The sequence below is a fragment of the Bufo bufo genome, chromosome 6, assembly GCF_905171765.1.
Source record: "Bufo bufo chromosome 6, aBufBuf1.1, whole genome shotgun sequence".
NCBI classification, from domain to species: domain Eukaryota; kingdom Metazoa; phylum Chordata; class Amphibia; order Anura; family Bufonidae; genus Bufo; species Bufo bufo.
In genome coordinates this window covers 359,220,722-359,292,810 of record NC_053394.1, presented here as the reverse complement: position 1 = coordinate 359,292,810, position 72,089 = coordinate 359,220,722, and the positions used below count along the sequence as shown (strand labels likewise).

At 45.3% G+C, this 72,089-nt stretch overlaps 1 protein-coding gene and 1 long non-coding RNA gene across 3 annotated transcripts; one reads left to right on the top strand and one right to left on the bottom strand.

Moving 5' to 3' along the window:
* Positions 1-17,822: 17,822 nt before the first annotated feature.
* On the top strand, positions 17,823-18,716 carry LOC121003795. Its single transcript, XR_005779604.1, has 2 exons — positions 17,823-18,380; positions 18,466-18,716. It is a non-coding gene; the product is annotated as an uncharacterized LOC121003795 (long non-coding RNA).
* On the bottom strand, positions 18,166-54,737 carry SLC16A5 (solute carrier family 16 member 5). 2 transcript variants are annotated; one of them, XM_040435677.1, is made up of 6 exons: positions 54,536-54,737; positions 44,218-44,485; positions 39,930-40,153; positions 27,680-27,823; positions 19,504-20,304; positions 18,166-18,879 (listed from the first exon to the last, which is right to left on the bottom strand). In XM_040435677.1, the coding sequence occupies exons 3-6, from the start codon at positions 40,114-40,116 to the stop codon at positions 18,656-18,658; spliced, it is 1,356 nt and encodes a 451-aa protein (XP_040291611.1). In that variant the 5' UTR covers positions 40,117-40,153; positions 44,218-44,485; positions 54,536-54,737; the 3' UTR covers positions 18,166-18,655. The 2 variants fall into 2 exon arrangements, with proteins under 2 accessions (XP_040291611.1, XP_040291610.1); XM_040435676.1 differs by lacking the exon at positions 44,218-44,485 and having other exon boundaries at positions 54,536-54,736.
* Between the last annotated feature and the right edge of the window lie 17,352 nt (positions 54,738-72,089).

Here is a 72,089-nt window from a genome sequence, read left to right as displayed (position 1 = left end):
TCCTCTTTAATATACAGTACAGACCAAAAGTTTGGACACACCTTCTCATTCAAAGAGTTTTCTTTATTTTCATGACTATGAAGGCATCAAAACTATGAATTAACACATGTGGAATTATATACATAACAAACAAGTGTGAAACAACTGAAAATATGTCATATTCTAGGTTCTTCAAAGTAGCCACCTTTTGCTTTGATTACTGCTTTGCACACTCTTGGCATTCTCTTGATGAGCTTCAAGAGGTAGTCCCCTGAAATGGTCTTCCAACAGTCTTGAAGGAGTTCCCAGAGATGCTTAGCACTTGTTGGCCCTTTTGCCTTCACTCTGCGGTCCAGCTCACCCCAAACCATGTCGATTGGGTTCAGGTCCGGTGACTGTGGAGGCCAGGTCATTTGGCGCAGCACCCCATCACTCTCCTTCATGGTCAAATAGCCCTTACTTTCAAAGTTTTCCCAATTTTTCAGCTGACTGACTGACCTTCATTTCTTAAAGAAATGATGGCCACTCGTTTTTCTTTACTTAGCTGCTTTTTTCTTGCCATAATACAAATTCTAACAGTCTATTCAGTAGGACTATCAGCTGTGTTTTCACCTGACTTCTCCTCAACACAACTGATGGTCCCAATCCCATTTATAAGGCAAGAAATCACACTTATTAAACCTGACAGGGCACACCTGTGAAGTGAAAACCATTTCAGGGGACTACCTCTTGAAGCTCATCAAGAGAATGCCAAGAGTGTGCAAAGCAGTAATCAAAGCAAAAGGTGGCTACTTTGAAGAACCTAGAATATGACATATTTTCATTTGTTTCACACTTGTTTGTTATGTATATAATTCTGCATGTGTTAATTCATAGTTTTGATGCCTTCATAGTCATGAAAATAAAGAAAACTCTTTGAATTAGAAGGTGTGTCCAAACTTTTGGTCTGTACTGTAGATGTGTCAGGACATGCAAATAGTAAAAAGTTTCAGGATAGTGATTGGAGGATTTGAAGAGGTATGTTACTATGTGTGAGGCTGCTGATTGGTGGATTTCCGGGTGTGTAAAAGCAGCTAGAGGAGAATCACATCTTGATAAGGTCCACCAGAGTGACAGAACACCCATAGCGGTGAGGGATAATGCTAGTTTTAGGCTGGATGGAGCTTGCAGGCGACGGAGCTCAGAGTTCAGGTGTCCTGCCCCATCGACTTCCGGCCATGCCCCCCCGAGGCTTCAATTTTTTAAGGGGGCAATCTGATTTGTGTGGGGCAGGCATCCTCAATCTGCGGCCCTCCAGCTGTTGCAAAACTACAACTCCCAGCATGCCTGAACAGTCTACAGGTATCAGCCTACAGCAGGGCATTGTGGGAGTTGTAGTTTTACAACAGCTGGAGGGCCGCAGTTTGAGGATGTGGGGGCACAAATGGGGCATAACGAGAAGCTCAGGCAAATAAAAATAGGTGTACTCAAATGTGAGAAAATGAAGTGTGTACATTTTTGTGCCATCACTCCTCCTTGAGCTAACATTCACAGATCTTCCTTGAACGTGACTTCCAGTGGCATTCCTCATTGTTCTCACAGTCACACTCCTCCTAGAGAAGACAACCTGACCTTCAGTCAAAGAAGCCTGCACTTTATACACATATACTGTATACTTCTCACTGAGAAGATCCAGCTGGGGTTTCAAGGGCTACTTACAAGCAATTCTGCATGGGAGAAAAAAAGTATGCAAATAATCTCTCCTCCAGAAGGAAGAAAACTACCTCTAATATGAGTTTACTTCTCGTGTCAATGGGGCCTTAGCCTCAGCATTCCGCCGCGGATTTCACAGGCAAAGTACGGATCATATTTTTCCTGAACTGTTGCCCATTACTTTCAGACTACTAAAATCCTGACAAGTCTTGTGTTTCAGAGTAAAGTGGTTTGGAAGCAGGAATGTGGCCTTCAGGGTCGGACTGGCCCACCAGAGGACCTGAGGATCCTCCGGTTGGCCCCAGTTCTGACAAAAATGGAAGGTCCTATATACACAGATGGTGGACCCTCAGAATCATTTACACTGGTGGGCCCAAGGGACTTCAGTCTGACGCTGGTGGCATTTAGCCAAAGAAAAATGTCTCTCACCGTGTCATCAGGTTAGACCCGCAGGGGGTCAGTAGACAGGTCTTAAGAGACAGGGACAGGTGGAGTTTGAAGCAGGGGTGTAGCTATAGTGGAAGCAGCTGCTGTGGGGCCTGAACTCAGAAGGGACCCGCCCAGGAGGAGGACTGTAAGATTTTATTGTCAGGGCCCCCTTAACAGTATTATATACAGTGACATGACATATAGTATATACGTGTAGGAAACGGATGGAGCAGTTGGCGGACCTGGTCTGAGAGAGTGATCTTGAGTAGCCGCAGGAGTGATGGTTGCACGAGAAGAGGGGGGTTGCAGGGAAAAGGGGGTCCATTGAAAAATTTGCTGTGGGGCCTCAGTCAATTCTAGTTACGCCACTGGTTTGAAGTGTGGAAGGCTCTGAAGGACATGTGTCTTCTGCTGTTATCTGAAATATGGACCTCTGTACTAAGTGTTAACAAGGGTGGGATCTGAAGTAGGCGCTGTGGTAGTGGACAAAGATTGGAGGCCTCAAGAAAGGAACCTGTCCACAAGAGAATGAAATAAAAAAAATTCTATCCTTTTGGCCTCCATCAGGAGAGAATACTTCTGTATACTGCTAAAAAAAAAGAAGGTATATAACAGTGTAGTAGAGGACGTTATTCCAAATAACAGTGTCCAGTAAAAGAAAAAAAAAAAACATGCACATCTTTTTTTAACATGGAAGCCTATGGCTGACAGAAGCCACTGTATGTCACCTGTCACAACAGGCCTCCATCGGATGTATGCAACCAGAGCCTATGGTGATGTAGACAAGGCCATATATTACTAAACCATTGGTGGCGAACCTATGGCACGGGTGCCAGAGGTGGCATTTAGAGCCCTCTCTCTGGGCACCCGCACCCTGGAAAAAATCTATGGTGTACCAATATGCCTTCGATTTTTCCTGCCATTCATCAGTGCAGGGCACGCTATGAACGGCACAGGCAGCGCGCTGAATGTAGGTTCACCATCACCGTACTAAGCCTACGTGTGATTATTTCCACTTTAAAGGGAAATACCATTTAAATTTAAATTTTGGGGGCATTATAGGGGTTGGATAACCCCTTTAAGGCCCCTTTTTAGTGCCCCCAGTTTTTATAATGCCCCCTATAGTGCCCCCGGTAGTCAAAATTCCCCATACAGTGCTCCCTGTAGTTTAAATATCCCCTATAGTAATTATAGTGGTCCCAGTAGTGCCCCATAATCTACAATGTCCCTGTAGTGCCCCAGTAGTTATAATGACCCCCACAGTGCTCTAATAGTTATAATTTCTTTCTGTAGTTCTCCAGTAGTTATAATGCCCTCCTGTAGTCCCCCAGTAGTTATAATGCCCTCCTGTAGTGCCTCAGTAATTATGCCTTCTTGTAGTGCCCCAGTGGTTATAATGCCCTCCTGTAAGTCTCAGAAATAATGCCTCCCTGTAGTTCCCCAGTAGTTATAATGCCCTCCTGTAATGCCTCAGTGATTATGCCTTCCTGTATTCCCCCAGTAGTTATAATGCCCTCCTGTAGTGCCCCAGTAGTTATAATTTCCTCCTGTAATGCCTCAGTAATTATGCCTTCCTGTAGTACCCCAGTAGTTATAATGCCCTCCTGTAGTGCCTCAGTAATTATGCCGTCCTGTAGTGCCCCAATAGTTAAAATTCCCTCCTGTAGTACCCCAGTAATTATGCCTTCCTGTAGTGCCCCAGTAGTTATCATTCCTTCCTGTATTCCCCCAGTAGTTATAATGCCCTCCTGTAGTGCCCCAGTAGTTATAATTTCCTCCTGTAATGCCTCAGTAATTATGCCTTCCTGTAGTACCCCAGTAGTTATAATGCGCTTCTGTAGTGCCTCAGTAATTATGCTTTCCTGTAGTACCCCAGTAGTTATAATGCCCTCCTGTAGTGCCTCAGTAATTATGCCTTCCCGTAGTGCCACAGTAGTTATAATGCCCTCCTGTAGTGCTCCAGTAGTTATAATGCCCTTCTGTAGTGCCTCAGTAATTATGCCGTCCCGTAGTGCCACAGTAGTTAGAATTCCCTCCTGTAGTGCCTCAGTAGTTATAATGCCCTCCTGTAGTGCCTCAGTAATTATGGCTTCCTGTAGTGCCCCAGTAGTTATAATTCCCTCCTGTAGTGCCCCAGTAGGACGGCGATTCAGTTGTATAGTCAGCGGCCACAGCATTCAGTGCCCTGTACAAAACATTTAGGGCTCAGTACCTGGAGACGCCCCCGACTTCAGGTACCTATTTTGTTAGGAAAACTAAAATAAAATAATAATAATAAAGTATATTACAAATATTCTTTTTATCACATGTATAATAGGTTTTAATAAAGTTTATGTAAAAGTTTAGGCACACTTTAATTTAACAACATAGGCTGCTTTAAGACGTTGTCCTTGGTTGGTCATTGGGGACATAGAAGAATATCCCCTGGGTGTCACTGTTATTACATCATTACCTAAGCAAACTGGTTTCTGCCACTCAATACCAGTAAGCATAAGAGGCTGGTGTGTTTGGCAACGCACGTAATTAACTCTTGCCTGTGTTTCTCTATGACTGACTAAATGTAATTGATAATTCTAAATGAGAAGGAGAAGTGCAGACGCTCAGTTATTTCAATAGTGTCTTCAGGGTTGGACTGGCCATAGACCCTACAGGGAATTTTTCAGGTGGGTCAATGCCCACAGGGCCACCCAAGCCTTCCTCGCTGCTGCTGGCCGGTTCATACTACAGGGGGAGCTATAGGGGTCATTATTAGAGGAAGTCCAGGCAGCATGGTGAAGGTAGGGTTGGCTTGGTGTTATGGTCTCCTAAGCCCCTGTTCCCTAGATAGAGACAATTGGAGGAGGTGGACAGAACATAGTGGCTTCTGTCCACAGAGGGTCAGCTCCTGGGAAGGTATCTTGTGCTGCATTGTAGTATTTAGTTCTGTGGGATGGTACTCTGTGCTGCACTATGGTATTACTGACCCTGCCAACTTGTATTGGCCCCATTTACTTGTGTTTTCCCACCTTCTGTCAAGGTGGATCCACCTACGACATTGGGGCCGCTTTTAGGTTTTTTTCCAGGACCACTTTAAGTTCTCAGTCCGCTCCTGAGAGTCACTTTAGGTTACATGTACATTACTGCATTGGCGTGATGTTACAGTGTAGTAAAGGAGGTGTTAAAAGGGTTTTCCAAGACCTTTCTACTGCTGACCTATCCTCTGGATAATCTGTGACAGAATTAAAGTGCAATACATGCAGATTTTTGTAGTAGATTTGCTGCAAAATTTTACGGGTGTGGACTTCACCTTAAAGGAGTTTTCCAGTTTGCATCAACATCCTGTAAAATAATCATTTATGAAGGTAGATGTAATTTTGTAATGAATTTCTTTTACCTTTATTGCTTCTATCTCCAGTTCTAGGCTGTGGTCACATGACCATGTCCATGCAGCATGGATTTTATGTCAATGGGCGGGGCAGTGATAGGGGAGTGTCTATAGAAGTAGCTGTGTGGGAGGAGCTATAAACTAGCAGGGCGTTGTTAGGGGTGGGACTGGAGCTGTGGCAGAGAACGGAGAAGAGCATCATGGGATTGGTTGGATTCAGGAACAGGAAGTGCTACATAAAGGATGGAAACAAACTAGAGGGATTGGTTTACATAGGAGAAAATGGGTCAAGAGAGACCAGATTGAAAAAAAAAAGAGTAAGATGGACATGAGGTAAGCAACTACATGAGAGTATGTTATAAACCATGGTAATCCCAGAGAAGCCCTTTAAATACATTCTTTTGCCATATTTTTGGGGCATGCAATAGTGGTGCAGCACTTCTTATATGTGTTAACATATCCTTATAGGTCTGTAATGCATACACTGCAGTTGGTAAATTAGGGACATGTTCCCGCCGCAGGAACGTCCACAAACCCAGTGTGACCATCAGTTTATGGGTGGGGCTCATATAAACCACCCCCATTTAAAGCACAGGACAGCTAGATTTGCCAGGAGTGCCTCCGAAAATTATAGTCGGTCCGTGTTGGACTGTTGTCAACTATGGTAAAGGGATTAGCTCAAGAGATTTTGCCAAAATATGAATATAATAAAACCAACTATAGATCAAACAACTGCCCGAAGTCAGGCATCGCTGCCAAAAGCATGGAGGTAAGTATTAGTGTTTTTTTAATTTGTCACAATGCTGTCGCCTGCAATATGGGGGGGAGAGGGTTAGAGGAGCAATATAAGGACACTATATAGGGGAATTTTTTGCTGGAACATTATGGGGGGCACTATGGATAAGGGGAGGACAAAAACACTATGGGGGCATCTACTGGGGCACTAAGAAGAGGTATTTTATACTGGTACATTATGGGGGACAATATGAGGGCATCTACTGGGGGAACTATATAGGGGCATTTTATACTGGCAGACATTATGGGGGGTACTATGGGGAAGATGAGCACTATGGTGGCATCTATTGCGGCACTATATAGGAGCATTTTATACTGGCACACATTATGGGGCACTCTATATAGGGGCATTTTATACTGGCACATTATGGGGGCATCTACTGGGGGCACTATATAGGAGCATTTTATACTGGCACACATTATGGGGGCACTATATAGGGTATTTTATACTGGCACAATATCGGGGGCACTATGGGGAAGGGGGAGAGGACCACTATGGGGGCATTTACTGGGGGCACTATATAGGGGCATTTTATACTGCCACACATTATGGGTGCACTGTGGGGAAATTAGCTCAACTGGGGCACTAAGAGGGGTTTTTGTACTAGCTCACATTAATAGGGTGCATTTTTTACACTGGCACACATTATAAGGGGGCATTTTTGTACTGGCGCCTATTTTAAGGGGTCATTTTTTGTACTGGCACAAATTAGGGGGCATTTTTGTACTGTCACATTATCAGGAGAATCATTACTACTCGGGGGCATTATGGGGAGCGCTCTTATTGAATAAAAAGTGATCAAAAAGGTGTATGTATGGAAAAATGGTAAAAACTACAGCTCATCCCGTTTTGTTTTTTTAAATATATATATAATTATAATATCTGCAGTTTCATTGCTTCATGTTGTGTAAAATGTCACAAGGCTGTGGCCTCACCTGGCCTCATTGGTGGTGCACCCCTGTTGGCAGAGAGGTTGTTCGAGACATCTTGGAGAACCATGCGCAGATCTTCTGTGGATGTAGGCTCGCTTAGATCCTTCTGACTCTTCATTTAATCCCAGACAGTCTGGATAATGTTGAGATCTAGGCTCCGTAGGGGCAATATCATCCCTTCCAGTACCCTGTGTTCTTCTTGTGGCTTTATTCACAAATATGTGGTGAAATCCATGATAAGATGGTCATTGATTCATCTGTGAAGAATCTGTGTTTGGTCTGTGTGTCTGTTTTTTGCTTTCGGTGTGTCCTCTGGGTTCCACAGACAGCTGAAAATTAAATTTTAGAGCATCTACTATAAATGGTCAGTGAAACATGGACAGTGTAAAATTGGCTAAAACCAAGGAACTACGAACTGTGCTAAAACACGTATGTGTGAATACTCACATTAAAATGAATGGGTACGTGTGCTGTCTGTGGAGAATACGGACAGCACACATACGTGAATCACTGACGTGTGAATAACCAATATAGGGGGATGGACAGCACACCTAGTAAGACAGTGGTGGGTACACGTCTCCAGGCAAAGTGGTCAGCTTTCCCGTATTTGGTAGGGTAATCCACATATGAAGCAAAAGAAGGCGATGGAGACAGCACGTCCTTGTGTTGAAATTTATTCCAGATGCAACGTTTTGTCTTGCTTGACAAAGGCTCCTAAGCCGAAACGTTGCATCTGGAATAAATCCCAAAACAAGGACGTGCTGTCTCCATCTCCTTCTTTTGCTTCACATGTGACGTGTGAATAAGGCCTTACACTGAAACTTGTAAGGAACCTCCACCATGTTGCCTGCAGACATTCATTATTGTTCCACTCTCTAGCCCTTTGGAGAACAAACTGCCTTAAGTTACCGCCACATTTTTCAGATTTTGACTTATCAGTCCAGAGCCCCTGCTGCCATTTTTTTTGCACCCAAGTTCCTATGTTTCTATGCAAAGCCAAGCGACTCAACTATGCACAAAAACTTAGGCATGGTGAAATTTCCACATCTTTTCAGAAATTTTTGACATCTTCTCTGTAGGGAAAAAACTCAGGGGTCCACTGTCTTTTAGAAAAGAAAAAAAAAGGCATCTAAAAAACACTATAAAAACTGCATGTGGTATGGAAAAAAAAAATGCTAAAGGTTTCTGTGGTATTTTTTTGTGATAAATATAAAACACATTCACAAATGTAAAGATGGATCTTCATTCACCTGCTCTGTGTATTGGCTGCAAACATCATCTGTTTGTAGGAGAAATATCATGAACGTGTTCTGTAACATGGAGCAGATCCAGCTCTGCTATACGTCTCTGTTCCAGTCTAACGCTTACTTTTGTTTCATGTCTGTGTATTACCCTTAGGGCTCATTCAGACGACCGTAGTTTTTTTTGCCCTTCATGTGTCATCCATGTCCAACGTGAACTGTCAGGCTGGAAAAGGGGTTTTCAGAATATCTCCTACCGATGTTCAGTGAAAACCACTGACAGGACACAGATGCCATCAGTGGACCCACAGACTTCAGTGGGCATATTTGGTCAGCATCATGGACCACAGTACTGCTGGTCACCCCTGATCAGTTGAAAAAACAAGGTTCTGTGAACCAACAGATTAAAATCAATCAATGTATCGGTGCGCTGTGTGTAGAGAACACCGACAGTCCATGTCCAGGATTCACTGACGTGTGAACGAGGCCTCAGACATCTTAATATAGACATCGATAAATCTGAAGATTTTTCATCATTTCTCTTCCTAGGGCCATTCTGTGCTGTATTTCCTGGTTGGAATATCTTACTAATGCTATGTCATTAGCATAAATCCGGGAATTAGCCAGGTCTCACAGGGAGGAATTTCCACCGCAGCAAAATCTGAGACAAACCCCTTTAACATTGAAGTTCCTGCCTGGTGGTGATTAGGGTCCCCTTGATGTTAGGTGTATGGCAGGATGTAAAGCAGGAGGTCCAGAGTTGAGGGGGCCGGAGAATGGATGATGCAATGACCAGTTTTAGTTTAGTTGAAACAGATAATGGTCTATTTACTGGCAGAATGGAGATACCTCTTGCTTCCGAGAGAAATGCATCTAGATGTGCAGCTAAAACAAGGAATAATATGGCTGAAAGAGACTTTATGGAAGCCCCCAAAAAACACCAGTTCCTTCACAGTTATGATTGTGCAAAGGAGTACAGCCATTATGCAAACTTTTTTTCTGTATTGCCCCATCTGTTGTTTTTTTTTTCTTATTCCTTTATCCACCTCACTAAATTATTTCTGATTTTCATTTTTACATTAATCAGGAGATAACCCCTTTAAAAAGTGGACATGTTACGGCCATCTAAAACATGGTGCATTTTTTTTTAAATCAGAACAGACCAATGACCAATTAGTCTTTTCTGTCTACAGAGGTTACACAATGTATTCAGACCCAGAAAGGTGTTGGTGTTGGTTAGATAGATAGATATGTATAAACAATAGATGAGCAGCACACAAATCCCAGGCGGTGCAATTCCTTGAAACGGACCACGGACTTTGATCCAGCTGAGTATATGCAAAGAAAAATCCAAGGCAGCACACAGATATCCGTGAAAAAAGGGTATTTTATTCACCCATGTGTAGACAGCAACGTTTCAGCTCACTCTATGGAGCCTTTGTCAAGCCATGGCTTGACAAAGGCTCCATAGAGTGAGCTGAAACGTTGCTGTCTACACATGGGTGAATAAAATACCCTTTTTTCACGGATATCTGTGTGCTGCCTTGGATTTTTCTTTGTAGATAGATAGATAGATAGATAGATAAAGTGCACCTAGCCTTTCTGCTGCCTGAGGCGAAAACAGGAACCCCCCCCTCCCTAATGCCAATATCTTAACCTAACCCCTTCACTTCAGCCTATGGCTCTTAGGCTGCCCCCCCCCCCCCCTGCCCTTACCTGGTGCTGCCTCAGGCTATCGCCTCCCCTGGCCTCATTGGTGGTGCTCCCCTGGATAGATAGATAGATAGATAGATAGATAGATAGATAGATAGATATGAGGTAGATATTTTTATATGTAATGCTTTTTACACACCGAAACATGTTACAGTCATAGAAGGAAATATGAAGCGTTGATAACGTCTAATTAATCTCATATTTTAATGTTCGTTGTTCCAGTTCTTCCCATTAAGAAGGCGACAAATTAAAGTGCATTATAATCATATTCATTACATGAACAGGTATAAAATTCTTTGTCTGCATTGATATCTTTGGAAATGATTGTAAAGCTACAGCAACAATATATATATTATAGAAAATCAGGAAGAATGTGATGATAATTAAACACAACCTTCAAGTGCAATCTCTAACTAGGAATTGGCAAATAAATATATAGCTCTCACAGCTCTATCTGTGTGGTTTTATATCATAAATTATTACATGTTCCACTATCCAGCACCATCAAAAAGAATGCCGCTGCTCTAGATGAAGAGGTAGATGGGGGGGTTTATGGGGACAAAATGAAACACAGACCAAGAGAATCTGAGAACATCTACACCCTGCACCCCTGCTAATCGTCAGTAGTGTCGGTGTGAGAACAGCACAGCGCCATCCATTGTGTAGTGGTCGGAGCTGGTAACTGAAGTGCTGCTCCCACTGAATCGAATATACAGTACTTCTATGTCATTGAGCTTTTAAAGAGGATCTGTCCCCTCTCCTGACAGGTCTGGTTTAGTAACTACTTGCATCCCCATGTAATAACAATTCTGGAGCATCTATTCTTATGGCTCTATGTTGTACCATTCCTTTATTATTCCTGCTAGAATTAGTCCTGCTAGAAGTCATGAATGAATTCCTAGGAGTTTGCAATAAAGGTCCAGATGGGTGTTACCAGTTGGAGGTGTGTCCCTGCACCTTCTGATATTGGCAACACTGAGCCATAAGAACAGATGTTCCAGAATTGTTATTACAGGGGGAATGCAAGTATTTACTAAAACAGACATGTCTGGTCCCCTTTAAAAGCTCAGTTATATAGAAGTACTGTATATTCGATTCAGTGGGAGCAGCGCTTCAGTTATCAGATCCGACCACTACACAATGGAGGATGGCGCTGTGCTGTTATCACACCGACGTCACTCTGAAACGGCTGATTGGCAGGAGTGTGGGGTGTTGGACCCCTGGCAATCAGATACCGAGGATAGGTCATCAATAGTAAAATCCTAGAATACCTCTTTAAGTCACAGAAAACCCTTTAAACTGCATCTGTCAGCAGATATGAACCAATGACGCTGGCTGACCTGTTACATGTGCGCTTGGCAGCTGAAGGCATCTGTGTTGGTCCCATGTTCATATGTGCCCGTATTGCTGAGAAACATGATGTTTTAATATATGCGAATGAGCCTCTAGGAGCAACGGGGGCGTTACCATTACACCTAGAGGCTCTGCTCTCTCTGGACTTTAATTGATAGGGCCAGGCAGGCATGATCACATTTTCACTGCCTCGTCCTGTCGATCAATGTGGAAAGGGCAGGGAAATTGCAGAGAGAGCGGAGCCTCTAGGTGTAATGGTAACGCCCCCGTTGCTCCTAGAAGCACATTTGCATATATTAAAACTTCATTTTTCTCAGCAATGCGGGCACATATGAACATGGGACTAACACAGATGTCTTCAGCTGCCAAGTGCACATGTAACAGGTCAGGCAATGTCATAGGTACAAACCTGCTGACAGATGCCCTTTAATCTTTACCATAAATATACACTGCCAGAACAGCTCTGGGGTACTGCTGTGTGACGGCTAATATAGACCGGGAGAGAAGTCCGTTATCAGTGTTATGGAGTCCCCATTACTTCTTTCCTTACCCCAGCTTATATGAACAACATCTGCAGGAAATGTACCGATGTCCTATGTCCTTTGATCGCATTGTGTTCCATGTTGCCAATGTCTTTGTTATTGCATTATATTGCGTTATAATACAAACCGGATTCCAAAAAAGTTGGGACACTAAACAAATTGTGAATAAAAACTGAATGCAATGATGTGGAGATGGCAAATGTCAATATTTTATTTGTAATAGAACGTAGATGACAGATCAAACGTTTAATCCGAGTAAATGTATCATTTTAAAGGAAAAATACGTTGATTCCAATTTTCACGGTGTCAACAAATCCCCAAAAAATAACAAATGTAGGCTCCAGCACTCACTTTTGTTGAAGTATCTTTTTCTCCATTCTTTATTGACAAGTGTTCACAGACATATAGGACACAAATATCTCTCAGGTGTATCGGCTGTTGACGCGTTTCGAAAACTTCTTATTCGTAACCTATATGTCTGAGAACACTTGTCAATAAAGAATGGAGAAAAAGATACTTCAACAAAAGTGAGTGCTGGAGCCTACATTTGTTATTTACTTGCTGCACCCTTTAAAGGAGGTTAAAATACCGGGCACCGTGCACGCGGGCATATCCTATTCCAAGATTCGAGTGAGCTGGTATCTGCACTGTATTTTAAATCCCCAAAAAGTTGGGACAAGTAGCAATAAGAGGCTGGAAAAAGTTAATTTGAGCATAACGAAGAGCTGGAAGACCAATTAACACTAATTAGGTCAATTGGCAGTGTCTCTCAGAAGCCAAGATGGGTAGAGGATCACCAATTCCCACAATGTTGCACAGAAAGATAGTGGAGCAATATCAGAAAGGTGTTACATTCAGAGAATCTGGAACAATCTCTGTGCGTAAGGGTCAAGGCCGTAAAACCATACTGGATGCCCGTGATCTCCGGACCCTTAAACGACACTGCACCACAAACAGGAATGCTACAGTAAAGGAAATCACAGAATGGGCTCAGGAATACTTCCAGAAACCATTGTCAGTGAACACAATCCACCGTGCCATCTGCCGTTGCCAGCTGAAACTCTACAGTGCAAAGAAGAAGCCATTTCTAAGCAAGATCCACAAGCTCAGGCGTTTTCACTGGGCCAGGGATCATTTAAAATGGAGTGTGGCAAAATGGAAGACTGTTCTGTGGTCAGACGAGTCACGATTCAAAGTTCTTTTTGGAAATCTGGGACGCCATGTCATCCGGACCAAAGTGGACAACCCAAGTTGTTATCAACGCTCAGTTCAGAAGCCTGCATCTCTGATGGTATGGGGTTGCATGAGTGCATGTGGCATGGGCAGCTTGCATGTCTGGAAAGGCACCATCAATGCAGAAAAATATATTCAGGTTCTAGAACAACATATGCTCCCATCCAGACGTCATCTCTTTCAGGGAAGACCCTGCATTTTTCAACAAGATAATGCCAGACCACATTCTGCATCAATCACAACATCATGGCTGTGTAGGAGAAGGATCCGGGTACTGAAATGGCCAGTCTGCAGTCCAGATCTTTCACCTATAGAGAACATTTGGCGCATCATAATGAGGAAGGTGCAACAAAGAAGGCCCAAGACAATTGAACAGTTAGAGGCCTGTATTAGACAAGAATGGGAGAGCATTCCTATTTCTAAACTTGAGAAACTGGTCTCCTCGGTCCCCAGACGTCTGTTGAGTGTTGTAAGAAGAAGGGGAGATGCCACACAGTGGTGAAAATGGCCTTGTCCCAACTTTTTGGGGATTTGTTGACACCATGAAATTCTGATTCAACATATTTTTCCCTTAAAATGGTACATTTTCTCAGTTTAAACTTTTGTTCCGTGATTTATGTTCTATTCTGAATAAAATATTAGAAGTTGGCACCTCCACATCATTGCATTCAGTTTTTATTCACGATTTGTATAGTGTCCCAACTTTTTTGGAATCCGGTTCGTAATCTAATCACTTAAAAAACTCATGGCCATGCGAATGTTTCCATGCTCAGTGTTAGGCTACATGCACACGACGGCCGTTTTTTTGGACAGCCATTTTCAGGACCATTGCAGTCTATGGGGCTATTCACATAGCTGTTTTTTTAACGGCCAGTGAATAGCGGCCGTCAGAAAATAGGACATGTTTTCACGGCCAGACGGACCCCATTGAAATCAGTGGTCCCGTTTTTAATGGCTGTGTAGACTGGAGTGCACCCATCTAATGGCCGTTAAAAACGGGTTAAAATGCCTTTCAGGGGTTAAAATTTATATATACGGTATATACGTCCCTCATCCACTTGAACGCGCCGACACTCGCTCTGCACTGGATGGACCTGAGCGCGTTCAAATGGTTACGTTTTTTTTATTTTTTGGTGTGCACCCAACTAAAGAGTCACTAACTTATACTGGGGGCACTATTTGGGGCATTTTATATACAGAGGGGCACTGCTGGGGGGATTTCATATATAAGGTGGCATTATTTGGTGGGGATTTTCCATACAGGGTGGCATTGTGGGGGACCATATATATTGGGGCTACTATGTGAGGCATTATAGACCCTGGGAGCATTACAGGAGGACCATTATAGATACTTGGGGGCACTGTGGGGTGTACTGAGGGCACTGTGGGGGTTGGGATGCTAAAAATAATGAGCCAATGAAATTCATCCGTTTTTCATAGCCGTTAAGAATGTGTGCATCCATTTTCTTGCCGTTTGTTCATTTTTCATGGCAAAACAACCATTAAAAACGGACAAACAACCAGAAAATGAATGCATATACGGATGCAGAATGGCCATGAAAAACTGCTTTTAATGGCCATGTGCATGTAGCCTAAAGGCGCTTTTACACGCGCTGACCGAGGAGGCAATTATTGGAAAGGGACCAGCCCAGAAACAATGATTTCGGTGTGCGCATAAAAGATGATTTCACCCAATGAACAAGCATTTCCACGGGCTAATTATCAGGAACGAGCATTCGTACTAATCCTCCTTCCCAATCATTGGCCTTGTATAAATCCGCCATAGCTTACTGAACTGCTTACTACAGGGGCACATTGCTGTAGGCCCAGTTCACACATCAGTTATTTGATCAGTTATTTCCATCAGTTTTTGTGAGCCAAAACAAGGAGTGGAGGCTACACAGAGATCAGGTATAATGAAAAGATCTGCAACTGTTATGTGTTTTTGACCAGCACCTGATTTTGGCTTACAATAACTGCTGGAAATCACTGATCAAATAACTGAAGTGTGAACAAGGTCTAAGCCCTTTAAAGAGGTAACACCCATCTGGACCTTCATTGTAAACTTCTAGTAAGTCATTTATACCTTCTAGCAGGAATAATAAAGGAATAACACAACATGGAGTCATAAGAATAGACGCTCCAAAATTGTAATTACATGGTGTTGTAAGGCGCAAGGGTCCGTCATTGACGGAAGGTATGTGTCACCGAGATTCCTGGCCTTGGTGAGGTAAGAGCCGGTAATTTCATTTGTCAGCGGCAGCTGACTGACATGGTTTTGCTATTTAGTATGGCTGCAAAGCCGATCCGGGCCGGCTCTTACTGGAAGAAGCCAAAGTACAGGGTGGGTGGCTGCTCCCCACGTTCCAGGCCAGGCCTTGGTTTGGGCTATAAAACACAGGCAGCACTATCAGGTGGTAGGAATTTACTCCTCTCTGCCAGTGAGGCTCTGTTAGTCTCTGTGTTGGGACCTGGGAGTTTGGGCCTGGGTAAAGGCCTGCTACTTTGTTGGCGTGAGAGCAGGTGTTTTCTGTTATGTCCAAGGACTTCTGCATTGCTGCTGGGTGTGAACAAAAACCAGACTCAAGGTGACTGTTTTCCTTGAAACTGACTTTTTGTTTTGCTTATGCTTTTGTGTGATTAAACACCGAACTGTTTAAGTTAAAGACGTTGTCGTTGCCACTATACTGCGTCCGCAAGTCTGTCTACCAGAGCAAATCCCCACAATGGGTAAACAAGTAGTTACTAAAACGGACATGTGAGGAGAGGGGGCAGCTTTTTTTTTTTTACATAAATTGCTGGCTGTAATTAAGTTATTGCCCTCAGTGCTTTGTCTATTGTAATAAGATCCTGTTTTGCTGTATTATTTAAAGCGACCTGCACCTATTCCTAGAAAGGAGCACCCAAAGTGAAGGAGAGAGCAGAGCACATTTACGGCCGTCCTCCAATAACATCTATAGGATCGCTAAAAATAAGCGAGCGGCGCGCTCAGCTTTTTTCAGAATTCCCATAGAAATGAATGGAGAGCGCACAGCGCAAGCGCGGCCTCCGCTCCATTCACTTCTATGGTGCTGACGGAAATAGCCGAGCCAGTGCTCTGCTACTTTTAGACTGTGCATGCGCGGTGCTCTCTTGTTCACTTTGGGAACTCCATTCTAGAGATAGGTGCGGGTCCCACCTCTGGCCTTATAGAGATATGCCACCAATGTTCCAGGTGAGAGCACCCCTTTAAGTGGTTGACTGGTTTTCAAAACCCATCTTCAAATACTCAGTTAAGGAGTTCTGGGTTTATTGCCTTGTTTGGGACAATCAATTGCATTTTTGTAGGTCCCAGCACGGTCATGCATTTACATGGACAGCTTGATTGATTTCAGAGATAACATGCAATGCTTAATTTCGCCCTGTGGGGTCACTGTAGAGTTATTGGACACTTAACGGCCATCTTTTCTGCTGTAGCTCCCAGCATCTGGATGGACAACCCCCTTTAAGTACTGAAAGTATACTGCATTTTCTATTGTCCAGACCAGGTTTCCACAGTATGTTATGCATATCGGCCATTTTCTTTTTTGAAGACCACTCCCTTAGAAGACCACTTTTTTAAATCTAAGGCTATATTCTCGCAACAGTGAAAAACTGACCTGTGATGGTTGTTTTGTTTTTTTTAACAACTGTCACACATCTGTTTTAAGAACAATGGTAGTCTTAAAGGGTAACTGTCATATTTTTTATTTTATGTGCTAGTTTATTAGAGCTAGGCATGTATACCTGAGTTAGTCTGTCAATGATTGTCAAAAGATCTGTAATTACCTTATAATAACAGCTTTCATTAATGTCCTCTGTCCCTTTTCATTGCTCCATTAAAAGACTGTTGCTAGGGCTTGTCTGTCTCCGGCTAAGACAGGAAGACAGAGGGGCGGTCCTTTACACTGCATGCCTGCATTAGGCTTCAGAGTGAGGAGGCGTGTCTCTCAGTAATCCAATCTGATTGGCTGGCAGGGAGCTGCTGGCTACAGCAAGTGTGTATGGGAAGTGAGGGAAAGCAGTTTTGGCCTCAGAGAACAGGCAGAGGAGCCATATTGAGAAGGTCCTTATATTGTAAATTTTTAAACAGCCGTAACTAAGGGAAAAACTCAAGGAAAACAGTGGTATGTGAAGAAACTAAAGATTGCTTCATACATAATGCTGCGGCAGCAGTAACCTATGCTAATATTGATTTTGTTGATGAAAACATGACAGTTACCCTTTAAGCGTTTTTCTTTTCCGGTATTGAGTTCCGTCCTAGGGGCTCAATACCGGAAAAAAACTGATCAGTTTTATCCTAATGTATTTTGAATGGAGAGCATTCCGTTCAGTATACATCAGGATGCATCAGTTCAGTCCATCTTACGTTTATTGGCTGGAGAAAATATCACAGCATGCTGCAGTTTTCTCTCCGGCCAAAAATCCTGAACACTTGACGGAATGCCCGATCTGGCATTCATTTCCATTTAAATGTATTAATGCCGTATCTGGTATTAAGTCTTCCGGAAAACCAGATCCAGTTTTCCGTCGCCGGAACTGCCTGCTGGAATCCTCTGCCACAAGTGTGAAAGAAACCTAAGTATGGGGTTATTCACACAGCGTTTAGTTTTTTTTACATGTCCTATTTTGTCGGTTTTCATGGACCAACAGCCGCCATACAATTGAAGGGGACAGTTTTTAACATCCATTTCTCAGTGAAATAAAATGGCCATTACAAACATGTGAATGTAGCCTAAAAGGGATTTCACGTTATAGTATAACAGGTCATTTGTGTAGGATTTTCATTGACACTTAGCGCGACCTAGCCAAGTCAGACTTAATTAGACGATTCCAGACAGCGGCTGCTGAAGACATAACAAGTTGCACAGGCTTCAGATTTACAGTACTCTGCAGCACTTTCTTTATAGGATAGTAACAGTTTAACACTGTGTTGTAGTGAAAATTTGTAACATTAGCTAAAACTGGCCACACTTTTTTGAGCGAAGCTCCACAAAATTATTTTGCTTTTGTGTAATTTTGAACTTTATGGTATCCGTTACAGGCGCCTGATACCCTTCTTCTTCCTCTTGACCTTCTGTTGCATAGGTTTGGTTCTCCACGTCTAGATTTGGTAAAATCCGTTACAGGCGCCTGATACCCTTCTTCTTCCTCTTGACCTTCGTTTGCATAGGTTTGGTTCTCCACGTCTAATTTTGGTAAAATCAAACATGTTGACTCCCTGAGAGAAGAACATCACCTCGTAGACCTGTGAGCTAAGGTGCGGTGCATAGATTTCATAAAAACGTCTGACCCTCACAGACGTCAATGTCCATATTGTCCCGGCAGATCCTATCAGTGGGTCATCCTTTATCAGTGGTCACTCATATTACAAAATCCTCTTGTTTTGTCGCTGGGCGATAAATAACATTGGGGTGCTCAGTAGTCCCAGATGTGTCATTTTGGGCAAAGAGATTATTTTTAGTCTTTCTTTCTTTTTTGTCGACTATATAAGATGCCACAAATATAAAAAGTCCAGATAAGGTCACAGCAAGGCAGGTGAAGTAGAAAACCAGCTTATATTCACCAGTGATATCTACCAGCAGACCTGAGGGATGAAAACAGAAAGGCCCATTAATAAATGTACTAATGGATATATATTTGGGGAGAAGGGCAGATATGCTACAGTTTTTTTTCCATCTAGATTGTGCAGGTGTAACATCTACAGAGTATGAGAGTTTATATATAACTTACATTTATTAAAGGGGTTGTCCCATGAAAAATATTCTACAGTTTTTAAACCAACACCTGGATCTGAATACTTTTGTAATTGCATGTAATAAAATTTTTTGCATAGCCACTGAGTTATTCAATAAAATGTATTCATATAGCGCCACCTGCTGTTTGTTCTTTTCCTTATTTCTTTGTCCTGCTCACTGAAAAGGCTGCACATGCTCAGTTTCATCCTTCACCTGCCTCCTGAGCTGTGATAGGCAGAGCATGGACACGCCCCTTAGCTTCAGCAGAGAAGACACTCCCCTTGAGCTGTCAGCTTGATATAAATCTAGCAGAACCATGAATGGGGAGATCTCTGGATCCATGTGAGGTACAGGTCTGGTTCTAGTTTTATTAGAAAGACATTGTCATGTACTATATGATGTCTGATATTAATTTTTTACATTAATCTTGGGAAAACCTTTTTACATGATATTGACAGTCACTTTTTACCTACCTGCCAGTGGTGGTCCCAACAGGATTGTAACACTTTCCATGATGGTAAAAAGTCCAAAAGCTCCAGGAAATCGCTTCATGCCAACTATATCCATCAGCACTTGGAATAAAAGCGATCCAATGACACTCATAGAGATGCCATACATGACACAATAAGCAATAAGGACGGGGAAGGAGGCAGAAGATGCACAAATCAGGTTGCAAAGTCCATTCACAATTACTGCCCCACTAAATAGGTAAATCAGCTTCCCAGAGAATATCCGCTGCTGGGACACCAGTCCGGACAGTGGACGTGTAAATATATTGATGAAACCAATGAGGGAGAGCAGGAGGGCAGCGGTCGATTCATCTATGCCATTGCTGGTAGCGTACGGTACCAAGTAGAAAAGAGGCAAGACAAAGCCCATAACCATCCCGCTGACACCTATTGTATAAATCTGATATCGTCTGTGCCGAAGCAGCAGGTCAAAAGCTATGTATCTTTGTAGACCTTTAGCCTGTTCCAATTCTTCAACGCCTTTTGTAACCCCGTTGGCTCCATCTTTACTAGGTGCAGGTGGTGGAGCTTTCACTGGCCTCATGATAGCACCACATACGCAACAGTTGAGCAACACGCCGCCAAAGATCATAAAGGAACCTCTCCAACCCATTGTCTCCAAGAGATGCTGTGATGCGATGGGCCAGAGAGCCATGCCTATTGATGCTCCTGTGGAGGACAGAGAATTGGCCAAAGTCCGACGCTTGATAAAGTAGTAACCAAGCACCGTGATTGCTCCTTGGAAGGAGAAACAGAGTCCTAAGCCTGTGGGTGGAAAAAAGATGGAGATTATTTGGGTCATTTAAAAAGGTGGAAACAACATGCCCAGTTGGAAAAAAAAACATCAAATTGTCAGTGGAAACCAAAAATATGAATGTAAAGTCACCGTATATGGAGGGGAATTGACATTAGTGTCAGTTCTTCTATCATCTCAACTTGTGGACTGTAAACCAAATCCAGACCGTGGTTGACAACTGTCTGGACTCCTGCATTCCCTACTTTGAACTATATAGGGTTATTCACTTTAGAAAAAAGACAACTGAGGGGAGATCTAATTACTATGTATAAATATATCAGGGGTCAGTACAGAGATCTCTCCCATCATCTATTTATCCCCAGGACTGTGACTGTGATGAGGGGACATCCTCTGCGTCTGGAGGAAAGAAGGTTTGTACAAAAACATGGAAGAGGATTCTTTACGGTAAGAGCAGTGAGACTATGGAACTCTCTGCCTGAGGAGGTGGTGATGGTGAGTTCACTAAAAGAGTTCAAGAGTTCCCCTCAGTTTTTTTTTTTGCCTTCCTCTGGATCCACTTTCAGGACAACAGGCTAAACTGGATGGACATACCAGTATGTCTTTTTTCAGCCTTATAAACTATGTTACTATGTTATATCTGCATCCTCAGGATGCACATACAAGAGCTCCCTTCTCCACCATTCCCCTGCCATCAGTGATTCAGCCCTGACTGGTGCAGTGATGTCATCAGACTGCTTCGTTCTGTGCTGTCTGTGGGTCAGCATGGCACCTGCCACGCATTGAATCACCAATGGAGAATGGAGAAGCAGGGAGCTGATGGCAGGGAGAATGTGGCGTAGGTGAGCATTTGAACTGTAGGAAATGCAGAGCATCATTCAGTGGGCGGCTCTTAAAGGGGGCACTTGAGGGCGCATCACTCTGACGAAAACAATAGGAGTGAACATGAAATATCCAACTTCTCTGACCAATGAAGAGCTGAGATGTAAGTTGCAGCTCATGGGCCCTAAACAAAAATCTGTATGAGGGCCCCACCTACCATGTGCCATGTACAACACTAGTTCTTTTATGTGGCGCCTGGGCCAGAAGTGCCGGCTCCCTTGGCACCTGCTACACCGCTGCCTGCCAGGCCCTGTACCCATGATACTGCCTACGTGGGCAGCTAGACATATGAATGGCCGTCTTGTCTCACCTCTTCATGTGGCTTAACATATGTACCGGTTCATTTGACGGCGTGTAGCTCTGACAGCTTACTGAAGTGCCATCAATACAAGCTCACGGGAGTACTGACTCTCCTTAGGGGGAAAAGCAGGTAAGTAGAAACACCGCTCTCTGGAAAAATACGCAAGTGGCTCTCTTACAGATGGTAGGAGTCTGTCTCCAGAGTGCAATTTACAGGACTATCTGGTAAGTCAGTGCTGAGGTGTGAAGATGCTCTAGACTGAATGTCCTCCTTTATTGCATTCGTATATGCATTCACAGTGTGCAGGAAATCTTTTAAATACACTGCTCAAAAAAATAAAGGGAACACAAAAATAACACATCCTAGATCTGCATTAATTAAATATTCTTCTGAAATACTTTGTTCTTAACATAGTTGAATGTGCTGACAACAAAATCACACAAAAATAAAAAAATGGAAATCAAATTTTTTAACCCATGGAGGTCTGGATTTGGAGTCACACTGAAAATTAAAGTGGAAAAACACACTACAGGCTGATCCAACTTTGATGTAATGTCCTTTAAACAAGTCAAAATGAGGCTCAGTAGTGTGTGTGGCCTCCACGTGCCTGTATGACCTCCCTACAACGCCTGTGCATGCTCCTGATGAGGTGGCGGACGGTCTCCTGAGGGATCTCCTCCCAGACCTGGACTTAAGCATCTGCCAACTCCTGGACAGTCTGTGGTGCAACGTGACGTTGGTGGATAGAGCGAGACATGATGTCCCAGATGTGCTCAATTGGATTCAGGTCTGGGGAACGGGCGGGCCAGTCCATAGCATCAATGCCTTCGTCTTGCAAGAACTGCTGACACACTCCAGCCACATGAGGTCTAGCATTGTCTTGCATTAGGAGGAACCCAGGGCCAACCGCACCAGCATTTGATCTCACAAGGGGTCTGAGGATCTAATTTCGGTACCTAATGGCAGTCAGGCTACCTCTGGCGAGCACATGAAGGGCTGTGCGGCCCTTCAAAGAAATGCCACCCCACACCATTACTGACCCAATGCCAAACCGGTCATGCTGGAGGATGTTGCAGGCAGCAGAACGTTCTCCACGGCGTCTCCAGACTCTGTCACGTCTGTCACATGTGCTCAGTGTGAACCTGCTTTCATCTGTGAAGAGCACAGGGCGCCAGTGGCGAATTTGCCAATCTTGGTGTTCTCTGGCAAATGCCAAACGTCCTGCACGGTGTTGGCCTGTAAGCACAACCCCCACCTGTGGATGTCGGGCCCTCATATCACCCTCATGAAGTCTGTTTCTGACCGTTTGAGCAGACACATGCACATTTGTGGCCTGCTGGAGGTCATTTTGCAGGGCTCTGGCAGTGCTCCTCCTGTTCCTCCTTGCACAAGGTCCTGCTGCTGGGTTGTTGCCCTCCTACGGCCTCCTCCACGTCTCCTGATGTACTGGCCTGTCTCCTGGTAGCGCCTCCATGCTCTGGACACTATGCTGAGAGACACAGCAAACCTTCTTGCCACAGCTCGCATTGATGTGCCATCCTGGATAAGCTGCACTACCTGAGCCACTTGTGTGGGTTGTAGACTCCATCTCATGCTACCACTAGAGTGAAAGCACCGCCAGCATTCAAAAGTGACCAAAACATCAGCCAGGAAGCATAGGAACTGAGAAGTGGTCTGTGGTCACCACCTGCTGAACCACTCCTTTATTGGGGGTGTCTTGCTAATTGCCTATAATTTCCACCTGTTGTCTATCCCATTTGCACAACAGCGTGTGAAATTGATTGTCACTCAGTGTTGCTTCCTAAGTGGACAGTTTGATTTCACAGAAGTGTGATTGACTTGGAGTTACATTGTGTTGTTTAAGTGTTCCCTTTATTTTTTTGAGCAGTGTACATCAAATGACCTTCAAATGGTTGTCTGACCTGGATTTTTTTGTTATAAAAAGGCTCAGAATGGCATAAAAAATAAACAAGTGATACTTCCTCACCGCTCCCCCTCTGATCCCGTTCGGACACTTCCCAGTTCCAACGGGATGACCCCATAGCCAATCAGTGGCGGGTCAACTTCATTTTTTGTGCATCAGGAAGGACCAGAAAGTAAAGAGAAGCGGGAAGGCATTGGTACGGGAGCAACGTGGGACTGGTGAACATCACTTCTTACATTTTTTTTTATTTTTTATGTCATTCTGACCCTTTAGAAAATTTGCAGCCAGATAACCCCTATCATTTTTGGACTTACCCTAGGGACGCATGACGTACCGGTACGGCATGTTTCCCGAGTCCTTAAGGACCCATGACGTATCGGTACGTCATTAGTTTAAAATGAGATTGCGGCGCTGCGGGGGTTAATCGGAACAGGATGCCCGCTGAAATCATTCATTGGGCATCCTGTCACAACGCCGGGGGGGGGGTCATATGACCCCCCCCGTATCGGCGATCGCAGCAAACCGCAGGTCAATTCAGACCTGCGGTTTGCAGCGCTTTCTGAAGTTTCTGATCACCGCGGGGATCAAACTTTAAAATGCCCCAGATAAAGTTTTTTTCACCCCCCCTGCACCCCTGAATGATTTTATGCCGGCGGGTGGTGCAGGGGGGGGGGGTTGCGGGCGGGGCGGGAGGCGGGCGGTGCGGGAGGCGGGATCGCGATCCCCCGCCCGCCTCCTCTTGAATATTCATTGGTGTCCAGTGGTTATACCAGAGTGTCAGCACATTGCTGACACTCCGGTATAAACGGCTGACATCTGTGCTGTGATGTCAGCCGTTTAACCCTTTACATACCGCCGTCCGTACGGACCGCTGTATGGAAAGGGTTAACAGTGAGGGAGCTCCCTCCATCTCCCATCGGGGGGCTGCTGTGCCTTTGCAGCCCCCAGACAGGATGGGGTCACAGAGGGAGGGAGCCCCCCTCCTTACCCTTTCCCGTCTGCTCAGTTGTAGCCACAACTGAGCAGACGGGGAAGGTTCCCATGGCAACAGGACACCTTCTCAGGCATCCTGCTGTCCATGGTGCTGAACGGATCTGTGCTAAAGGCATAGATCTGTTCAGACAAAGTGTAAGTAAAATACAGTACAATACACTATATAGTGTATTGCACTGTATTATACAGACATCAGACCCACTGGATCTTCAAGAACTAAGTGGGTCTGGGTCCAATTTTTTTTTTAAAAAGTGAAAAAAGTAAAGATAAAAAAAACACATTTATCACTGAATAAAAATAAAAAAATAAAAATATACTACACATATTAGGTATCGCCACGTCCGTAACGACCGGATCTATAAAACGGTCATGTTACTTTCCCCGCACGGTAAACGCCATAAAAATTAAAAAATAAAAACTATGAGGAAATTGAAATTTTGCCCACCTTACTTCCCAAAAAAGTTAATAAAAGTGATCAAAAAAGTCGCATGTATGCCAAAATAGTACCAATCAAACCGTCATCTCATCCCGCAAAAATCATACCCTACCCAAGATAATCGCCCAAAAACTGAAAAAAAACTATGGCTCTTAGACTATGGAAACACTAAAACGATTTTTTTTGTTTCAAAAATGAAATCATTGTGTAAAACTTACATAAATAAAAGAAAAGTATACATATTAGGTATCGCCGCGTCCGTATCGACCGGCTCTATAAAAATATCACATGAACTAACCCCTCAGGTGAACACCGTAAAAAAAATAAAAATAAAAACGGTGTAAAAAAAGCAATTTTTTGTCATCTTACGTCACAAAAAGTGTAATAGCAAGCGATCAAAAAGTCATATGCACCCCAAAATAGTGCCAATCAAACCATCATCTCATCCCACAAAAATTGAGACCCTACCTAAAATAATCGCCCAAAAACTGAAAAAACTATGGCTCTCAGACTATGGAGACACTAAAACATTATTTTTTTTGTTTAAAAAATGAAATCATAAAAAAATTGTATACATATTAGGTATCGCCGCGTCCGTGACAACCTGCTCTATAAAAATACCACATGATCTAACCTGTCAGATGAATGTTGTAAATAACAAAAAAAAACGGTGCCAAAAAAGCTATTTCTTGTTACCTTGCTCACAAAAAGTGTAATATAGAGCAACCAAAAACCATATGTACCCTAAACTAGTACCAACAAAACTACCACCCTATCCCGTAGTTTCTAAAATGGGGTCACTTTTTTGGAGTTTCTACTCTAGGGGTGCATCAGGGGGGCTTCAAAACCGTATGGCATTCCTTTCCTTCTGCGCCCTGCCGTGTGCCCGTACAGCAGTTTACGACCACATATGGGATGTTTCTGTAAACTACAGAATCAGGGCCATAGATATTGAGTTTTGTTTGGCTGTTAACCCTTGCTTTGTAACTGGAAAAAAAATATTAAAATGGAAAATCTGCCAAAAAAGTGAAATTTTGAAATTGTATCTCTATTTTCCATTAAATCTTGAGGGTTAACAAACTTTGTCAAATCAGTTTTGAATACCTCGAGGGGTGTAGTTTCTTAGATGGGGTCACTTTTATGGAGTTTATACTCTAGGGGTGCATCAGGGGGGCTTCAAATGGGACATGGTGTCAAAAAAAACAGTCCAGGAAAATCTGCCTTCCAAAAACCATATGGCGCACCTTTCCCTCTACGCCCTACTGTGTGCCCGTACAGTAGTTTACGGCCACATATGGGGTGTTTCTTCAAACTACAGATTCGGGGCAATAAATATAGCATTTTGTTTGGCTGTTAACCCTTGCTTTGTTACTGGAAAAAATGGATTAAAATGGAACATTTGCCAAAAAAATTGAAATTCTTAAATTTCATCTCTATTTGCCAATAACTCTTGTGCAACACCTAAAGGGTTAACAAAGTTTGTAAAATCAGTTTTGAATACCTTGAGGGGTGTATTTTCTAGAATGGGGTCATTTTTGGGTGGTTTCTATTATGTAAGCCTCACAAAGTGACTTCAGACCTAAACTGGTCCCTAAAAAGTGGGGTTTTGAAAATTTCTGAAAAATTTCAAGATTTTCTTCTAAACTTCTAAGCCTTGTAACATCCCCCAAAAATAAAATATCATTCCCAAATTGATCCAAACATGAAGCAGACATATGGGGAATGTAAAGTAATAACTATTTTTGGAGGTATTACTATGTATTATAGAAGTAGAGAAATTGAAACTTGGAAATTTGCAATTTTTTACAAATTTTTGGTAAATTTGGTATTTTTTTATAAATAAAAATGCATTTTTTTAACTTAATTTTACCAGTGTCATGAAGTACAATATGTGATGAAAAAACAATCTCAGAATGGCCTGGATAAGTCAAAGCATTTTAAAGTTATCAGCACTTAAAGTGACACTGGTCAGATTTGCAAAAAATGGCCTGGTCCTTAAGGTGAAATAGGGCTGAGTCCTTTAGGGGTTAAAGGGGTTATCTAGGATTACTGGATATTTTTTTAGGAAGTTTCCACAGCCTGCCTTGGTGAAAAGAAAATTAATACCTGCTTCCTGCCTCTTTGGTGCTTCACTCTGCCTCCATTGTGTCCCTGACTTGTTTTCTTCCAGCGTTGCATGGGCATAGTCACATGCTCCACTGCAGCCAATGGCTACGTTCAGTCGTGACGTGGCAAGGTTGCTGAAGCCAAACCTTGGCTTCAGTGGAGCATATTACCATGCCCATGCAGCGCCAGAAGAAAACACACCGTGGACTGGAACATGGTCACAGTAGAGGCAGTGTAGAGGACCACAGTGGTGGGGAGCAGGTAAGTATGAATCTTCTGTTTACGGGGCAGGGTTCAGGGGCTTGCTAAAAAAATCTGTATTCCTGGAGAACCCCTTTAAAAAGAAAACGAAGTTGAAGATTTATTAGAAAGATCTAAGTCTCTGAATATAGTAAGCTGTACTAGATACAGGGGCGCAGCTGTAGGGGATGCAGAGGTAGCAGTCGCTACCGGGCCTAGGAGCCTGAGGGGCCCAAAGACCCTTGTGCCGCATAAGAAAACACCAGAATTATAGAAAGTGCATGCTGGTCAGGTGGCTGGACGGAAGGGGTTAGGTCAAGAATTTAGCAGGGAGGGGGGTTCAATTTTTGCCTCAGGCAGCATGAATGCTATGTGCTTCCCCCCTGGCCACAAAGCACTGAGGGGCGGGGGCCCAAGCTGAACTCTTGTACCAGGGCCCATGAGCCTTTAGCTACGCCCCTGACTAGACACGTCATGGTGACAGTATGTATTATATGAACTCACCTCCGATAATTCCAGCGCTTAAGTACAGGTGAATTATAGTCTGAGAGAAGGAGCTGATGACCATCCCAATCCCACACAGGAGACCACCGGCCATCACTGCCACTCTGCAGCCAAATTTCTCCACTATAATGCTGCATAATGGACCTAAAAATATGAAGAAAAGAACATTTAAAAAGATGTAATATTGGTGATAGAGACGTCTCGAATCTTATTGCATCTGTGTGCAAGACATATGTTTGAAAGGGGGATTGGAATGTCTGGTTTAATATCCTAATTAAAAGATTTCTTATACCACCAGGTGTAATCCCCAAGGAATGTGTTTGTGTACTTGTATTTTCTTGTCCATAAAATGGCATGCTTGCTATAAGCTCAGCATTAAAGGGGTTGTCCAGGACTGATATTGTAGACCTATCCTCAGTAACACTGGCCACCGGAACTAGCATAGTGTACGGCACTGAAATCAGACATCTTTGTGCACTGTGTAGTGGATGTCCTGGATGCACCTCAGCTCCCATTCACTAGAATGACTGGCCTCAGCGGTGATGTGTCCCCAGGAGAACATGACCCAACAGTGGTGTGCCGCTTATGGAGACATCACCGCTGAGGCCAATCATTGGCTGCAACGGAGGAGAGCAAAATGAGTATGGATTTCACAACAGTTACTGCGGGCTGGGTGCAAATAAAAAAAAAATCCTGGACAAAAGGCTTTATCCTGCAGGGAAATAATTTTGGCACAGAGTGGGTCAAAAATGCAAGTGATACTCGCCTCCACAATTCCTACAGCTCACGTTCCGATTGTTAGGGGTTACTTACTGGTCCTATCTCCACACACAGGAATTGCCAGCTCAGCTAATCACTGTCCACAGTGGTGCGAACTATTGGCTGAGTGGACATTTTCTGGCATTTCCTGTGTTGAGATGGGAGAGTTAGGGACCATAGCATTGGGACGAAAGTGGAGGAGGCCCTTTGCCCAAAATTAGGCCTCATGCAGACAGCCGTTGCCGGCTGTGGCTCGTATTGCAGCCCGTAACATGCGAGCAACGGCCGTGTGCACCGTGGTTCTGGAACCGTTGTGGCAAGTAGCGGTCCCCAATGCACGAAACGGCGGTGTGCATGAGGCCTTTACTCTGCATTGGACAACTCCTTTAAAGGGGTTGTCCGGGTTCAGAGCTGAACCCGGACATACCCAGAATTTCACCCAGGCAGCCCACCTGACAAGAGCATTGAAGCATTTCATGCTCCGATGCTCTAGTTTGCCCTGCGCTGAATCGTGCAGGGCAAAGGCATTTTGTTGAGTTCCGGTGACGTACCGGGCTCTTCTTCGGGCTGCCAGGCAGAGGCTTCCACCCAGCGGTGAGCCCGGTGACGTCATCGTCACTAATGGGCGGGCTTTAGCTCTGTCCCAAACCTATAAAACGGCTAGGGCAGCGCTAAAGCCCGCCCATCAGAGCTGGTGACATCACCGAAAACAGTGCTGGGTGGAAGCCTCCGCCCAGCAGTGTGTTATAGTAAATAAAAGAGCCCTTGTCCTGTGCGATCCTGCATGAATGGCTCCAATGCTCAAGTCAGGGTGGGGCTGCCTGGGTGAAATTATGGGTATGTCCGGGTTCAGCTCTTAACCCGGAGAACCCCTTTAAATGCTGATGTGTCTTTTGCCATTACAATGTATTTGCAGCTTCATAAAGGGTTAATCCGATCACCGAAAGGACATATTGCTAGCTGGATTTTGTAGTAGAAGCAGTACTTTTTTTTCCATCTAAAAAAATCGGATCTTAGATGCCAAATGTGCATAACTGGTGCACGAGATCCGTTTTTTTTTTTGTTTGTTTTTTTACAGGATCCTGTTTTTTTTTTCCTTACGAATCAGAAGAATGGTGATGTGACTTCTCCCTAACATGTATGTCTTTGTATTTCCTCTAAAACTTTTCCTTCAACAGCCTAAGGGCTCATGCATACGACCATATGTATTTTGCGGTCCGCAAAAACATTCGTGTTACATCCGGGTTTTTTTGCAGATCCACTGTATCAACGCCTGTCCTTGTCCACAAAACAGACAAGAAAAGAACATGTTAAATTTTTGGGCAGAACTGACTTGCGGACATACGGATACGGAATCATTTCCTTTTTTCCATTGAAATGAATGGTTCCGCATACGGGCCGCAAAGAAAACAGAACGGACACGGACAAAAAAATAAGTTTGTGTGCATGAGCCCTAAAACACAGACCCAACCTGCTGGGAAAAAGCTGATTTATCGGATGTACCTCTGTTTCTGGTTAACAGTGGAGCCTTTAAACTTGTTACATAGAGTCTACCGCACGCCGGCATTCTTGAATAAAATAGAGGTTCGAGACTCGGCCCAATGTGTAAGATGTGCCGATTCACCCGCAGACCTACTCCATGTGTTCTGGGGTTGCCCGAGACTGACAGGGTTTTGGGGAGCAGTCTTGGACAGGATAGATTTGGTATATAAGCTGGCGATGCCCAGACAGCCTCTGAACTGTGTCTTGGGATATGTGGGAGCCCAGCTCGTACAGGAGTCTAATAGATTAGCAATTTCCAAGATTCTTTATGAATTCACTATGGTTAGACCCCGTTGCCCCTTCCTTTGGAGCACTCCTCAAACGGATATTGACTCTAATTAAACTAGGCGTAAGAAGCGAGGTACTGGCATGCAGTATACCGCCCAATGGAGCTCCTGTATTGAATTTCATGGCCTATTGGAGATGAGGATGGAGCCCTCATTATTCATATCATGGAATGCCGGGGGCCAAATGCTGTCAGAGCTTGGCAACACCAAGCCATTGGAGGGTTAATCCAGTGATGGTATGTTGCACAGGGGGTGTGGGGGGCGTGTGTGGGGGGAGGTTTATATACGAAGGGTTGATTGTTGTACCTATTTTCCTCTTAGGCTACATGCACACGACCGTATGTGTTTTACGGTCCGCAAATTGCGGATCCGCAAAAAAACGGATGACGGATCAGTTTTTTTTGCGGGTCAGTTTTTTTTGCGGATCCATTGTAATAATGCCTATTCTTGTCCACAAAATAGAAAAAAATAGGACATGCACTATTTTTTTTGCGGAGCAACGGAACGGACATACTGATGCGGACAGCACACGGTGTGCTGTCCACGTTTTTTGCGGACCCATTAAAATGAATGGGTCCGCATCCTATCCGCAAAAAAAACGGATCGGACACGGAAACAAAATACGGTCGTGTGCATGAGGCCTTAATCATCTCAATGCTGTGGATATGTCTGTATTGTTATACGGTGTTGTACTTTTTATTATGAAAATGCTAATAAAAATAATCTGATATAAAAAAAATAAAACAGTGGATCCTTTATACCATTGTAGCTGCAGAAGATGTGATTACTGAAAGGGCCCAGTGTGGGTTATGGCTCCCATCGTGCCAAGGGGAAGCGTAAATGCAATGTGTGCCTGCCTGCTCCTGGCAGCTGTTATAATCTGTCAGCAACAGGATCAAGCCTTGCTACGTAGTTTTACTTTTTTAACCCCTTGAAGACCAAGCCAATTTGGGCCTTAAAGGGGTATTCTGGATTCTTCACGTTATCCTCTGTCCATGTAAGTGTAAGGATGTGGGGCAAGGGACCTTAAATGTGTTACTATGCTATGTTGTAAATTGTATAATTACTGCAACATCTCACTTTGGTCAGTAGATGGCAGCAAAGGATAAGATGATAAAGGTCTACATTGGAGCTGTCTATCAGAGGAATACTAATAACCTATTTAGTTAGCAAAGTTGGAAAATAGCTAATTTATAGGCTGTTTTGGACCCCCCTTACAAGTGTAATTGCAAGCTGAATATGCAGGTTTGACACTGGGGAGGAGGTTCCTCTAGAAGCAGGAAGTGAGGCTGTGCTTGGTGCTGCTGGAAACCACAAGGGATCATCTCTGCTGAATCTGGAAGGGAATGGACCGGCTCACGGTGGAGACTGGCGACAGCACGAAGAGGAGGTTTGCAGCAATGACCCCAGGAGTGTCGTGTCTGTAGGATCCAGTTCTGGAGTGGACCAGAAAATAATAAAAAGCACCAAGAACCTGCTCAAGGAACTGTACGTGCGGCTTTGCTGCGTCACATTGCACCACACTGTTGAAGTGACATTTGGACATACAATAACGCTACAAGTACAGTTACATTGCGGTGTACGGGCTGCACGCTAATGCATAGCCCTAAGGGACTCCGACACCTTCCTATCTCACTGGCTGCTCATAGGGTGTTATATGCTGTGAGCTGGAGTAAGGATTAAAGTTACAAGAGACAGACATCATTTCCCTGTGGATTACAAATAGCATTGTGCAATACTTAGGCTGCACCCCAACGAGGAACTCGTCCAGGAACATACAAGTGCAGCTAGGCCGCTTAATGGACTTTGGGGAAAACATCACAGTTACTGGTTTATTGTTAGACAGTGTTACATTTACTGTTGGTTTATTCTCTGTGTACCAATCTGTTTTATATATTCTCAGCTTCTTGTTCACTACATTGTTCAGTAAACTCAACTGCTGGGAAAGAACCGTTGTCTCTGTCTGTGTGGCATCATGTACCCTCTGTACCTGTGGGCCCAGGCCTCGGTCTTCTTTCATAAGCATGTAAGTCGAGTTAGGGCTCATGCACACAAACTTATTTTCTTTCCATGTCCGTTCCGTTTTTTTTTTTGCAGACCATATGCCGAACCATTCATTTCAATGGGTCTGCAAAAAAAACAGGAGTTACTCCACGTGCATTCTGTTTCCGGATGTCCGTTCCACAAAAAAGTTGAATATGTCTTATTATTGTCCGCATTACGGACAAGGATAGGACTATTCTATTAGGGGCCAGGTGTTTCTGTTTCGCAAAATACGGAATGCACTCGGACGTCATCCGTATTTTTTGCAGATCCATCTTTGCGGACAGCAAAGTACATATGGTCATGTGCATGAGCCCTTAAAGGGGTTTTACCATCAACATCTGATCAGTGGGGGTCCGACTCCCGATATCTCAGCCTATCAGCTATATGAAGAGGCTGCGACCACAAGTGACTTGGAAGTTAATAGGACTCAGCTGAAAAACCAAGGACAGCCACTATACAATGTAGGGCGCTGTGCTAGGTATACTATGAGGAGGCCGCAGTGCTCAGCGGAGCTCCACAGCCTCATCAAACAGCTGATCGGTGGTGATGAACACCACTGGGCAGATATTGATGACCTATCCTGAGGGTAGCTCTTCAACATGGTACTCCTGGAAAACCGGTTAAGGTTTCATGCACCCATTCTTTGCGGATCGCGCACAGATCAATTCATTGCTTTGGGCCCACAAAGAAAACGGACAGCACATAGACACCTTCCGTGTGCTGTCCTCATCGGTCTGGCCATTCGGCAAAATATAGAACATGTCCTATTCTTGTCCATTATGCGGACAAGAATAGCTAGTTCTAGTGAAGGAATAGAGAAAATTGCGGCAGGCACGCAGCCGGTGTCTGTACTTTGCAGATCTGTGGTTTGCGGACCATAAGGCCTCATGCACACGACCGTTTTTTTTTGAGGTCCGCAAAAACGGGGTCCGTAGGTCCGTGATCCGTGACCGTTTTTTCGTCTGTGGGTCTTCCTTGATTTTTGGAGGATCCACGGACATGAAAAAAAAAGTCGTTTTGGTGTCCGCCTGGCCGTGCGGACCCAAACGGATCCGTCCTGACTTACAATGCAAGTCAATGGGGACGGATCCGTTTGACGTTGACACAATATGGTGCAATTGCAAACTGATCCGTCCCCCATTGACTTTCAATGTAAAGTCAGGAGTCCCTATTATACCATCGGATCGGAGTTTTCTCCAATCCGATGGTATATTTTAACTTGAAGCGTCCCCATCACCATGGGAACGCCTCTATGTTAGAATATACTGTCGGATATGAGTTAGATCGTGAAACTCAGATCCGACAGTATATTCTAACACAGAGGCGTTCCCATGGTGATGGGGACGCTTCAAGTTAGAATATACTAAGAACTGTGTACATGACTGCCCCCTGCTGCCTGGCAGCACCCGATCTCTTACAGGGGGTTGTGATCCACATAATTAACCCCTCAGGTGCCGCACCTGAGAGGGGTTAATTGTGCGTATCATAGTCCCCTGTAAGAGATCAGGGGCTGCCAGGCAGCAGGGGGCAGACCCCCCTCGGCCCCCCTCCCTCCCTCTATTGTATTAATTTCATTGGTGGCCAGTGTGCGGCCCCCCCCGGCCCCCCCCCTCCCTCTATTGTATTATTTTCATTGGTGGCCAGTGTGTGCCCCCTCCCTCCCTCTATTGTATTTTTTTCATTAGTGGCACAGTGTGCGCCCCCCCCCCCCCCGGCCCCCCTCCCTCCCTCTATTGTATTATTTTCATTGGTGGCACAGTGTGCGGCCTCACCTCTCCCCCCCCCGATCATTGGTGGCAGCGGAGAGTTCCGATCGGAGTCCCAGTTTAATCGCTGGGGCTCCGTTCGGTAACCTTGGCAACCAGGACGCTACTGCAGTCCTGGTTGCCATGGTTACTTAGCAATATTAGAAGCATCATACTTACCTGCTGCGCTGTCTGTGACCGGCCGGGAGCTCCTCCTACTGGTAAGTGACAGGTCTGTGTGGCGCATTGCTTAATGATCTGTCACTTACCAGTAGGAGGAGCTCCCGGCCGGTCACAGACAGCGCAAGAGGTAAGTATGATGCTTCTAATATTGCTAAGTAACCATGGCAACCAGGACTGCAGTAGCGTCCTGGTTGCCATGGTTATCGATCGGAGCCCCAGTGATTAAACTGGGACTCCGATCAGAACTCTCCACTGCCACCAATGATCGGGGGGGGGGGGGGAGGGGAGGCCGCACACTGTGCCACCAATGAAAATAATACAATAGAGAGAGGGAGGGGGGCCGGGGGGGGCGCACACTGTGCCACCAATGAAAATAATACAATAGAGGGAGGGAGGGGGGGCCGGGGGGGCCGCACACTGTGCCACCAATGAAAATAATACAATAGAGGGAGGGAGGGGGGTCCGCACTGGCCACCAATGAAATTAAAACTGGGGAGGGAGGGGGGTCTGCCCCCTGCTGCCTGGCAGCCCCTGATCTCTTATAGGGGGCTATGATATGCACAATTAACCCTTTAGGTGCAGCACCTGAGGGGTTAATTGTGCGTATCACAGCCCCCTGTAAGAGAATAATCACAAACCGTGACTAATTAATTTAGTTGCAGTTTGCCTTTTTATGCGGCCTTCACTACAGTTATCATTTATGCCAGTTTTCTGGTGTAAATTGTGACAAAAAAAATAAAATAAACTCTTACATCATATGGTACATGACAATATCTTTCTAACAAAGCTAGAACCAGCCCTGTACCTCACATGGATCTAGAAATCTCCCCATTCCTTGCTCCAATTTCTCTGCTACATTATCTTAATCCTGGCAGCTTAGGGGGCATGTCCTTTCTGCTGCAGCTCAGGGGGCATGTCCTTTCCGCTGCAGCTCAGGGGGCATGTCCTTTCCGCTGCAGCTCAGGGGGCATGTCCTTTCCGCTGCAGCTCAGGGGGCATGTCCTTTCTGCTGCAGCTCTCTCCCTGTTACTGCCACAGCTTCTAACAGAAAACAGAATGGCTGGTGGTGGCAGAAGAAGATTTAAATTGAGCATGTGCGACCAGCTCAATGAGACGGACAAAGAATAAGGAAAAAAACAAACAGAAGGTGGCGCAATACAGATACATTTTAATCGTATAGCTCACTGGCTATGCTACATTTTTAATTACATGCGATTACAAAAGTATTCAGATCCAGGTGCTGGTTTGAAAAATGTAGAATATGCTTTGTGACACGGCCCCTTTAAAGAGAATCTGTCACCTATTTCTACAATTTGTAACCCATACCAATGCGCCGTAGTTCTCTCACAAATATCATTCAAACCATACCATATCTTTATCCAGGTTTCTCAGCCCTTAGAAATTGCGAATAAGGCACAAAGGGGGGCATTTATTAAAACCGGCGTTTTAGCTGCCAGTCTTAATAAGCCCCTGCGCTGACTTTGGTTCTGCCGGAGTTATGTAGAGGCACCGGCCTCTTCATAACTTTAGAGGAACCACCGCCTCTTCTAAATCTACGCCAGCTCCCTTGCTAGCGTAGATTTAGACCAGTTTCTACACCTAAAACAGATGAAGAAAATTATGAATGAGGCGGGCCTTCCAGCCCTTCCCCGCTCACGCCATGCCTACTTTTTTAGACCTGGCGTGAGTGGGGACAAGTTGCAGATTGCAGCACAAAGAATGTCTGAGCAGCAATCTGCGACACAAAATACGCCTAATATCGATGTATTTCCGCTAGTAAATAACCCCCAAAGTGTCCAGCAGGGCATCTCCTCAAAGACCTGAATCCCACCTCCTGCAAGAACCCAAGACTGCTACTCATAGACCGCTAACATCGCCTTTGGAGGAAAGCTGAGACAACCAGGAATGAAGGGTCACGGCGCTCGCTAGTAATAATTAGGGGTCTGAGCGCCTGGATCACCACTGACAACATGTCCAAAGCTTTAAAAAGTTATCAGTGGAATTGAGTGGGTTTCAAATAGGTGTATGTTTTTTTTACAGTTTAGCAACTCTTTATTTCATAAAAATTATCTATCTATCTACATATCTAATATATCTATCTATATATCTAATATCTCTATCTATCTATCTATCTATCTAATATATCTATCTATATATATCTATCTATCCATCCATCTGTAACAGGGGCTGCTGTGCGCTGCTGTTCCCCTGCTTACTCCCGCGGTCCCGGGCGCCGTGTTCAGGGGTGATCTGCGGCCGGTGCTTCCCAATAACCGCTGCAGTCCTGGCCTCGGTCTGTGTGGGTGCTGTTGTTCTGGGATCCGCTCCACAGTTTCCTCGCAGCCCTGGCCACAGCATGCTTGCTGCTTGTTTCCTGCAGCACATCCTTAAGGGCCGGCGCGCATCACTTCCTGGGATTTATGGGTTAAGTCATGTGACCTCGCTGACCTATCCTAGCCCTCATGCTCATATATAAGTGGCTCAGCCCCCTTCCCAGATGCCTCAGTGTCATGGTCCTTGTGTTCTGCTAAGGTTGCTGGTTTATGCTAGTGTTCCTGACTCGTATCTGTAGTCCTGGACTCTGCTACCTGTTAGATCCCTGCCTGTTTGACTCTCCTGTTGCTGAACCAGATTCCCTGACCTGTACCTGTGCCGCCTGCCCTGACTACGCCGTTGCCTCATCCTTCGGTCCTGCCCTTTTACTCCTGGTAACGACTCAGCCTGCTGACAACGCCTGTACCTCTGGTCCACCTGGACCAGCTGCCTCGTGTACCTATCCTCCTCAAGAGGTAGCGACCTGGTGTTCCCTTTGGGAAAGTCTATCCCCACCGTCAGGGGTACTCTGAAGATCCAGGGGTTCACTTAGACAATGCCCTTAGAGGACACGTGGCACAGTGGGTTCACACCCGCTGGTTCGTGACACTATCTACAGAATCTCTCCATCTCATATCTATTTATCTAATATCTATCTATCTTTCTATTTTATGTTTTTATTAACAATCATATATACACTCACAACTGAGTGATAATACACATCGTATTGATTGTATGTTTTGGTTATGATGTCACTTCTTATATCCACATGACAATATGATAGTTTTATACTATTTACTAAATCTCACTTTGTGCAACATTTTGCTCTTCAGTATTGCACCTATTTCTAGGCTGATCCTCGTTATCACTAAGAGCTGATTACACAGGGAAATAATCTTGGTTTAAGTTTCACCTAATATTGAATTTTCTTCTGGCTTGTTCTGTCAGCTATCAGTCATGTAAGGTTATGTGGATATTGCCGCTGATCTAAATCTGCTTTTTAAAGGGCATTTTTTACTAAGAAAAAGAAAAATCCTGCCATGGCCTCTTACATAATTGAAAAGCTCTTTACACCTTTCCTGCGATTGTGTATGGCTTCAATGCATCTAAAATAGAAAATGACACTACTCTGCCTATAATCCTGATTAAACCTCACTAACCGGTTTGTGTCTACAGCTTCTTGCTGGTGTAGTGACGTACACTTTAGTACATTAGCTAAAAGTAATGGACGGAAGTAAATATAATTACTGGATAAAACCACCGAACATTTGTTTGTGGTCTGTTACCATGGAGACCTAGAGGTCTGCACAGGAGCTGTAGACAAAAAAAACGGCAGGGCAAGTTTAATTTATTTGCAAAGTGGCTTCCTTTTTTTTTTTGTAACGAGTTGCTGTCTTCACAGAAAGAGGAAAATTATGTTTTCATATATGCAAATGAGCCTTCGAGGAGCAGAACTGCCGCGTCCTCTCCATTTTGATTGACAGGGCCAGGTGCGATGACGTTTTACAAAAAGAGTCACACCTTTTCTGTGTCTTTAACTATATATGAGTAGTCATTACCATCTGGGCAATAATATAGGGACTATTATTTTGTTGGGCTTATCTATTCGGAACTTTTTTGGGCAACTATACTTATGGCACTAGTAAACATGAAGTACAGTATTTCAGGGACACTGTCGAACACAGCAGGTACATTAAAGTGGTGGTGCCATGAAAAATATTTCGCACAGCACCCGGATCTGAATATTTTTGTAATTGCATATAATTCAAAGTCTAGTATAGCCACTTAAGTATTCAATAAAATGGATCTGTATAGCGCCACCTGCTGCTTGGCAAGGAGCCAAATATTGTCTGGGCAGTAAACTCTGCAGATACAAGTCATGGCTGGAAGAAGTTGTCATGGCGGTCTGGTCCAGATTGAAAAGTCGGGAAGAGTAAATGAGTCCCATCAGAGAAAACCACAGCTGTTAAGTCACTGGATTTGACTGTAATATATTCATACGGTTTGTAGAGTGCTTATGTAAAACTGGTATCTATCACTATACTGTCACAGAATTTTTTTTTTCCATTGTGTCGCAGTTGCTTACCATTTTTTCAAGATCTCTCCTTGCAGTCTGTGAATGGAAACATTCTTTGTTCCACTCAAAGGCTGGAAGACTATGTGACCTAGTCCTGCCCACATGGCTCAGTTGGGTAGTAGCTAGGCTTCAGCGAACCGAGCTTTGGATTATAGATGCGAAGTTGATTCGTTCAAAAACTTCGTTGCTAATGCTGTTTCTGCACAGCAGTAGGCTACATTCACACGACCATGGTGTTTTGCGGATCCGCAAAACACGGATACCGGCCCCCTGTGCATTCCGCCGCTACCATAGAAAATGCCTATTGTTGTCCGGACAAAAATAGGACATGCTCTATCTTTTTTGTGAGGCCGTGGAACGGAAGTACGGATGCGGACAGCACGCGGTATGCTGTCTGCATCTTTTGCGGCCCCATTGAAATGAATGGGTCCGCACCCATTCCGCAAAATTGCGGAACGATTGTGGACTCATTCATACGGTCTTGTAAATGTAGCCTTAAAAAGTATTGGTTTGGTGTAGCCAAACTTCGTATCGCCCAAAGTTGAGCGAGACTTCAGTGAATTTACATTACATTTTAAAATAGGAATACGAACTGGGCTTTGGTACCGAGGTACCAGCCAATACCAAAGTTGGCTTCGGATTCCTATTTTTTTATATTTTTAAATACGCAGATAGGAGTACAGTAGTAATTCACCGAAGTCTCTTGCGACTTCGGCTGAGACGCTACATGGAGCCAATACATTTTAATACATCGACTTCTATGTAACTAAGCCCGATTCGCTCAAGCCTACGTTTTCAGCCTCTGAATGTAAAAAAGATTTTCCATTTACTGACACCAGAGATCTTGGAACTGAAACATAAAAAAAGTTTTTTATAACTTTTCACAGTACAGGGCGCTATCTCTGCCAGTCCCATAAAAATAAATGGGGTGGTGGTCGCACATGCACCCTACCACTCCACTCTCACAGAGAATTCTGGTGCCACCATTTTCAAGATCGCTAGTGGTTCCAGCAGTCGGACCCGTCCCCCAGTGATCAACTACTAATTCCCTATCCATTCGGAACCCTATGGATATGGTTAGCGAGTACCCTGGGAGTGTACATACCTAGCGTGATAGTTAAAGGGGTACTCTCACTTTAGCAGTGTATAATGTGATGGAAAAATGAATGGAGGCAATATGGACAATCACAATACATTAGTAAGTGCCTTGTATTAACATGATAAATGCTATTTGCTGAGAGACATCATATCGAAAAATGACGTGTTTTTTTTCTAACCATACAAAAGATTATACGAACCTCCGGCGTGCAGCACAGCCGTGATAATAGACGGGAACCAGGAGATCTCTGAGTTCGATACCTGGAAGGAGTTCTGGAGGTCTTTATAAAACACTCCAATGCAGGAAGGAAAGCCGAGAGTCAATCCATTGGTTATCAATGCCGCAACCAGCACCCCCCATGCCCAAGGCCCGTCGGGGGTCTCCATTCTGTCTCTCCTGGCAGGCGGCTCCTTAGGTTGTAATCTGCACAATGAGATGAGTTACATGTAAATATACAGTATATACCTGTTGTGAAACCACTCGCTTCCTATTTTCACAAACACACATTTAGTAACATGGGATGCTGATTGTCGTCAGATGTTAGGCGTCGTCTCCTCAACGTGTGTCAACTGAGCCTCTCTGTACAAAAAGCTGTAAAGTGACGTCTAATGCACGTCAGATCATCGCAGGAGGAGGCCTCCAGACTGACCAGCATCACAAAGTTGTGTCTACATGCGTGAGGAATGCTGATAGCAAGACATCTAGGGCAGATACGTGAAAATAAGCTTAGCCAGGCCGAAATTCTGTAAGATACATTTATTTAGATTCTTTTTTATATGACCCTGTAATCTGAAATCTGAGCATCGCTAAATCCCAGCGAAGCAGGTTTTCACAGGTTCGTGTCTATGCTTTCAAACCTCAGCCCATGTCCTAAGACAGGATCCCATTTCTCAGGGACAGTGGAAAGCCTGAGTTGCAGACCATATAGAACAGTCAGGGGCAGACTGCCCATAGACCCTACAGAGAAAGTTCCCGGTGGATCGATGCCTATGGGGCAGCCGGAGCTCTCCTCATGGCCGCCAGCCAGGTACACGATGATCTGATGCGCTCAGCATTAATTAATGCTAGGAGTATCAGGTACTAGGATTTGACTATATCGCTGTCCTCAGGCTGGTAACACAATGGAATACTACAGCAGGGGAGGCGGTATTTTGTACTGCACTGTGGTATTTGGTTCTGCTGGGGCGGTATTATGCGCTGCGCTACAGTATTGCTGCCCCCGACACTTCTGTTGTCCCTGCCTACTTGACTTCTGTCAATTTGGACCTGTCTACAACATGGAGCCACTTTAAGGGCTCATGCACACAACCGTACGCATTTTGTGGTCCGCAAAAAACGGATACGCAAAAAAATACGGATGACATCCGTGTGCATTCCGTATTTTGCGGAATGGAACAGCTGGCCCCTAATAGAACAGTCCTATCCTTGTCGATAATGCGGACAATAATTGAACATGTTTTATTTTTTTGCGGAATGGAAATACGGAAACCGGAATGTACACGGAGTAACTTCCGGTTTTTTGGCGGACCCATTGAAATGAATGATTCCTCATACGGTCTGCAAAAAAAACTAACAGAACAGACACAGAAAGAAAATACGTTTGTGTGCATGAGCCCTTAGGGTTTTTTCCAGGACCACATTAAGTTCCCAGTCTGCCCCTATAGGACACTGTGGGTAATCTCTATGAAGTGTCCATTGGATGTGATACATGATCATGGGGCACGTCTCTTTCTGCTAATATTGGCTATGCACTAATGCGTTTATATCAATCAGCACAAAACAATACAGTAATATGGTACTTCAGTGTTGTCCTGGGACTGTGAGTGCAGTGATGAGAATCTGTGCACCTGGTGCCTATAGAAGAGTCTAGGAACGCAGAGAGTCACAGCGTAGTAGGTGATCATATGGGTATCATAATGTGCATTGTGTATCATTGTGATTGAGTACAGAACGCTTTGAGATGAGAAAAACATGGCTGCTCTCTTCCAAAAACAGCACCCCCCCTCCCCTTCCACAGGTTGTACATGATATTGCAACTCAGTTCACTTTACTTCAATGGGGCTCAGCTGCAGCACCAGACTGATCCTATGGAAAGGTGTGCTGCATTTTTAAGTAAGAAAGCTGTCACATTTGTCTTATCTTGGACAACCCCTTTAATTTTAGATGATTAAACAAAAATGATAATTGCACTTTGCCATACAATGTAAAATATTACTCTTGCCCACAGGGGTCCACCATCAATGAGGCGAGGTGAGGCGATTGCACCAGGTAGGGGCAAGAGAGGGGCAGCGGAAGGGCGATTATCTGTTTCTGCACTATAGTATTAGGAAGCACAGTATGTGGCAGTCAGTGTTGGACTAAGGTGCCTAGGGCCCACCAGTAAAATTTATTTTGGGGGCCCACCGTATGGATACATTCAAATATTACCTGCTCACACAGCAGTAAGATGCTACCAGATGATTGAATATGGGGGTCCCTGCAGCCTTTTTGAGAAGGTAGGTCCTGGGGAGAGGAGGACACTGGTGGCTTTCCTCTCTACCTAGAAGTCATCTCAGCTCTGATCGTGTCTATAATAATAAACTGGGGAGTTTCTGGTTGAGGTGCTGTATATTGAATATATGTATGTAGTGCAGTAAGTCTACTGTGTTATGTGCCACATGTGCAGGGGGTGGGAGACTAGGGGCCCATCTTGCTCAGGGGCCCACCGGGGGATTCACCTGTACCCCGGTGGGCCAGTCCGAGCCTGGTGGCAGTGTATTACCCTGTATGTTTTGTAGCTCTGTATGTAATGTTTTCGAAGTATGTCTTTAACAGTAGGGCTGGAGGGAAGGGGTTAGGTTACGAAATTGGCATTGGGGGGTTGGCGCGCCATTTCAGTTTTTGCCTCAGGCAGAAGAAAAGCTAGGTGCACACCCTGTTAGCCCACAATATTATAATATCCTACAAAACAGTATAGCAGACTAAGCATCATAAGTTATTGATTTTGTATGTAAATTCAACACAGCCTTACACATACAGCCTATGCAACCACATACAGCTCTACGGGAAGAGGCCTAGACAATTACTATCTGAACAGTTCCTATGGTGTATTTCTAAAGTTAGAACAAGTTGCTTTACAGAGTATATATATATATATATATATATATATATATATATATATATGTGTGTGTGTGTGTGTGTGTATGTATACTGTATAGACATTAAAACCACTTGCATAATATTGCCTCATTGTGTAGGACCCCTTGTTCCACCAAAACAGCACTGACCCATCAAGGTAAGGATGCCACAAGGATGCCCTAGGGTTTCTGAACTTCGATGTTACTAGCAGATCCTATAGGTAGCAAATGCAGCCTCCATGGATCAATTTTATTTTAGCTGCACATGTCACAAATGCTCAATAGGATTGAGATCTGGGAATTTAGTTCCTCAAACCATTCCTGGACAATATTTGCAGTGTAGCCGGAGCATTATCCCGCTGAAAGATGCCGTCACCATTAGGGAATACCACTGATGAAGGGGGGATTTCTTATCTGTGCAGTGTTTAGGTAGGTGGAACGTGTTGCATCCGCATCCATGGCAGGACACAAGGTTTCTCATTAGAACATTGCCCAAAGCCTCACTGCCAGCTGGTGTAGTGCAGCCTGGTCCCATCACCTCTCTAGGTAAGTGACGCACATGCACCCGGCTGTCCACGTGATATAAAAGAAAAAGTGATTCATCAAATGAGGCCACGTTCTTCCATTTCTCCATGGTCCAAGTTCAGGTGATCACATGCCCACTGTAGGGACTGTCAGCAGTAGACAGGAGTCAGCATGGGCAGTCTGCAGCTACACAGTCCCATACACAGCAAGCCGTGATGTCCAGTGTGGACACCTGTCCAACAATTTGTGTTACAGTAGATCTTCTGTAGGACCAGACCAGATGAGCTAACCCATGCATATCAAGGAGCCTTGGAACTGGTTGTCCTTCCTTACTAGGAACACTGCGCAAGACCTGCAGTTTTTGAGATGCTGTGACCCAGCTGTATAGCAATCACAAACTGGCCCATGTCAAAGTCACTCAGATCTTTACGCTTGCCCATTTTTCCTGCTTCCGACACATCAAGTTCAAGAGCTGACCATTGTATAAACATAACTATACACACACACACTAATAAACCATTCATACCCATATCCACCCACCTCAAAAAAAATCCCAAAAATGCGTCAGAAACAGGAACTTGCATAATCTTTAGATTTGCTTCCACCTACAGTTTATCCTTCATCACAAAAGCTGAAGAACATGACTATTTCACATTCTTGCCAAGTTCTTCCTGGCTACGGTGTAGAGTACAGTTATCTGAAGAACACATTGTGATCACAGTCTTTCCTGCTGGATCCCTCTCGTTCTCTGTCCCTTCTTCGCCCTCGCTCTCTGTCGTTTAAAGCTCCACATTGCACACAACACACACAAACACTCCCTCATTTGAGAGGCTTTCATAGCAGTACCTGTCGTTTCATCCCCAGGTCACCTGTAGCTATGCAGCTAGGTCTGAAGCTTTCTTCTTCTGTGTTACCGGTGTCATTTGTCATGGCTGTTCTCCTCCCCCAGCAGGACACACCTGTGGTGCCTGCCCCAACATTCCCTCCCCCTTCCACCTGAATCCCATGGACACCTGGCGTCAGGTAACGGTGACACAGCATCTGCACAGCTCACCCATACCATGGGTTATGTGGGTTATAGGGTAGGGCATCACCTCTCACACACTGCAATCAACTGGAAGGAGAAACAGTCATTTATTTTATGTGCTGCAGTTATACCTGTTATTTGCGCACACAAGGGTTGTACAAGTCCATGTAACTAGGCCAAAAGCTTTTCCATGCACTTTATATGTTTTTATTTCTCAGTAGAAGGTTTACGAATCAGTTCAGATTCTCAGATGTAGATTTGACTGATATACAGTAAAAGTAAGTGCACGCGCCAATATCAAACCCAACTGTGAGGCTTGATGGAAGGAGAAGCATGGTTTGGGGCTACCTTGGGGCATGGGCATCATGAGATCATTGAGGGATCAATTCTAAGGCCTCATGCACACGACAGTTGTTTTTATTGGTCCGCAAAACGGGGTTCCGTTGTTCCGTGATCCGTTTCCGTTTTTGTTTCTGTGTGTCTTCCTTTATTTTTGGAGGATCACCAGACATGAAGGAAAGTAAAAAAAAGTCTAAGACAGGTTTGCAATGCAAATGATAGGAAAAAAAACGGACGTGGACGACAATCCGCGTTTTTTAGCGGTCCCATTGACTTGAATGGGTCCGCGAACCGTTTTCCGCGAAAATAATAGGACAGGTTATATTTTTTTGACGGACTGGAACCACGGATCACGGACGCAGATGGCAAACGGTGCATTAGCCGAGTTTTCAACGGACCCATTGAAAGTCAATGGGTCCGCAGAAAATCACGAAAAATGGCACAACAGACACGGAATAAAACAACGGTCGTGTGCATGAGGCCTAAGGTGTATGAAAACATGTAAGGGCAGCGGCTATAGCAACAAGCTAAAGAGACGTTGGGTGGTGCAACAAGACAATGACCCATTATAACATAACATAAAAGTAGATCAAAGAAAGAATGACTGAAAAGATTTGTGTTTTGGATGGAACAAGTCATAGTCCTGACCCTTATCCTATAGAGATGCTGTGCCATGACCTCAAGAAGGCTGTGGACGCAAAGCATCCCAGAAATGTTGATGAACTGAAACATATTTGGAGGGAGCAATGGTCCACAATTCCTCCACAACCTTGCGCAAATCTTATTTGAAGCTACAGGAAACATTTAGTGGAGGTGATTTCTGCTAAAAGTGATCTACAGGTTATTAATGGGCATCTGTCCACAGATTTGTACCTATGACACTGGCTGACCTGTTCCATGTGCACTTGGCAGCTGAAGGCATCTGTGTTGGTCCCATGTTCATATGTGTCCGCATTGCTGAGAAAATGATGTTTTAATATATGCAAATGAGCCTCTAGGAGCAATGGGGGTGTTGTCATTACACCTAGAGGCTCTGCTTTCTTTGCAACTGCCATGTCCTTTGCACTTTGACCTGGCAGGCAGTTTAAACGTCATCACACCTGGTCCTGTCAATCAAAGTGCACAAGGCGCGGCAGTTGCAGGCAACGCCCACGTTGCTCCTAGAGGCTCATTTGCATATATTAAAACATAATTTTCCTCAGCAATGCAGGCACATATGCACATGGGACCAACACCGATGCCTTCAGCTGCCAAGCGCACATGTAACAGGTCAGCCAGTGTCATAGGTACAAATCTGCTGACAGATGCCCTTTAATTAAATTGAGTTTGTCTATAGTTTTTAATAATCAATGCAGAAATCCCATTAAAGGGTTAATGCCATGACTAGTGTAAAAAATGAAAATCAGACATCATATAGGACATGACAACCTCTTTCTAACAAAACTAGAACCAGCCCTCGACCTCACATGGATCCAGAGATCTCCCCATTCATTGCTCTGCTAGATTTATATCAAGCTGACAGCTCAAGGGGAGTGTCTTCTCTGATGCAGCTACGGGGGCGTGTCCATGTGCTCCCTATCACAGCTCAGGAGGCGTGTCCATGCTCTCCCTATCACAGCTCAGGAGGGCGTGTCTCAGCTCTCCCTATCACAGCTCAGGAGGCAGTTGAAGGATGAAACTGAGCATATGCGGCAATCTTAGAGAGCAGGTCAAAGAAATGAGAAATAAAACAAACAGCAGGTGGCGCTATACAGATACTTTTTATTGAATAACTCAGTGGTTATGCTAAATTTTTAATGACATGCAATTACAAAAGAATTCAGCTCCAGTTGCTGGTTTCAAAACTGTAGAATATTTTTCATGGGACAACCACTTTAAATTCAACAGGATTGACTTCCTTTTTTCGACACCTGCACTCTGTCTATACAGCATGTCATGCTCTGAATAAACTACTTAGGAGAACCCCTGATGTTTGCTCGATTTAAGACGTTGGGAATGACAGAATTCATCAAGAGAAAATGGAAAGAAACACAAGAGTGTTTTTCTTTTTTACAAGGGTAAGATGAGTGATGCCAGTTTGCCACCTCCCCCCAACAAGCAAGCTTGTTGCCTTCATAGCCTTAAATGACCAGTATAGAGTTACAAGTGACACTACTAAAATAGGAAGACATTTCTAGCTGATACAGATGGACAGGTGCCTGCCCTGCTGCTCCAATTAGAGGAGCTGGATTCAGGAGGGCACCTGCGGCCACTGACCAAAGTGCATAAGCACCTGATGTTCCTACATTAACTAATGCTGAAAGTATCAGATCTTTATGTACCTTCATGGTGGTATGAGGAGGGCTTGGGCAGCCCCCTGGGCATTGGCCCACCAGGAAATTTCCCTGTAGGATCTATGGCCAATCTGCCCCTGTATATGCTAATACAATGGGCTGTGTATGGATGCACTGGAGGTGGTAGATCAGAAAATCAATGAATGGACTGTGATTTTATATTTTTCAAATTAACCTTTTTTTCCCATAGTGTTTCAATGCAGAATGAGCAAACATAATGCTGCAATAACATTATGATAATCACATTCCTACAAACATGACCTATTAGGGAATATGGATAGCATTACGAGGGGGTCCTCATTCCATGATGGAAAGCAGTGACTCTCAAACTGTATTACATATATGTTCGTACATCTAAAAATGCAGTAAGACATACTTCGGGGGCCCCCATTTTAAAGAGTCTGTCTGTGATGAGATCCTGGTGTGTAGAAAGACGGTATTCATCTAGTTGTCTTCCTTCAGACCTCATTCAGAAGATCTGCTCTGCCACGCATAAAAAATGGAAATGGAACTGAGTATCAAAAAGAAGGGAACAATTCCCAAATAAATATTTAAAGAATATTCCCTTCTCCTTTTTACTAGGTTCGGTTCCCACTTTTCCATAAAAAGACTTATGGGAGAGCAGATTTCAAGACCATAAGAACATTTGGGGGGACGGTGGAACTAAATTAAAAATGAGGAGAAAATGGTTACTCCTTGGTGGGAAACGACTATTGTAAACTTTGTATAGGACTATTCTAGAGTTTGGCGTCTTTGATCGAACCTTGTAGAAGTGCATTACTATAATGGTACATGCCAAGAACTATTTATATATTCTGTGGTCTTCAGAATCAGACATCACCACCAGGTTCTGACATGTGGCCTCCAAACTAAGAGAGTCCTGCAGGTGAACTATGTTCAATATCAACACCTTGTTTAGTCAGAAACAGGAGAGCTCTAGTTCTTACAAAATCAAGGGATTGCCACATAGCAGTGCGCTGTGATGTAAATGACCTTGGCAACCAGTAAAGAAGGGACTATTGGACTTCAGTTGGGTTTGTAAAGTAGCACGTAGGCCAAATAGAACATGGGTTAAATACAGCTCTCTCTCAGCAGAACCTTCAGTTTTAAAATTGTAATTTTTTTAACCTTGTAAATGAAATCCAACTTTTATCAAATTGATTTTGCGTGGCATGGAATACCACTTTAGCACCAAATAGTATTCAGTGCTACATGAGCTGCATGTCTCGAGAGAGGTTTTCTGGTACTTATTTATTGAGTGCCGATCCTCGGGATAAGTCATCAATATCAGACTGTTAGGGGTCAGACACCTGGAACCCCTATCGATCAGATGCTTCGGGCAGTCGTGGAAACTATACAGTGATTGGAGTTGGAGGCAGAAGGTTACATCCTTCGAAGCCGGAGGCAGAAGGTTACATGTGTAGTGGCCCTGCCAGGGTCAATGGCAGCTAAGCTGCAGTACGCCTGTGCCAGAAACTTCACTTCATCATTCACAGTATGGTTTCTAGCGCAGGCAGCTGCCCAAAACAGCTGATCAGTGGAGGTGCTGGACCCCCCCCCCCCCACCACCGATCTGATATTAATGACCTATCCTGAGGACAGGCCATCAATATCTAAGTCATAAAAAAAACCTTGGAACATTTAGCAGCCTGGAAAACCCTATGTCCTGCATTTTATAAATTCTGGACAAGAATGATACAAATGGCGCCCCACAGTATTAATAGAGTTAAATCTTACCAAAAGACCATGTCTTTAAGAAGACCACCCCCTTTGTCAAGACCAGCCTTTCTTTTCTCCTATATCTTATGTAGAGGAGTGGGCATGTCTTTGAGTAGATTACTCCTTTTGAAGACCGCTTTTGAATGTGTGATTTATGGTGGCTGTATTAAAGAGGTTTTGGTGTACACAGTTCAGGCTAGTTTTAATTGAAAATAGAGAAACTTATTTTGTGTCAACATTGCCTGTACTGTATTAAGCAAATCTTATTTTGTGTTTCATTATAACCACTTATCAAGATCTAACATGTAGCCATGCTAAAGGAGACGTATGCAGGAACACTAGGGCTCTCTGGAACAATGGTCACCAGGAAAGATTACATTTATGGGTGAGATGGGCTCCTTCCCTCCTAATTATTTTTAAAGGAATTTGACACAGGGCATTAGGGAATTGGGGCACTCATTTCGGACAATGAAAACTTGTTTGGTATTTATTATTAACCTCTACCTTTAGCTCCAGACCCAGACCTTCATTTCTCCTCCAGCTAACCTTACGTTGGAACTAGTCATGTAGGAAACGTTCTCCTGGTGTTTGTCAGAGCCCTTGTTCATCTAGCCCACTACCAGATAGTAAATATGAAGAAAGAATGCGTTTCCAATGCTCTGTAATGGAAACCCAATACATGAAGCTCCCTCAGAACAGTTTTTATGCTGATGCTAATTAAAGAGACAGCTTGGAACCCAGAAGTGAGTGTTGCAACCAAGACCATACAGTTTTTACATACAATCCACTCAAGGGTTGCCTGTGGTTCTTTGCCACAGAAAAAGATGTTTGATCCAATAGGCTAATAAAGCACAAGTGCCCATTTGGGTGTCAAGAGTCCAGACCTTTTCTAACCAAGTCCTGCTGCTCCTGATTGACATGTCCCTCTCCTCCCAAGGGCAGTCAGGCCCCACGTTACCAACTGAGGAGGTCAGGCATGACATTAGGAGGAGAGGAAAATGTCAAGCAGTAAGGCCTCATGCACACGACCGTCTTTCGGGTCCGCATCCTAGCCGCAGTTTTTGCTCCTCGGGTGCAGACCTATTCACTTCAATGGGGCCGCAAAAGATGCGGACAGCACTCCGTGTGCTGTCCGCATCTGTTGCTCCGTTCCGAGGCCCCGAAAAAAATATAGCAAATTGCGGAAGGCACACGGGCAGCTTCCGTTTTTTGCGGATCCGGAACGGTCGTGTGCATGAGGCCTAAGGGGGAGGTGCGGCGCTTGGTTAGGAGAAGGCCTGTGCTCTTGCAATGTTATGGACCTCCCAACTAGGGGGTCAAACTGCATTTTTGGGCATGGAACCATGGGTAAAGTTGTTGTGCCATACAAGCTGTTTATGTAGCTACAGTCTTCTGGCAGTAATTTAATAGGTGACTATGAGCTTAGAGACTCCATTTACCATGATGTTTGGGCCCCTGAGGTACCAGGGCCTTGGTGCGCCTGCTAACTCTGCTCCTCCTATAGCTTCATCTCTGTTGGAAAGTCATTTAGTGTCAAACACAACCTATTCTTATTACTAATGTTTGTCTATAGAGATTACATGGTTGTATGTATCATGGGTGTGGGTGAAACCGCCAAACATACAAATTAAAAAAGGTGTACCCATACTTCATCCATGCAGCATGTGTGTGTATTGTAAAAAGCCTCTTCTACAGTGTATGCCCATTCAGGGGTCATGCCCCATAGACAGATGGATATATACAGGTGAAACTCAAAAAATTAGAATATCGTGCAAAGTTCATTTATTTCAGTAATGCAACTTAAAAGGTGAAACTAACATATGAGATAGACTCATTACATGCAAAGTGAGATATTTCAAGCCTTTATTTGTTATAATTTGGATGATTATGGCTTACAGCTTATGAAACCCCAAAGTCACAATTTTGAGGTACCCTTTGCTCAGGGGGTATGGATTAATTAGATGACTAGAGTGTGACACTTTGAGCCTAGAATATTAAATCTTTTCACAAAATTCAAATTTTAAGCTGCATTAATTAAATTCCTTTTACTTTGCATTACTGAAATAAAAGGACTTTTGCACGATATTCTAATTTTTCGAGTTTCACCTGTATATACAAACCGGATTCCAAAAAAGTTGGGACACTATACAAATCGTGAATAAAAACTGAATGCAATGATGTGGAGGTGCCAACTCCTAATATTTTATTCAGAATAGAACATAAATCACGGAACAAAAGTTTAAACTGAGAAAATGTACCATTTTAAGGGAAAAATATGTTGAATCAGAATTTCATGGTGTCAACAAATCCCAAAAAAGTTGGGACAAGGCCATTTTCACCACTGTGTGGCATCTCCCCTTCTTCTTACAACACTCAACAGACGTCTGGGGACCGAGGAGACCAGTTTCTCAAGTTTAGAAATAGGAATGCTCTCCCATTCTTGTCTAATACAGGCCTCTAACTGTTCAATCGTCTTGGGCCTTCTTTGTTGCACCTTCCTCTTTATGATGCGCCAAATGTTCACTATAGGTGAAAGATCTGGACTGCAGACTGGCCATTTCAGTACCCGGATCCTTCTCCTACGCAGCCATGATGTTGTGATTGATGCAGAATGTGGTCTGGCATTATCTTGTTGAAAAATGCAGGGTCTTCCCTGAAAGAGATGACGTCTGGATGGGAGCATATGTTGTTCTAGAACCTGAATATATTTTTCTGCATTGATGGTGCCTTTCCAGACATGCAAGCTGCCCATGCCACACGCACTCATGCAACCCCATACCATCAGAGATGCAGGCTTCTGAACTGAGCGTTGATAACAACTTGGGTTGTCCTTGTCCTCTTTGGTCCGGATGACATGGCGTCCCAGATTTCCAAAAAGAACTTCGAATCGTGACTCGTCTGACCACAGAACAGTCTTCCATTTTGCCACACTCCATTTTAAATGATCCCTGGCCCAGTGAAAATGCCTGAGCTTGTGGATCTTGCTTAGAAATGGCTTCTTCTTTGCACTGTAGAGTTTCAGCTGGCAACGGCGGATGGCACGGTGGATTGTGTTCACTGACAATGGTTTCTGGAAGTATTCCTGAGCCCATTCTGTCATTTCCTTTACAGTAGCATTCCTGTTTGTGGTGCAGTGTCGTTTAAGGGCCCGGAGATCACGGGCATCCAGTATGGTTTTACGGCCTTGACCCTTACGCACAGAGATTGTTCCAGATTCTCTGAATCTTCGGATGATGTTATGCACAGTTGATGATGAAAAATGCAAAGTCTTTGCAATTTTTCGCTGGGTAACACCTTTCTGATATTGCTCCACTATCTTTCTGCGCAACATTGTGGGAATTGGTGATCCTCTACCCATCTTGGCTTCTGAGAGACACTGCCACTCTGAGAAGCTCTTTTTATGCCCAATCATGTTGCCAATTGACCTAATTAGTGTTAATTGGTCTTCCAGCTCTTCGTTATGCTCAAATTTACTTTTTCCAGCCTCTTATTGCTACTTGTCCCAACTTTTTGGGGATTTGTTGACACCGTGAAATTTAGAATCAACATATTTTTCCTTTAAAATGATACATTTACTCGGATTAAACGTTTGATCTGTCATCTACGTTCTATTACAAATAAAATATTGACATTTGCCATCTCCACATCATTGCATTCAGTTTTTATTCACAATTTGTTTAGTGTCCCAACTTTTTTGGAATCCGGTTTGTATATCTCAAGAAAGATATTTTAAAACCCTAGAATTAGAAGAAAAAGTCTGGTGCAATCTTCTTGTTAAAGGGGTTTTCCAACTTCGGGGGCCTTTCAGGCAATTCCCCACCCTCCCCGTGGCCAGACCGGCAGAGGGAAGCATACTTACCTGTCTCCCAACGCTGGGTTCAGCCTGCTTCGCAACTGCATCACTCTAGTCCCTGCGTGTCAAAATCCGGCTTGACAGATGCTACAGCCAATCACTGGCTGAAGCGGTGATGCGTCCCACTTGCATCACACCAATAGGTTGCATGATGCAAGGGGAGGGAACGTGTCACCTCTGAGGTCAGTGATTGGCTGCAGCAACTGTCAAAACGGATGTTGACACGCTGGGATCGAAGTGCTGCAGCTGTGGCAGAGGAGCAAAAGAGCTGGATGGAACCCAGCTGCGGGGAGCAAGTAAGAATGCGTTCCTCTGGGTGTAGGTCTGCCTGAAAAGCCCCCGAAGATGGAAAACGCTTTTAAGGATGTAACATAGAAGCATCAACTTAACCTGCTAAATACCTTCCATTAAAGGGACACTAACATTATTTTTTTAACTTACATATTAACAACCTATATGTGAATATTACATGGAATTTTTCACCAAAAAAAAACACAAGTGGATGATGGTCTGGATATATTTTTTTGTAGTCACTCCATATATTCTGCTTTCTGTCTTGGCTCTTCAGTGTTTGCCTCGCTTAAGGGCTCATGCACACGACCGTATGCCCTCCGAGACATACGGTCCGTGAGCGGGCCATATGTCCCGGAGCGGCATACATCGTGCACACGGGAGCGCACAGCATCATCATAGGTTACTATGATGCTGTGCGCATCGGGCCACCCGCGGTGCTATTGTCCCACACTCATATGATCTTATGAATGCAGGACAATAGTCCCGGGGGCGGCCTGCTGCGCACAGCATCATAGTAACCTGAACATTGACTTATAGGATCGCTGCCTTACATCTGGTGGCGTTAGAGGCAAAGCTTGTTAAGAGCTCATTTGCATCCCTTCCCTCCCAGAATTCCAGAGGAGCACGTATGGCCTATAAGTCTCCTCACACTTAATAAGGTGCTCTCTCCCTAAGGAGAGTTAGTTCCCCCCTGACCTGGACACAGGCCTCCTACCCAGTTAAGCCAGTACTCTCTGCTCTGCACTGATGAGGGGCAATCACCCTGAAACAACTGTCTGCAGATGAGGTGCTGGCTTATTTAATATCAGAATCATGTCTCAATGCTTATTTTAAGAGCTGAACATTGACTTATAGGATAGCTGCCTTCCATCTGGTGGTGTTAGAGGCAGAGCTTGTTAAGAGCTGATTTGCATCCCTTCCCTCCCACATTTCCCTGATAAATTTAGAGCTCTTCTGTGGGCATCTTTATCTAGGCCTATCAAGAAGGCAATAGAGCCTTCATACTGGTATTCCCAACTCTACACATACCATCTTTCTCTCACAGCAGCAGCAAACAATGGATTATCTATCCATATAGGCATTTTATCTATCTGGGCTCACTGCTACAGAAGGATAATGGTTTGTATAGAATTTTCAAAAATAAAACGAAAACGAAAACATGAAAAATGCTTAAATGTTTTCTATGAACATTGAGTTAAATAAATACCCCCTTTCTAATGGAAGTGCCCCTTTAAACAACCGCACGCCGTGGATACACACAGACCGGCCATCCAGCTTGACAAAGGGCACCGAATGGGCCCGAAACGTTGCAGACAGCAATAAATGTCATAAAATAATTTGAGAATGTACCACTGGTAAATAAAGGTTGAATAATAAGCTACATCGGTGTGCTGTTTCTGAAAAACTTATTTAAAGCCCCTTTAAACAAGGGTATTTAGTCAGCAGGACCATCTGCTCACATTACATGCAGTAAACTGATAGCGTTCTCCTAAGACAGGGTGGAAAGTATTAGGAATCGGAAGGCAGATATGGTGCATGATTACAGAGCAGGATTTAGAGGAATAGCAGGAGCGAAGCTGAGCAATGGCATAAACTTACAATTTATATGGGATAGGGCCTCATTTTACTTCTTGTCCTCTGAGCTTCTCACCTGCCCTCTTTACACCTCTCGGTGGATTCTTTTTTTGACTCTGCCCCGCGTGTCAGGAGCGCAGGATGCAGATCTCTGGAAGAGAGACAAAATTTAGCAGGGAGTCATAAGTAGGAAAGAGGAGGAGGCATGAGGGGAAAGTTTACAAAGAGGGAGGAAAAGGGCGCTTGAAAGAGGTAAGCTAAAAGTTTCTGAGGGAGGGGGAATGGGCACAGGCAGGACTTGGAAGAGAGACATAGGAAACAAATGTAGAGAAAATGCGGAACTTGAATTTCAGTCTGAGCAGATACAGAGATAGGAAGTAACGATGCAAAACTACATGAAGGATTATGTCAGATGGACCGTGAGCTTCTCAAAACAACTACAAAAGAGAGATTTGCATAAAAAACTGTACAAAGTCCGTATCGGATTGTATTTTGCTGACTAGCTGGTTTACATGTATCTGAATCTGCTTTGACATTGTATTTCCATGCTCTCAGTAATCAGAAGTACTTTTCCAAGGACAGACATTTATGATAGGACTTATGGATCGCATCAGTGAGAGAACAGTTGCTGGGGTCCCAATCAATATGAAAAACAAAAGGTCTGGACTCTGAAGATGCAGATCCTTCTCTCAATATTGAATCGATAGATCATAAAAAAAAAACAACAAAACCTATTTTTACTTATGCATTTACATACTCGATGGCAAAGACATCAAGAATCCACAGACTTGTACAATCCAGGGAAAGGAAAAAGGGTTTCTTCCATGTGTAAGTCCCCTTACCTCCTCATACTTTGTGCAGGGCCGGACAGGGACTTAAAATCGGCCCTGGCATTTTTAAGCACAGAGGCTATAAGCAGCCACGTCGCATTATTATAGTATATGACTAGAGATGAGCGAATTTCCGGTTATGAAATTCGTTCACGCTTCGTTTACTGGTAAAAGGTGAATTGCGTTATGGATTCCGTTACCACGGACCACCTGCATAACGGATCCGTCCCATAGACTTCTATTATGACGGAATGAATAGCGGAATGCCTCTAAAGGCATTCCGTCATAGAATTGCGTTATGGTCCGTGGTGATGGAATCCATAACGCAATTCACCTTTTACCAGTAAACAAAGCGTGAACGAATTTCAAAATATGAAATTCGCTCACCTCTATATATGACGCTTATCCTGATAACACACTGGACACATAATACACAACATAATGGACACATGCAGCACATACACTGGACACATGCACAGACACAAATCACACAACATACTGGACACATGCAGCACATGTAGCATATACACTGGACACATGCAGCACATACACAGACACAATGGACACATGCAGCACATACACAATGTACACATGTAGCATATACACTGGACACATGCAGCACATACACAGACACAATGGACACATGCAGCACATACACAATGTACACATGTAGCATATACACTGGACACATGCAGCACATGCACAGACACACAGGACATGTGCAGCACATGCACAGACACACTTGACACATACAAAACTGAAACCCTGGACACATGCTGCACATGCCACTGACATGGTCACATAACTTACAAAGATGCCATTAATTTGCATGATTTTCACATAATTTAACACAAATTGCGTGTTTCACTCATATGCTGTACTGTTAACCATACACCAAATTGCTACAAAAATCAATTACACACATCACTTCGATCCCATTTGTAATTACCTGCTTCACTTTGTACATGGATACCTGGTGGCAAGCAGGATGCTGGCAGAAAATAGACATGAGGCGCCCCTGTAATACTGATCCTATGCACCCATTTGGCCATGCCCCTTTTCATAAAGCTCCACCCACTAAATAAACTTAAACCTTCTCAACTCTCAATTTCCAGCTCCTGCTATGTACATAGGATGCCTCCACCTTCCCCCCACCCCAGCATGCACCACCTGCTGGTGACATAGCCACCAGTATCATACCTTGCATGGACTGGTTCATGTCCACCAGTTTTTTTTTAATTGAAACTCCTTTATTACAATCAATCGTCATACATACATACTTTAGTACTGTGACTCAGCACAGGCCACAAGTCAGCACTTAATAAATGACTTACAGTCGTCTTTGCGAGCATGACATTGTTATGTAACGCACAGGCAAACCTACACCATACATCACAATGAATGCTACCCTAGCATACCTATTCAATCACAAAACCTTCCAACAAAGCATTTAGACAGTGATGAGGGAAGGGGAGGTGGGAAGGAGGGGGTAGGGAGGGGGAATCACAAGCCCTCAGTTTTAATGAGAAGACAGAAACAAACGGGGGAAGGGAGAGGGGTTTAGTCCTCTTCTTCGTTGTCGACGTCCAAGATGTTGTAATCCTGCAGCTGACTATGGATAAGTCTGCGGCAGTCCAGGACGGACTTGTTCTCCCTCCTGAGAATGAGCCGGTTCCTAGCAAACCAAATAGCGTCCTTAAAACAGTTCATAAGGCGCCAGGCCTCCTGGATGGCTCCAACAGTATGAGTCCCAGGAAATAGTCCGCACATCACCGAAGTGTATTGCAGGCTGTTCCTGGGTACAGAGTCTTTGAGTTCATGTTCCAGGGCATCCAACAGGCCCTGCGCAAAGCGGCACTCCCAAAACAGGTGGTACGATGTTTCCTCCACGAAGGGGCACCTGGGGCAGTACCGGGTTTTGCACAGGTTGCGGGCGTGCATGAATGGCCGAATTGGCAGTCCTCCCTGTATGGCCATCCATGACAAGTCCTTATGCCCGTTGTTTAACTTGTCTGACGACACATTAGTCCAAACTGTCTCTGCGGTGTCGTCATGGATCCCTAGAATTGACTCCACCACATCCTTTGCTCTGATGAGTTTGTGGATAGTTTTTGGCTTCCACAAGTTGGGCTTGAGGCCCTCCAGCTGATGTTCCCTTACAAACCTGACGACGTCCCCGTAGAACCAGGGAGCATGCCAGTTGTAGGGGATGGAGCTGTCCCACTTGTCACAGCCCAGGCCCCTCCAGAGGGGCAGGAGGAAAAAGCGAGACATAGCCTTGCCCGCAGAGCCGTTGGCTGTTCTCAGAGTCCGACGAACGCTGTCACAAACAAAGGCGATCCGCAGTAAAGTGGGCAGGTCCGGTATGCCCTTTCCGCCCTTGCGGGGCTCTTTGTACATGATGGCTTGCTTCACTCTGTCCATCTTAGATCCCCAGATGAAGCAAAACACTGTCCTGGTGATGGCCCTGGAAATGGTGGCAAGAGGGGGCCATGCCTGTGCGGTGTATTGGAGCACAGGCAAAACTTCATTACGCAGGACGAGTGCTTTGCCCTCAATCGTTAGGTGTCTGAGGCTCCACAGTCTGATTCTTTGATTGACTTTGGCCAAGCGTTCTTCCCAAGACTTGAGGGCTGCACCTTCCTTCCCGAACCAGACTCCCAAAATTTTGATAAAGCCTGATTTTAAGGTAAATGGAAAGGGGGCAGAAGAGGCCAGTTGCCAGTCCCCGAAGAGCATGGCTTCTGACTTGCAGCAGTTGACTTTGGCCCCTGAAACTTGTCTGAACTCCTCGCAGGTCTGGGCGAGTGCAGTCACCGAACGCCGGTCAGCGCAGAAGACGGTCACGTCGTCCATGTACAGCGAGCACTTGACCTCGTAGTTTTCAGGTCCTGGTGCGGTGATCCCTCTGATCTCTCCATTCTGCTGGACAGATTCCGCGAAGGCTTCTATAACACAAACAAAAAGGAGAGATCAAAGAGGGCAGCCTTGTCTGACCCGGGAGCGTATCGAAAAGGGGTCAGTCTTCCAGCCGTTCACCAACACCGTGCTGCAAATGTCAAGATACATCAGGTCAACAAACGAACAGAACCTCCTGCCTAGACCCAGCTTGCGCAAAGCCCTGCCCATGAATTCATGAGACACTCGGTCAAAGGCCTTCTCCTGGTCAAGGCTGACCAGGGCCGCATGTACACGGCGGTCTTTGATATATTGCACCGTGTCTCTCATGAGAGCGAGGCTGTCTGCGATCCTGCGGCCAGGAATGCCGCAGGTCTGATCCGGGTGGACGATTCTGCCGATGACGACCTTCAGCCGGTTGGCTAGCACCTTTGCGAGGATCTTGTAGTCCACATTCAGGAGAGAGATGGAACGCCAGTTTTTCAAGTCACATCTCTCCTCCTTCCGCTTATACAGGATCATGATCATTCCTTCCCTCAACGATGGGGGCATCCTACCCTCCACCACCATCTCCTCATAGAGTTCCTGCAGTTCCGGACAGATCAGATCCCCCAGCGCTACAGAGAGCTCTGCTGGGAGGCCGTCACTGCCCGGGGTCCTGCCGGACCTAAAGGATCTAGCGGCAGAGAGCACCTCCCCCACCATCAGAGGGTCATCCATTGCCTCCGTACCTGCAGGGTCAAGGTGGTTAGTGATACCTGACAGGAATTTATCAGCGGCCGTCTGGTCGATGTTCTTCAGTGTGTAGAGGTCGCTGTAGTAGTCTGTGACGACTCCCATTACTTCCTCCTTCCCCGAACGCATGTTGCCGTCTTTGTCTCGAAGTTCGTTCAGGGGCGTGTGGCCGGCATGAAGTTTCCTGAAAAAGACGAAGTTACACTTTTCACCCTTCTCCAGGTTTTCCACTTTGGAACGGAAGACGATTCGCCTGGATCCCTCCTCGAAGTGCCTTTTCAGGCTCTTTTTGGCCTCCTCCAGCTCCTCTCTAACGTTCCAGCCGCACCGGTGAAGGTCTTGCAGGGACCGCAACTCACGCTGCAGCGCTCTGAAGGCCCTCTTCTTCTCACACGCCTGATGTTGTTGCTTGGTCTGAAAGAAACAACGAAACTGGACTTTAACATACTCCCACCAGTCACTAGTCTGTTTAAACAAGCATTTGTCATTCCGCTAGGCGTTGTAGACCTCTCTAAGTTCCGCAAGCACGTCCTCGCGATTCAGCAGGGCGCAGTTCAGTTTCCAGGACCCGCGGCCGGGGGGAAACCCGGTGCCTAGGGTGCACTGGACCTGAACGGCCCTGTGATCGGAGAAGAAGCAAGGGACCATAGAGTGCCTACACCGCCTGACTGCCCGGGAGGTAAACACAAAGTCGATCCGAGAACAGAGTGAGCCATTGGGTCGGCTCCACGTATAATTAATGGAGCCTTTCCCCATGGAGCCCACAAAGTTCTGCAGGGACGCTTCGGTCACCATCTCAATGAGCAGTTTGGAAGTGACATCAAGCTTGCTTGACGGCCCGGAGCTGCGTCCGTCCTCCTCGATCGGGCAGTTGAAATCCCCGGCCATCACTACGGTCCTAGTGGTAGCGAGTTGCAGTCAGAGGGCCTGGAAGAGCTCCAGTCGCTCACCCTTGTCAGGGGGGGCGTACACATTGATGAGCCTAACCAGCTCTCCCGCCCAGAAGCCGTCTACGACAAGAAGTCTGCCGCAGGCGAGCTCCTGGACGGAGTCAAGTGTGAACGCGTTTCCCCTAAGGAGGATGGCCTAGGGCGGGTGTCTGCTTACCCTCCTTCTTTTTGGACTCCTTCACTTTGGGTCTTGTTGCTGCCGGAGGTGCGGCTGCGGTGGGGTTCCCGCTGGCTGGTGCTCTGGCTGCGACCGTTGCATTCTCTTTGTGGGCAGTCCTTGTATATGTGTGAAGCCAGTCCGCACAGGTTGCATGCCGTCTTCTTAGGGCAGTCCCGGGTTTCGTGCCCTGCCACACGACAGATCCAGCAGGCCGCCTCCTTGCAGTCGCTCAGCCTGTGCCCCTTCTTGCCACACTTCCTGCAGGTCTGTGGCATGTCGGAGTAATAGATGAGAGCTTGAGAGTTGCCCAATGAGAAGGTCGGGGGCAGGTGTTGCACGCCATCCGGGTCTGTGGGGTCCCTGTTCAGGCGGACAATGACTGACCACTTGCCTGTCCAGAAGCCGTTTCCGTCCAAGATGTGGGTGGGGTCCCTCACCACGGTGCAGAAACGCCTCAGGTAGGTGACGATATCCTTGCCTGGGATGTGTGGGTTCCGCATGGCGACGGTCACTCTCCTTTCTTCTGTCTGGACTGGGCAGCTGCCCACGAAGCGTCGGAAAGGGGAGTCCGGTTGTGCGGCTTTCACCATCTCCCAGTACCTCTTGCAGATGGCCACGGAGGCGAAGGTGATCCAGAACATCCCAGTGAAGAGGGAGTGGATGCTCGTCACCTCCGGCTTGGCGAATCCCTGGTCCAGGACCATCTTCTTGCCAAACACATCCTGGCTCATGTCCGGTGCTCTCCCGTCCACTTTCTTTAGCTTCAGGACGACGGTCTGCCTCATCCATGGCTCCAAGGGTGGGGAGCCGGGGCTGGGCTTCTGGCCTTCCTGTTGCTTCGGGGGAACGGGCGCTGCCGGATCAGTAGCCGATGAAGTGGAGGCTGAAGGGTCCTGGAGGGCCTCTTCTGTGGCCATTCTTCCTTCTGTAGCAATCTTCTTATTCTTGGTCTTGAGAGGCTTGGAGGTTGAGGCCATGGCTTCTTCCTTCATCCTGCCTTCCTCTCCCTGGAAAATCTTCGCAAAGCGTCCCTTTTGCCACAGGGGGCAGGGCTATGCAGATTCCTTCTTGCTGGGCGGAGCTTCTTCCGGGTAAGATCTTCGCCGAGCTTCTTTTCCTCGTCGGGGTCCCCCGAGGCCGGAGTCTTCAGGCCAGAGTCTTCAGTCCTCATCGTTGGGGTTCCTCGTTGAGTCTTCGCAAAGTCTTCTCCTCAATCACCGTCGGGGAAGATCTTCCAGTAGTCGTCTTCAGCTGTCGAGATCCAAGTAAGCACTGTCTAACGTCGTACACCAAGACTATTAAGCCACAGGCCAAGAGGAGGTCGGAGACCAGAGCACTCTTGTTCCCTGGGGAATAGCCCTACACCCAATAGCAGCAGTGAGCTGAAGCTGAATTTAATCAACGATGCTCAAAGGCAGAGTGCAGGGGGTACCCACAAGGACCTGGGCCGGCAAGTCAAGGCAGACTGATAAGAACAGATACTACACTTTCAGGGACTGGTTGATGAGCCTCCTTCTCTGTACTCAGCTTCAGCTGTCTTCTTGTCCAAGTGAGGAAAGCAAGCCTAGCCCTGACTGGGTGAAGCTCAGCCAACCAGTGCTAGGCTTGATTTATGCAGGAGAGACAGGGACTGGTTCTCCTCTGCACTCATGGGCTGGTCTGTGGTACATAAAAGAGGGTCTAGATTAATGGCTGACTTTCTGCAAACAAACACTATGATTGATTTCCATAGCGTTATTGCACAGCATATTCTGGTAAGAGGTAATTTTTAACACCCGATGATGGGCAAACGAGCATCAGAACTGGAAGCAAATGAAGAAACTGGACCTAAGGCTGCCAGTACTGGTCGTTTCTCCATAGATAGACTCGAGAATCGGGTTTAGTGTCTTCCTTTCCACTTTCGTTCCTTTCCAATCATTCAGTGTATTCCTTTCCACTTCTGGACGTAGCATTACAGTGTGTCTAGCATCCCCTTCCAAGGCGTTCAGTGCCACATCTGATTGTAACTCCGGAGCCAAGTTTAACAGGATAATGCACCAGCCACCCTGCATATATTGCTCAGGAATGGTTTGAGCAAGAGTCAAATTTCCCCAGACCTCAATCCAATCAATGGCGGTCAGACCTCACAACTTACAGGGCATAAAGGATCTGCTGCTCATGTCTTGGTGTCAGATACCACAGGACACCTTCAGAAGTCTTGTGGGGTCCATGTCTTGCCAGATCAGAGCTGTTTTGGATGCAAGAGAAGAAAATACAAGATATTAGGCAGGTGGTGTTAATGTTATGGATAATTGATGTATGGTTCTTGGTGCTGGCCTTTACACCGTACATGCACAGCATTAAAGCTCCTGCAGTCTACAAGGAGAAGACAGAAGTGGTTTATTAGAGATTCTGCCTTCTCCTTTCCTCTGTACAAAGCGATGAATGAGCGCTACGCAGTGAATAGAGGAAGCAGCTATGCGGTTTCTTTTACTGGACCTGACGATCATGTGACTGCCAGGTGTCTCCAGCATAGCAGAGCTGCAGGGTCTTAGCAGACCCTGATCAAATATGTTCATGTGCATGAGTTCCAAGACTCACGTTCAGGTTTTCTGATGCAGTTTTAAAGTCAAAACCAGGAGTGAATTAAAAAAAGAGACGTTGTCTCTGTCCTTCATACTTTATTTCCTTTCATGATCCCCTCCTGGTTTTGGCTTCCAAAACAGCATGCAGAAACCTGACTGTGAGGCAGTACCCTATGAGAGGGAGGGGTGTTGCATGCAGTAAGGGCAACGCCACACGGAGCAGCCATGATACGGTCGGGTTGTGGCCGTGCTGCAGTCAAGAAACATGCAGCCAATTAGCCGCAGCTGCCTTTCATTTAATTAATAAAGACCACACTGTATGAGTCTGTATCCATCAGTGCAGGCCACCCGCAATTTGCGGTCCCCAATGCACGGCACAAGCGGCACACGTTTGTGTGCATGAGCCCTAACACAGCACCCCTCATTCACCGCCCTCCCCACCCTCGGGGAACAGTAATTCTTTAATCCATGAATATTGAGATAAGAAGGTTTTCAAATGTAGATGACATCCCATGGAGCCTGAGACACACACCTGTTGTAACAAGATGCCTTTACCTTGTGAATAGTAATATGAACGCCTTCTGGGCATAAAACATCACCACCCGAAGACATGTGTGTATACTAGACATGGGCAGAGCGGTAAAATGGGGCTGTAGGCTCTCCGTGCTGTATTAACTCATAGGGTGTGCTGGACCTCAGTATAAACAGGTTAGCAAGATAAAGGTAATGTAAAAGAGCAGGACTGCATACAGTGCAAACGACTAGGTGAATGGTTCAGCTCACATTACCAGTAAAGGTGGTACACGATGTGGCTGTGTATACTTCAGTTGTGTATTATATCCATTATAACGTGCAGAATACCAGAACTTCTCACACACATTCAGTTACTGTATCTAGGTAGGTTATACGTGTTGGCCGTGGAGACAGGGGTGCACCACCAATGAGGCCAGGTAAGGCAATCGCCTCAGGCAGCACCAGGTAAGGGCAAGAGAGGGGCAGTGGAAAGGCCATGGGCAATGAGCGCTTTCATTGTGGCAAAGGGTTTAGGTTAAGAAATTGGCATTGGGGGGGGGGGGTGCCATTTCAGTTTTCGCCTCAGTCAGCAGAAAGGCTAGGTGCACCCCTGCGTGGAGAGGTTTCCAAGTCAAGACCTCATAAATACATAGAGGCAGCTTTGTGTAGCATATCTCCATTTTTTTTTTAAAAGACCATGGAGGGACAACAGCAGCGGCAAATTCTTTACACTAAGTCGAGCCTCTAACTCCTATGCATGCCCCATCCTGCCCCGTTCCCTTACTACCCCCACACATTAGTTATGCCCCCTTAGTGCCCTCACACGATAGAATCTCCTTTAGTGTATACACATACGAGTAATGCCCCCTTTAGTGCCTCCCACACAATAGTTATGCCCCCTTAAATTAGTGATTCCACACAATGGAATTCCCCCTTTAGTGCCCCCACACAGTAGTTGTGCCCCTTTATCTTATTATCCTCCACATAGTAGAATTCCCCCTTAGTGCCGCCACACATTAGTTATGCCCCCTTAGTGCCCTCACACGGTAGAATCTCCTTTAGTGTATACACATACTAGTAATGCCCCCTTTAGTGCCTCCCACACAATAGTTATGCCCCCTTAAATTAGTGACTCCACACAATGGAATTCCCCCTTTAGTGCCCCCACACAGTAGTTGTGCCCCTTTATCTTAGTACCTCCACATAGTAGAATTCCCCCTTAGTGCCGCCACACATTAGTTATGCCCCCTTAGTGCCCTCACACAGTAGAATCTCATTTAGTGTAAACACATACTAGTAATGCCCCCTTTAGTGCCTCCCACACAATAGTTATGCCCCCTTAAATTAGTCACTCCACACAATGGAATTCCCCCTTAGTTCCCCCACACAGTAGTTATGCCCATTTATCTTAGTACTCCCACACAGTAGAATTCCCCCTTAGTGCATCCACACATTGGTTATGCCCCTTTAGTGCCCCACACAGTAGTTATACTGCCTTAGTGCCCCTACACATTGGTTATACTGCCTTAGTGCCCCTACACATTGGTTATACTGCCTTAGTGCCCCCACACTGTAGAATCCCCTTTAGTGCCTGCACACAGTATTTAGGCCCCTTAGTTTAGTGCCCCACACAGTACAATTAACCCCTTAGTGCACCCCACACAGTAGAAGTACCCCAACACAGTAGTTATGCCCTCTAACTGCCCCCATACAGTAGAATTCCCCCTTTGTGCCGCCACACAGTAGTTATGCCCCCTTTGTGCCCCCACACAGTAGTTATTCCTCCTTACAGTAGGGCTGCCCTGTTAATGTCCCCTCCCAATAATGTTACCCGCTTTGTAATAAAAAAGTATTACTCACCTAGTAAATCTTAGTAAATCTCCCCCTATTTTTCTGGAAATCGTAGCTTCAACCCCTATAAAGATTTACCAAATTTTTGGGCATAAGAAAAAAAAAAAGGGAATGGTAGGCATTAACTTCTATTAAAAAAATATATATGGTGCACCACATTTCTGTAGCGCTGCAAATCAACAGTCCCATGTGAACATACCTTAAGTATTTCACTTTATATCTCTTAAGACCCTTTTACTCAGGCCAACAAAGTAGACAATTATCAGGAACAAAACGTTCACTTCTGATAAATACCTGTTACAGGAGGTGAGAGCTGCATTTACATGCAGCAATTATCTCCGCTGTACAGGGACAAACGATCCCTGGAGTGATCATTCATTGTTTCTGGGCAGCAGATCGCTTTTTACAGAGGGCGATCTGCTCCCCACTCATGATGATTTAGGTGTTGCCTTCTCCCTGGTGATCACTGGCACCTTTCGACAGGGCAGTTATCAGGAATGAATGTTCCTAAGGACCCTCCTTCCTGATAATTGCCCCAATCCTTGGCTCCAGTAAATGAGCCTGTACAAACTGCAGCTGAGATCATTTATGGGGGCAAGCAAACTTTGTTAGAAGCATTTTCTGTGTGTTTCTGGGTGAATCTAGCTTTACTGATCCTTATGTTTATGCATGAGTTCCAAATTTTGTGATAAAACATTTATGGGAAAATATATTAGAAAGTTCCTCTCTGAAGACCAATATACATTGTCTATTATATTACTGCACTGACATGAGGAAAGGATTCTCCTTGTGCCAGAAGTTACTATGCTGTACATGCCGACCTCAGGCTGAATTTCTGCACTTACATTTTTCATAAAAAAATGTTGTCTTCTAGTTTCCTTTTAACAAAATACCTGATGTCATATTTACATGTCATTGTTTTTTCATGTAATATGACTATGCAATGTGGCTACAACTTTATGAAGTTCCCTTTTATCTGGAACCGTTGTCTCATAAAAGCTTGATTGATGCAAACTGAAAAGCTCCATCTGTTCAATCTCATGCAAATGTAACAGAGCACCAGGAACGTAACCACCATAGCGGCAGACCGCTATGGGGCCCAGGGCAAGAGGGGGCCCAGTTGGGATCATCCCCTCTTCTACTTGGCACATAAACCGATTTGAAACGCATGATAATGCAAAGTTCCAAAAAAACCCCGAAAATAAAGGACCCCTAAAATGCACTAAGTTATTAAATTCATTTAAAATAGACTCAATAAGTCTTACTGCACGCACATGCTGTACTGAACCGTAGGTAAGTATATATTTGATAATAGAGAACAAATGGGGAAAAAAAACTATGAAAAAAGAGAAAAAAAAAGAAAAAGAAAAAGAAAATCAAGGCCTGGGATCAATAGGGAGAAGAGGGGAGGCAGGTTGGTAAGGAAATTTCCCTACAAATACCCTATACTCACCATCAGCCCGGAGACAACCCCTGATGGTGGAGCCTCTCCGTCCTCCTTCCTTTCCTAATTAACCCTGTAAAGGCCCTAATCGACAACCTTACTCCTTCTTAGCCCAACGCGTTTCCCCCAGAATGGGTTCATCAGGGGGTCCATGTGAGTAAGATACCGACATAATACAGTCTTCAAAATAAATAAATCATGATATATACATATAAAGAAAAAGTGGAAAAAAAGAGGCTGGCTGCTATTGATGAACCAAACCAGAACCCAGACGGGTGCACCCTCCAGTCACTGCACACCCCCGGGGAGACTGTGCCATTGTGAACTATGAGTACTATTACCACTAGCATATTCACTACCAATACTCCCATCCTCCACTCCCCTCTCCTGGGTTGCTGCACTTGTACTGGTACCCCTCACTGAAACTCAGAAGTTACGCTCACTCTCTCTAGGCCATTCCGTCCCTCCCTCTACTCAGACATCCTGCCCAGAAGCTGTGACACAGACTCACTTCGGTGTTCTGCTACCCGGATGTCAACAACAATCACTTTTAACACGAGGACGTCCTTTTTTAACAGCTCTCCTATAACCCCCCCTCCTGGAGAGATCACTGCTAAGTTTATGGCCACAAAAAGTTCCCCATAACCTAACCTGACTGAGTGGGAGCCTGAACCACTGTCACGGACATTCCCGCGACAGGTGGAAGGAGATCGGTGAGACTGGCAACACGTGGTTTGATCTGATGTTTTCCATTTGGATCAAATGACGTCTGGGTTGTTTCTGGTGCTTACCACACCTTCTTTCCCCAGGTGTCGCTATTTTGGTCATTTAACCTTCTCTATTTATTGTTTCTCCCACTACGCTATGTGGTTTATAGCTTTTGTTGGAGTTGTGGATCTCGGCCGAGTTCCTGGTGCTGCCATAGCCACTTGTATGGGTGGAGACAGCGGCAGAGTCACGTTCCCACATCTGGTATGGCTATAATAGTTGGCTGCTCTGTTTATTGCTCATGATGCACAACACAATATTGGTATATCTTAAGGGTGCAATGTGTTAGGGACACTGCTGCTTACTACTTAATAGTTGAACATCAGGTATTCCTTTTGTACGGCCCTTTTGGGCCTCAAATACCACTATAGCTGTGTATCATTAGCACATTAGCTACTGTCCTAAGTGAATACTGATTGCGGTGGACAGTCTCTGCCGTCCCCTCCTTGTCCTCACTAGGGGTTGATATTTGCTGCTAAGTTTTAGGAATTTTCTTAATTTTTTTATTTGTATGTATTATACTCAATAAAGTACAACTTATTTGTAATAATTGGAGGGTAATGAGAATTTTTTGGTGGGACATAGCCACTTGTAGTTAAGTGTTTTCTTTCCCTTTTGTATTTTGTTTGGGTTATTTTGTGTGTTGCATTTCCCTGTCATTTGTATTAAAGGGGTTTTGCAGTTTGTTTAAACTGATGATCATCAGCATCTGATCGGCGGGGGTCCGACACCCGGAACCCCCGCCGATCAGGTGTTTTAGAAAGCTACGGCGCTCCAGGAGTGCCGCAGCCTTCTCACTATTTACTTCAGGCCCAGTGACGTCATGACTTGTATCAACAGGCTTGGGCGCGGCTAAGCTCTGTTCACTTGAATGGAGCTTAACCGCGCCCAGGCCAGTTGATAAAAGTCGTGACATCACTGGGCCTGCGGTAAACAGCTCCTGGAGCCTACCTTCTCAAACAGCTGTTCGGCGGGGGTCCCGGGTGTCGGACTATCCAGAGGATAGATCATCAGTTTAAACAAACTGCAGAACCCCTTTAAGGCCTAAGGGAGACTCCTGTTCATCCTTCCTTTTGGAGGAACAGGTTGTCTCAGTCCTGACATTAGTACCAGCAGGGGCGTAACGATCGCAGTCACAGAGGGTGCGACCACGACTGGCAGGGGAGGGGGCCCGCTGCACTCACATGTAATGGAAGCGCTCTGATGGGGCCCGGCATGAAGTACAGTGACAATGCTGGGCCCCGTTAGAGCACTCTTCAAACATGTATAATATGCGCCCCGGGTGCAGAGGCAAGGGGGAAGGAAGGGGGGGGCGCAGAAGCAAGGGGGGGGCACACGCACTCACCCGGCAGTTCTTGTCACTGCCGGGCTGTTGTCTCCAGAGTGAAGCAGGGAGCCCTCTCTGCTCCCTGCTTCACTTTTCTTCTGAGCTCCGACGCTCCCCCTGCAGGCCGCACATGGTGCTGCTGGCTGTGGGAGGAGCGCTGAAAGCCCGGGAATCGGCCCAGCACAGCCAGCAGCGCAATGTGAGTGTGGGAGTACGTCATCAGGGAAGAAGGTAAGTATGTGTTGTTGTTTTTTTTCCATTAAGCTGTCGACTGGAGGCAAAAGGGGGGCCACAACTCGAGTGAGGGGGCACAAAAGTAGGCATTTTTTACTGAGGGGGCACCTAATCTGCCATAACTACTGTGAGGGGGCACATATGTGGGCATAACTACTGTGAGGGGGCACATATCTGGGCATAACTACTTTAAGGGGGCACATATCTGGGCATATCTACTGTGAGGGGGGACATATCTGGCCATAACTACTGTGAGGGGGCACAATCTGGCATAACTACTGTGAGGGGGCGGCACATATCTGGCCATATCTACTGTGAGGGGGCACATATCTGGCATGACTACTGTGAGGGGCCACATATCTGGGCATAACTACTTTGAGGGGGCACATATCTGGGCATAACTACTGTGAGGGGGCACATATCTGGGCATAACTACTGTGAGGGGGCACATATCTGGGCATAACTACTATGAGGGGGCACATATCTGGGCATAACTACTTTGAGGGGGCTCATATCTGAGCATATCTACTGTGAGGGGGCACATATCTGGCCATAACTACTGTGAGGGGGCACAATCTGGCATAACTACTGTGAGGGGCACATATCTGGCCATATCTACTGTGAGGGGGCACATATCTGGCATGACTACTGTGAGGGGCCATATATCTGGGCATAACTACTTTGAGGGGGCACATATCTGGGCATAACTACTGTGAAGGGGCACATATCTGGGCATATCTACTGAGAGGGGGCACATATCTTGCCATAACTACTGTGATGGGGCACATATCTGTTCATAACTACTGTGAGGGGGAACATATCTGGGCATTACTACTGTGAGGGGGCACATGTGTAATGACCGGCGTCACGCACAGGGAGGGAAAAGGGAAAGCCCTGCCCAAGGGAGAGGGAAAGGTGGTGACCCCTGACTCACCTTGCGGCTGGCACCTGACTGCCCTGACGTCCCTAGACGGGTTCCTCACCCGTGCGGCGATCACGTGCCTAAACCCTGGCTTTCCCTAAAATGGGTGGGCGACCACAGCAGACCACAAAGGTCCAACAGGGATCCGGAGGGTAGCGTTCTGGACCAACAACCAGAGAACGCAGCAACACAGCTCCAGAGGGTCAGAATAGATGTCCAGGCAGGAAGCTCTATATCTGGCAACCAGAGAAGTGGGAGAGGGGAATATAAGGAGGTTGGGAGTGCTGGACAAGGAACAGCTGAGGAGAAGGAGCTACGGATCCCTGAGTGAGCCAAAAAGGGTTGCAAAGCAAACCCAGAAAGCTACCATAAGGAAACAGCCCTATCTTACATAGAGCGCGCAGCCAACCGCTGCGACTTCCTGACCCCGGGTATAACGGAGTCAGGCGTGGTTCTTGACACCCTCGTGACAACATGTCTGGGCATTACTACTGTGAAGGGGGTACATATCTGGGCATAACTACTGTGAGGGGGGAATATATCTTGTATAACTACTGTGAGGGGGCACAAAAGTGGGCATAACTACTGTGACAGGAACAAAAGTGGGTATAGCTGCTGTGACAAAAGGGCAAGGAGGACATAACTTTTGTGAAGGAGCCACAAGGTGGGCTAAATTACTGTGAGGGGCCACAAGGTGAGCATTAGTACTGTGTGGTAGCATTTAGGGGAAATGTCACAGATTACCCTGCTATACATTGGCATGGCTCCGTCTTACAGGACCAGCATAGTGCCCCCCTGCTGGTGATTTCACAGGGGCAGTCACCATCCCTTTCTTATGTGATTTTCTTTTTTTCTCTATCACTACAGGGACCTTATTCCGTATCCAGTGGACGTCACGCCAACGCCAGCAACACTCTGGATGTGGTAGGACCAGATTTTATTAGTTAGGACTGGGTGAGTGTAGCCATGCATTGGGTTTAGTGTAAAAATAATTGCCGCCTCTTTGTATAAAATGGGGGGGGCGGCAGGGGGCAATCCAATGTTTGCACTCGGGACCATAACACTCTAGTTACGCCGGGGTCCTATAGGGTGAGTTAGGACATTAGGTATTCCTGTGTAGGAACTCACCTACCTCTGGGGTCTATTCATACTGGTAGTTAGTCAGGACTTTGATTAGGGTTTTACTAGGAGGTGTCCATCTCCATTCCCTAGTTTCCAGGCTTTATTCCTTCAGTCCTTTCCCTCCTATGTTCGGTGTGGTGTTTCCCTCCCACAACGGAAGGTGACAGCCACGCTGTGCACCCTTGCTTCTCCTGCTTCCTCTGCCAGCCTCTCAGGGGTGCACCACAAATGAGGTCAGGTGAGGCGATCGCCTCAAGCAGCACCAGGTAGGGGCAAGAGGGTGGGGGGGACCGAATGAACATGAGCTGAAGGGAAGCGGTTAGGTTAAGAAATTAGCATTGGGTGGGGGGCACTGTTTCAGTTTTCTCCTCAGATAGCAGGAAGGCTAGGTGCACCCCTGCAGCTTCTCCCTTTTGATTGACAGGGCCAGGCAAGATAACTATACTGGAACATGGACCTGTCAATCAAGAAGGAGAGGAGAGGCTGGCAGAGGAAGCAAAGGAGGAGCAAGGGTGCACAGAGAGGCTTGGGCCTGCCCTCGGTGCACTTAACACTTCATTTGCATATGGGTTAAAAGTCCTTTTTCTACAGAATGAAGCAACAAATCGCTAAGTGAAAGGTATCATTACATTCAGCTGAGCTAGCCCTACAAGGCACTGGTACTGCTTTATGAGTGAATTTGCTGCAGACTGACTACCTTTATAGAAAACCTACCACCACAAAATGTTATAGAGCAGGAAGAGCTGAGCAGATTGATATATAGTTTTACGAGAAAAGTTTCAGTAGAACTTGTATTTTATGAATTATATTCTCTGCTCTTTCTGATCTTAGGAGCCCAAATAGAGCATCTTCTAAGCGACAGCTTTCCTTATATGAGTGTATATACATAAATAGCTGTCAATCACTCATAGGACCACCCACTTGGGCTCCTGAATTCAGAAAGAGGAGAGATATAGATGTATAAGGCTACTTTCACACTTGCGTTCAGAGCGGATCCGTCTGGGGTCTGCCCAGACGGATCCGCTCATATAATGCAGACTTGGGATCCGTTCAGAACGGATCCGTCTGCATTATATTGTAGAAAAAATTCTAAGTGTGAAAGTAGCTTCAGACGTTTGAAAATTGAGCCATACTGTGTCAACTTCAAACGGATCTGTCCCCATTGACTTACATTGTAAGTCTGGATGGATCCGCTTGCCTCCGCACGGCCAGGTGGACACCCGAACGCTGCAAGCAGCGTTCAGGTGTCCGCTTGCTGAG

Excerpts from the sequence above, each read along its gene's own strand:
- SLC16A5 (XM_040435677.1), bottom strand. The coding sequence starts at position 40,116 with ATGGAGACCCCCGACGGGCCTTGGGCATGGGGGGTGCTGGTTGCGGCA. Across the intron at positions 27,824-39,929 it reads GGCTGTGCTGCACGCCGGAG|GTCCATTATGCAGCATTATA; the intron begins GTTCGTATAATC and ends TCATATTTTTAG. Across the intron at positions 18,880-19,503 it reads GTTGGGACCACCACTGGCAG|GTCTGCTGGTAGATATCACT; the intron begins GTAGGTAAAAAG and ends TTCATCCCTCAG.